This window comes from Notamacropus eugenii, chromosome 1 (genome assembly GCF_028372415.1).
Source record: "Notamacropus eugenii isolate mMacEug1 chromosome 1, mMacEug1.pri_v2, whole genome shotgun sequence".
NCBI classification, from domain to species: Eukaryota; Metazoa; Chordata; class Mammalia; order Diprotodontia; family Macropodidae; genus Notamacropus; species Notamacropus eugenii.
The window spans coordinates 410,953,216-411,025,304 of NC_092872.1; the positions used below are offsets into that span (position 1 = coordinate 410,953,216).

At 36.6% G+C, this 72,089-nt stretch overlaps 2 protein-coding genes across 5 annotated transcripts in view; both read right to left on the bottom strand.

Annotated features, from left to right (window-relative positions):
• LOC140526283 (serine protease inhibitor Kazal-type 6-like) overlaps positions 1-6,179 on the bottom strand; it is a 14,311-nt gene extending 8,132 nt beyond the window's left edge. The window contains exons 1-2 of the mRNA XM_072642403.1: positions 6,090-6,179; positions 3,510-3,535 (exon numbers count right to left, since the gene is read on the bottom strand). Of these exons, the coding sequence (XP_072498504.1) occupies positions 3,510-3,535; positions 6,090-6,147 (84 nt within the window). The 5' untranslated portion in view covers positions 6,148-6,179. The remainder of the gene's footprint in view (positions 1-3,509; positions 3,536-6,089) is intronic.
• An 18,040-nt stretch (positions 6,180-24,219) lies between these two features.
• Positions 24,220-55,055, bottom strand: LOC140518703 (ovomucoid-like). 4 transcript variants are annotated; one of them, XM_072631050.1, is made up of 9 exons: positions 54,971-55,055; positions 54,745-54,767; positions 49,125-49,302; positions 44,804-44,914; positions 39,919-39,938; positions 39,037-39,158; positions 37,496-37,538; positions 29,176-29,285; positions 24,220-24,442 (listed from the first exon to the last, which is right to left on the bottom strand). In XM_072631050.1, the coding sequence occupies exons 4-9, from the start codon at positions 44,823-44,825 to the stop codon at positions 24,397-24,399; spliced, it is 363 nt and encodes a 120-aa protein (XP_072487151.1). In that variant the 5' UTR covers positions 44,826-44,914; positions 49,125-49,302; positions 54,745-54,767; positions 54,971-55,055; the 3' UTR covers positions 24,220-24,396. The 4 variants fall into 4 exon arrangements, with proteins under 4 accessions (XP_072487151.1, XP_072487149.1, XP_072487148.1 ...); XM_072631048.1 differs by having other exon boundaries at positions 39,919-39,941; positions 49,257-49,302; positions 54,971-55,054; XM_072631047.1 differs by having other exon boundaries at positions 39,919-39,941; positions 54,971-55,054.
• Positions 55,056-72,089: the final 17,034 nt, after the last annotated feature.

The following is a 72,089-nucleotide window of genomic DNA, read 5'->3' on the forward strand; positions in this document are numbered from 1 at the left end:
GATTGCGAATGGAGAGTTAGGGACCAGGGCTTGAATAAAGGGGTTCTGGAGACCAAGAATGAAATGGAAGAAATGCTGGGATTTGGGACCAAAATTAGGTGAGAATGTTGAGAATAAGGGCTGGATAAGAAGATATGGGAACTAGAGTTTGATAAGAAAGTGCATAGGGGCCATTGTTAGATGGAGGATGATTCTGGATACTAGACTTTATTAAATTACAGAAGAAGAATAGGGACTGGTGCTAAATTAGGAATGCTTAAAGTAAAAAACAAGGTTTAGATGGAGAGGGCTATTTATCAGGGTTGAAGCTAAGGGTCAATGTTGAAGAGAAGTATGAGGCCCCGGTCATCATTAACTTGTAGATGTTGATACTGCATCCTGCTCCCACCCTCCACCTGATCCACACAATCGCTTCTCAGATGGGGAAGAGGGTATATGAATGACCACAGAGACCTGGAGGCTGGAAGAGTCAGGGAAGCCTACACTCCAGCCTTGGTGTTGATATACAATTCCAGGACCCATTTACTCCATCAACCTACAGAAAAATAAATGTGTGTGGGGAGGCAGGATGGCTTGGTAAATAAAGAGTAGTGACCAGTGGGCAAATTCCTTATCTTTATTGTCTGAACAGATCTTCAAAAATGTGTTAAAGGCATTGGATTTAATCCTGGTGGATCTGGATTCAACGTTCAGTTCTTGTTATTAACTATGTGCCCTTGAAAGAATCTCTCTCTCTCTCTCCATATATATATATATATATATATATATATATATATATATACACACACACACATATATACACATATGTATATTACATATACACACATATATACATGCATATATGTATACATGTATGCACACACATAAACATACACATATATCTGAGATATATATATATATACATGCATACACATATGTATATCTGAGAGACAGATACAAAATCAGAAGCAGACACAGAGAGACAGAAAGAGGAATGGTGCAGAGTAGAGAGAGGAAAGGAGAGAGACAGAGACAAGATAGAGATAGAGACAGACAGAGAAACAGAAGGAAAGCACATTCTACTGGGAATCAGCTGAACCTGGCCTTTAGCCCTAACTCTATCTCTAAATCACAACATAGCCATTTTTTCAAGGGAAATCAATACTCCAAGTTAAAGTTGAACCAACTGACCAGTAAGGTTCTCTCTAGTTATAAGATTTTATTATTTCTATGATCTTATATCACTTTGCCTCTTGAGATTGTTAGTAAAAGGAAAAACTCTTACTAAATGATAGCTAAGGTCCCTTTTAACTTGAGATCCTAAAGAGTTGAGTCGGGATTGGAAACTAGGTTTCTTCTGACTACACACCCAGTGCTTTTTCCATGACACCCAAAGCAAACGTAGGAATGGGGTAGAAACTGGAGGGGGAGAGGGGTTGGGTATTTTTTTTTGCTGTTGCCTGAGTCATCAAGAACATGCAGGTTAAAGTGAATGGTTTCAAACTCCCTCCAACATGTATCAGGGAGAACAGACTACTAAGGAGTTGACCTTGAGGGTACAAAGATGGCTTTGATGTATTCTGAAAGGGAGGTTTTGTCCTCTGCCTTGTGGGTATAGGTAGCATGAAGCTTGTTCTAACAGGATACACTCCAGTCCATCATTCAACTTAGAATCACAGACTCTTAAACCTGGAATAAAGCCTTGGCACTGAGTCCCAACACAATAACTTTAAAGGGAAAGAGACTTGAGGCCCAAAGAGAAGTCACTTGTCCAAAATTATATAGTAAGTTGGTGATTAATAGAGCTGCAACCAGACCTAGATTCTCCAGTGAGGGCTTTTGATATTACAATATTCTCCCCTGTCAGTTGTATTCTGCCACAACATATGTTCCCCAGTAGCACAAGGGAAACCAAGGCAGATTTCTGGTACCCATGCTGTGAGTTACTGTCACTGCATAGACCTGTGTCTAGAACTCAACAGAGGCAGCTAGGTGGCCAATGAGTAAGAACATTGCACCTAGAGTCAGGAACACCTCTGTTCAAATCCAGCTTCAGCTGCTCACCAGCTGTGTACCTATAGGCAAGTGGCTTAATCTTTGCCTCAGTTTCCTCATTTATAAAATGGAGATAATAATAGCTCCAACATCCTAGGTTTATTGTGATGATAAAATGAAATTATATCTAGCTATAGGACACAATGTTTCTATATAATATATATTAGATATTATATCTAGATGTTATATGTAATTTTAGCTATATGTTATATCTATAATTTATATATACAAATTATATTCATAAAGTGTTCTTCAAACCTCAAAGTGTGGTATAAATGACAGTTTTATTATTATTATTATTATTAATATATCTATAAAACATTTGCAAAATCAGAAAACATAAGATCTCTTGAAGAGACTTCAGAGGTACCTTAAGAGGAAGGAACTGAGGCCCAGAATGGTAGAGTATAGTTTTGAGAACAAGAGATATAATAGATAGTTCTGCTTTCCTCTGCCCTAGTCAGGTCACTTAGTATATGAGAACTATGTCTGGTTCCAAGAGTGACAATTGCAGAAGGATATTGATAAGCTTCAACATTTACAGAATAAGGCAGCCAAGAAAGTGACTGGATCAGAAAACATCCTCATAGACCTTGTTGCAGGAGCTGAAAATGATTAGCCTAAAGAAAAGAAGACTTAGGGAAAAGTCAATTTCTTAAAAAATATTTGAAGGATAATTATGACCTTCCCAATTTGTTTTGCTTGGTTTCAGAGAGCAAAACCAGGTATATTGGGAAATTTTAGGAGGAAGTGAATTTCAATTTAGCATGTGAGCAAACTCAATAAAAATTAGAGATGTCCCCAAAAAGGGTGGGCTGCCAAAAGAAGTACTGAGTTCTCTGTCATTGGACATCTTCAAATAGAGGCTTAATGCATATCTCTTTTGGCCTTGTTTGGAGATGCCATAAAAAGATTCTGGTGTAAATTGGACTAGATGTACCCAAAGTCTCTTCCTACTCTAGTGTCTTGTGATTCTAAGTGACTTGCTCATGGTAAAACAATATGTCACACTTTACATGATTGAAGTCCAAGATGCACACTGGTACAGTGGAGAGAAGACTGGATTTAGGGTCAGAGGACTTTGGTTTAAATCCTTATTCTAACACTTACACCTTAGCAACTGTTGGGTAAGTCACTTAGCTTCCCTGAGCCTGTTTCATTTATAAAGTAAGGGTGTTGAACTAGCTGATTTTTAAGATCCTTCTGAGTTCTAAAGGTATGATCCTAGAATTTTGTTGGATGTGTCCACTAGACAACTATGATAAGTTGGGCCCTTTCCCAGCCATACTCCTAAATCCCCAATTTAGACTCAATGGTCTAGAAAGCCCATTGTATTGGTAAGGTTCATATACTCATGGGCTTAGTATCATATTCTCTATGTTCAATCCCAAACCAGTTTCCATGATTTCATAGAGGATTTAGAAATAATGAGTGACTGCTTGGACTGGAAAAAGGGAGAAGTAATATATACTGACCTTCCCTCCTCCTTGACTGGTGACATCTGGAAAAAACAAAAGCACAAAACCCATACAATGAAATTCCCAAACCTTCAATGAAGGAAAAATTTTGTATCTAGCAAGATTTCTTGACTTATCAAAGACAGAGAACTAGAGTTATGAATATGTCAGAGTAGTAGAATTTATGACATTTTACTAGTATTTATTTACTCCATGATTAATAGAGATGAAACCATTCTGAGACTGATGAACAGAAAGGTTATAGGCAGGAACTATTTGACAAGCAGTGGTGAAGTTTAAAGCACTCTGACATGAAAGTGAGAAAACCTCGGTTCCAGCCCTGGGTTTTCCACTGACTTTCAGTGTAACTTTGATGAAGATGCTCTCCCTCTCTGGGTTTCCAGTTCTTTCTCTATAAAATAAGTTTAACTATATTAAAGTTCTTTCCACTATGGCTATAACATTCTGGAATTCTCAAACTGGATAGGGGAATCATGTTCCAGAGATTTGACACGTTAAAATAGTAAATCGATTTCTCTAAAGGAGGACAATCACTTTAGTGGGGATTTAAAACCATACTGTACAAATTATAAAGGGATCTTTCATGTGGGGAAGAGACATGTTCAGGGGGGAAAGAGGTAAGATATATCACTTTAAATTCCTGAAGGATTAAATTTGTTCTAGTTGGGCCAAGAAGACAAAACTATAGACAATGATAAGGAGTTGCTGAAAGGCATGTTTCATTTTGATATATGAAAAACATTAGTAATTATCAAAGCTACCCCCAAATAGAATGAATGGCATTGGAACGTAGTGAGTTCACCATTACTAGAATTCTTCAGTCAAAGGCTGGATAACCTTATGCTTTCAGGGATATTGCAGAAGACTAGGAATCCCTGACAGTTCTGAAATTCTATGATCATGGTTTGAGATAGAAGAACTGATGTCCCAAAGCTGAGTGACTTGCTCAAGCTAACGGCAATGCAAAATTTCTGAACCCAGGGCTTTTTACTATAAATCATAACCTTAATTCTCTCCAATATGCCATAGATGCCTAATACTTTAGGAAATCAAATTCATTCATTAATTAAATAATTATAAGCATCATGAAATGCAAAGAACTTGGTACTGGGAGACAGAATTATTCAAATGACTGTTTACCTAAATGGAATAAAGTCAATTAGTCACATAAAATTTGAGTGGTTTTTTTTTTCCATTTAGCTCCAACTATACTACTGTCTGGAGTGTTTAGGACAGTAAGACCCTACTTGCTCCAACTCAGGTCATGGGCGTAGAGGAAATTCTGAGGAACACAAGAGGAGAATGAAACAGTTTTTCTATCTAAAGAGATGACTTTTGTCATCTTTCTTCACAAAATGTGAAAACCAAAAAGGATATCAGAACATAAGCTATAGGATGACAGAGCTAGACGTTACCTCAGAGTTCATATATCACCACTATTGAGTCATTCATTTTCCTTCCTAAGACCTTTACCCAAAATCATACATCCAATTTATGCCAGAGTTGAGATTCAAATGCAGAAGTACTGACTTTCAACTTAATGCTCCTTCCACTGCTCCATGGAGCAGGGAGATAGGTCAGCAGGAGCGAATAACCAAATAACCAAAAGAATTAAGCCTATTCAGCTTTGTGTAATCAGACAATCTTTGTTCACATGAAAGAGCCACCATATTGGAACAGTTATTAGACGTTGTTGAGTAATACTGACATAGCAATATTTTGATGAGATATACAAGTGCTGATTATTAAGATGGTCCCCAACACTATTTTGGCTGACCATATGCAGACACAGGCTCATTCCCTAACTCAGGTAATCTTCCATCCCTGTGCTTAAGGAAAACATTAATAAAGTGGAGTAGGTACAGAGGAAAGTGTCCAGGATGCTAAACAACGAAAACTGTGCTATGTGAGGAAATCAGTGTTGAGTCTGAGGAAAGGGAGATTGCAGGGTATACATTCATTGCCTTGTTCATCATTTTTGAAATATTACCATGTAGATAAGAGAGTAAGCTTGTTTGTCTTTCCCTCAGAGTTTAGAACTAGGAACAATGTGTAGAAAGTGGCCCCTAAAAGTGACTTCCCTGAAAAGTAAACATTTCAGTGATCATATCATTCCCTAATTCAATAAATCTGTCATCCTTGCATCCAAGAAGGAAATCTTTCTCTGCCCTGAAAATGTTGGCCCCCGACTGAACAGTTTTCTAAGTGAGGTTGTACTAACATGGAAAACAATAGGAATTTAGCTTCCCTAATTCTTGCCCCCTGGCTTCTATTAGTTTCTCCTAAGATTTTGTTAGTTAATTTGACTGCCATGGCACACTGTTCTGGTCCATCAATACCTCCCCACATCATCATCTAAGGAACTTCATATGTGAATTGTTTTTCTAGCTATATATCCTCCTATCCTGTCCTTCAAAATAAGATAATGCAGAGCCAGTCCCCCTACCATTTTGAAAAGCGCTGATTTCTTTAAAGATGTGTCCATTATCAGCCCCTGATCTGGCCACAAATGTATAGTTGTCAAATAAGTGGAATAGTAACGAACTAATGATATACCCAATAATCATTGCTACTCACCTGAGAAGAAGCAGAAAAAGGCCAGAGAAAGAAGTACAAAGGCACCTGTTGCTTTCATGGTGGCCAAGGGTGGCTGTTCCAGCTAAACCTACTATGGTGAAAAACTCTTCCACACAGCATACATATATATAGTCATACTACTGGGAGTGGGAATCCCCACCTTCTTTATAAAATCGCCTTCTAAAGTCACCTCCAACCCTAAAAGGGAAGATATTTATTGGGGCATGTCATGCACTTAAAGGAATGTTTTATGATCCACATCACTGGGATAAATTAGAGCAATTATGAGAGTTGCACCTTAGATCTCATTCATTAAAAGGATGTAGCCTTCAAGGGACAGGTAATTTCCATTTTTCTGACCAACCAGTCCCTTTCCCGATATTTCCACTGCCTTCAAGCAGGTCAGTAATTGGGAAAAGTGATTCACTGGAGATACTCTGACTGATTTCTCAATGGAGCTGCCCAGCTGAGACTCATTAAAACTGGTCCTAATGATTCACTCTAGAAGAATGAAGGGGCTTGATGAAATAAGTGTTGAGTATGACTAATTTTGAAAGGGTCACAATCTTCCCAGGAGTGGTAGGAGAGGGAAAATAATTCTTTTTTTCATTGCAGTTATTTAAATGTCACTAGGAAGACAACAGGCACATACATAATGACCAGTTGCTCTTCTGATTCATTAATTAGATACATTGTTTGGGTGGAATTGGATGGTGGAAGACAGGAGTATAGGATAATAGAAAGAACACTAGCCTTGTGGGGGGGGGGGTCAAAGCATCATAGGACAAAAGTTTTAGAGTAATAAAGGACCTTAGAAATTATCTAGTCCTCATTGTACAGATGGGAAGTTGAAACTCAAAAAAAAGAATTTACTTTCATGAATTATCCAAGGTGATTAAATTTTTAAGTAGCAGACTGAGGCAAGGTTCATTAAATCTAAATTCTTAGGTGATATTTAAGGGAAGCCTTAAAGGGAAGCCTTGAAGCCATTTCAATTAGTCAATATCACTATGGGGTGCAGGAGAGAGTAAGATATCACAGTGTGGGGAATAGAGTAAGATTCTTTCCACTACACTTCACTGTCTTTCTTGGAGCCCCTGATGCCAAATCCAGAATCTGTAATTGACTAGCTGTGTAAATCTGGGCAAATTACTCACTACTCTGTGCCTCAATATCTTATGGAGATAATAATACTTGCACTGCCTAACTTATTCATAATTCCCAGGGTTGTCCAGAACCTTGAATTCAAGTCCCACTCTGATATATACTTAACTATGCCATCTTGGACAAGTTGCCTAACTTCTCAGAAATCCAAGTGATTCAATAAGATTACAAATTTTAAAGAATATGCGGACCTACATTGGTAAAAGAGTTTTCTCATCAGAGATTTCAGTACCTTTCCTTATCCTCTAAGTTCTCTTTCTTAGTTGATAAACCCTCTGAGGGTAGGACTCTTTCTTTCTTATAATATTCACCTTCCTTTCTAGTGGTGAATATAAACAGGATCATGCGAAAAGTAAGTGAAGGAACAAATTAAGGAAAGGAAAAAATAAACCTTTATCAAGTATTCACTATAATCCAGACAACTTGCTAAACTTAATGTCATTGTTAAATGAATTAATAAATGAATCTTATAACCCCAGCCTCAAGCCCCTTTCCTTTCTCTAGCCTGTGCTGATGTTTAAACAAAACATTGCTTATGGGATAATTATAGACTCCTGAATCTGAATTGGCCATGATCTGGGCAACACCTACTTCTTTCACTTTAATATACTCGACTGTGTTTCACATAGTGCAACTCCAGTCCAAGTCAGTGAGGTACTCACTGTCTTCTAGACATGCCACCATACTTCCCTATCTTTGTATCTTAACTTACCCTGCTCTGTTCATATGGGGTATTCTATCTCACTCAGCAACACTTGTGACCTATTAAAATTCTGCTCTTCTTTCAAGGCAAATGCCTCCTCTATCATTGATCCTGCTATGATTTTCCTGAGTTGAGAATGATTGTTTTCTTAGATGAAGCCATAGTACTTTCTAATCCTCTTATTTGCTTATCATGTTTGATTAGTGTTATATTCATCTATGCATATTTTTCTCCCTTGTAAGTTAGTTGAGGGAAGGGACTTTGTTTTAATTCAGTTTATATTTTCTTGGGGGCTAAGAAGAGAAATGGTTTCACTCTAGCAGATGTCTATGATATGAATGGACCAGGCATCTGAGAAAAGTGTTTGGAGATTGTGCCTGTGGTCTAAATGATGTTATTTACAATCGGAGTGTTGTGCACTCTTATGGCCCCACAGTTGCAGGAAGGACATTGGTATATCCAATCTCTATCCATATCCTTTACAGGACTACTTGTTGCTTTCTGATGGAATATAAGTTCCTTGAGTTTAGGGAAGGTTTCATCTTTATGCTTGTGTTTCTAAAGTCTACTAGTGTACCTTGGACATAAGTTACTTTAATAGGTGTTTATTAAATAACTGACTTACTGTTAGCAAGAGGAATCAAGAAAAAATAATGAAAAGTGTATTGGACTTGTTCTTAGGAAAACGAGTTCAAATCCTGCCTCAAACACTTAAGAGTTGTGTAACGCTGGCAAAAAAAAATCACCTTGCACCTTTGACTTCAGTTTTCTCATATATAAAAAGAAGGGGTTAGACTAATTAGCTTCTAAGATTCCTTACAGCTCTAAATCTATGATCTAATGAACTTAGAAAACCTGACAAAAGTGAGCCCAGAAAATACTTTCTAATATCTGGAACCAAAGGAACGTGGAGTGCGCTAGCTGAAAGCTGGTATGTTTCTAATCATTGGTGGTCTTCAAGGATAAATTGACTGACCACTTGTTAGATGGATTATATGAGTATTTTTTCTAGGCAGGAGATAGGCTAGATGAACACTAAAGTCCCTTTCAATTCTACAATTTTTTAACCTTACAAAATAAAAGGTAAGAAGAAGGATACCAACTTTGTTGCCAAAGAGAAAACAGAGGAATTCAATATTCCAAGCAATACAAGTTTCAATTTATCTATGCTTATATGAGACAGTCATTGTTTTGTACAGCAGTTTCCAATTAAGCCCAACCAATGAGTTCCTTTTCCCTTGTGGTCAGACAGACTATTCTCTCCCTGGATAAGGAAAAGACAAGAAACAATTTCTAACTCCCTTCCAAATAATTAATAAAGTTGTGAATGGTGCAGAAATTCAGGCAGAATGGGGTTATGAAAAGAACCCTGGTTTTTGAGCCAGAAGACCTAAGTTCATATCTATATTATAAATACGAATGAGATAAAGTTAAGCTGCTTCACCACTCTGGGACTCAGTTTTCTCACCTAAAAAAATTAAAGGATTAAAAGAGGTAATAACAACAGTTCTTATTTATACAGCACTTTGAGGTATGCAAAGTATCTTACACAGGATGATCTCATTTGAGCCTCACAACAATCCTCTGAGGCAGGTGCTATAATTATCCACATTTTATAGCTAAGGAAATTGGGGCTTATAGGGATGAGTGACACTGCTAGGAAGTATCTGAGGCAAAAAGTGAACCATGGTGTTCCCTGACTCTATGTTCAGCATTCCATGAGGATACATAAGGTCCCACCCGGCTCTTATTCCACAATCCTAAGATCTACATGTCCTTCCTAACTTATCCAACAATGCAGACAGTATTGTCTCTCTAATCATTTAATAAGTCACTCTCAGGCACTTCCAAGGGCAAATCCCTGAGGTGATCCCCTCTCCTACCTTCTTTGTTTTTCTGTAAAAGAAGCAGAGCCTTCTTTGGATTGCAGGTGAGAAGAATCCTATGAAGACTGTCCTGCCTCTTTTCCCTGTAAATCTGATCAAAGAGAGGCACAGCATCACTTTTTTTAATCCATGAATTTATAAAACAATGATGAACAATCAAAGGTGCATTGAGAGAAAAAGAGCTCTAGTCTACCAACAGCTCTGCAAATATGACAGAAAAGAGAAAATCAGAATGAGGTATGCAAAAACCCTTAAAAATGTATTTCCAATTAAGCGTTCAGGGTAATTTTGAAATGACAATTAATGAGCTGCATTTTAATAAACACATCACATTCACAGGTGTTGTCCTTCAAATGACTATTAGTCTTTAGCAAGTTACCTTTCCATAGCCCTTTGATGTTACAAAACATTTCCCTCACATTTAACCTATAAATCCAAGTAAATCATTGAATCTAAATCTTGAAAGGACTTTAAGATCATTCCATCCAACTCCATCATTTTACAAAGGAGGGAACTGCAGCCTAGAAAGGTTAAATGATTGGTTCAAGGAAACACAGTTAGTAAATAGCAGAAACAAGCTCTGAGTTATAGTCTTCATATTCCTCATTCAGTGTTCTTTCTCTTCTCTTCTCCCAAGCAGCATAGACTACTAGAACTGGGAAGGTTCTTCAAAGTCATCTCAAATGCCCTTATTGTAGAGATGAGAAAATGAAGGCCCAGAAAATTTAAAGTGACTGATGCAAAAACCTCACAGCTTGTTAGTAGCAGAGCCAGGTTTCCAAACGCATCTCTGAACTTCAAAGTCAGGAATTTTCACATCAATCTCATCCATCTTTTACTTTCCATTCACATCACACACCCACTCTAATTCAGGATGTCATCACTTCTCACCTGATCCATTGCAGTAATATCCTGATTGGCATCCTTGCATCTAGGCTACTAGACCTCCAATACAGCCTCTGCTCAACTGCCAAATGGCTATTTGTAATATAGGCTGGACCACATTTCTCCCCAACTCAGGAATCTTCAGTGGTTTACTATTGCCCCTTCGAATAAATACATACTCTTCTTTTTGAGATTTTAAGTCTTCCACAGTTTGTTGACATCCTGTCTTTTTCACATTCCTCCTCTTCCTCATACACACTGTGTTCGAACCAAACTGCCTGATTTATCATTCCCAGAATTCTGAATTCCCATTTCCTGACTCTGTTTCTTTGCAGAGTCTGCTCTCCATGCCTGGCGTCTTCTGCCTCTTCACCTCTACCTCTTTTAATGTTGACCTCCATCCAAGGCTTCAGCTTAGGTCACCTCAGAAACCTTTCTTGATTCCAAACATGGTTAATGGTTCTCACCATGAGTTCCCTCCCTTCCAAAATAAATATGACATTTTATATTTGTTTTGCACATGTTTTCGTATTTACTTATCTATGTACCTATGAGACATAATATTAACACATGATTTTAATTAGATTAAATTAAATATCCCTTACTCCACATTGTGGTTGATGTTATTATGTCCATTTTACAGATGAGAAAAATTAGAATCCTCACTTTGCATCTGGGTTGAATATAGAGAATTCACTAAACTGACTCGTCATGGAAACAAATAATACATCTTTACTGCATATAACTTAGGCTCATTATGCCATAGGAGTAATTTACATGCCAACATCAGTTCACCAAAGCCAGCCCCAAAATATCTAACCCATAATTCTTTCAAAGGATAGTAGACTTTTTGCTTGGCATAATATCAAAGGAGATACTATTTACAAAATTATTTGTATGCTAATAAATAGGTGTTGCTATCTCTTTCATCATCATTATCAGTGCAAAGTATATTCAACGATAGTGAGGAGATCAGAATACTAGTCCTGGCTCTGTCATGGATTTAGATTTATAAATTTAAAGTTTCCAGTTAGAAGAGACCTTAGAAGTCATTAAGTACATTTCCCTCATTTCATTGATATAAGGGCTAGTGGTGAAATCATTAAACTGAGATCTCTCAGATGACAAGAAACAGATCTAGGATGTGAACACAATTTAGTGAAAAGAACACTGACTCTGGAATCAAAGGACTTAGATTCACCTCTGCCTCTGATGCATATGACCTTGGACAGATCACTTATCACTCCTCCCTCCCTAGGCCTCAGATTCGTCATCTGTAAATTGAAGGAGATGGACTTAATGCTTTCTGCGATCACTTTTAGACTTACATCCATGATGCTTTTAAATTTTTTAATTCAACAAATATTTATTAAGCACTGACTGTGGGCCAGGCATTGCGAATTCAATGACAAAATGACATAATCCTTGCCTTCAAGGAGCTTCCATTCTTTTGTAGGGAAAAGAACATGTATGAATGTAATTATACATACGCAATATAATTATAATATAATAATTATAAATAATAAATAAGTAAAATAATATAAATTAATTAGTATAATATAATTAATTCCAAAGCACATAAAAAGTAATTTCTAGGGGCAGGACACAGGGCTGATTAGGAAGTTTGATAACTCAGGTTGTCAGATTTAAACCAGGCATGGGGTACTCACAGCCTTGAGACTATATGTGGCCCTTAGGTCCTCAAGTGCAGTCCTTTGACTGAATTCAAACAAAAGGCTGCAACCAAGAACCTAGAAAGTCACATGTGGCCTTCAGGCCACAGGTTCCCCACCACTGCCCTACACCCAGCCTTCTTTAATAAAGAGAGAAGGCTGAACTGGACAGATAATGTTAGGAAAAGGGAAAAGGAAGTGGCAGGGGGGAGGAGTAGGAACTGAATTGGTGAGGTTTGGGGGAAGGCTAAGGAAGATGTCAAAGAAGAACATAGAACTGAAAGAAAAGGAAGATGTGAATGGGAAGAGGAAAGGGTGTGTGATAGTGGGTGGGAAGGGAGGCAGTAGGACATGGAATGAAAAGAAGAAGAATCAAAGTGGATTCTGTTATCTTGGGCTAGTTACAGCCTCTGTTAAGCCTTATTAGTTTCAACTGTAGGGGAAAACTATAGGTCCCTTCCAACTCTGGCACTCTTATGTTCTTGCAACCTTGTGTCATTTTCTTCCCCAGTTTTGAAATCACACTATTTTGGAGATTGTGTGTAACCCCTGACACCTTACTTCTCAAAGGTAGCTAATGGCTTCAAGGCTCCCTCAGACATATGGAAAAGTGGAAGTCTTACTCCAACCAGAAGCACAAAAAGGAGTCCAGCCTGGAACTCCAGTGCCAATTTAAGCTGTGAAACTCACCAGAAGCAAATAGGGAGCAAATCTCCACCAGTCTGGGATGATTTAGGCTAGGCATGGAGAACTTTTGGCCTCATTTCTAGGTCCTCAAGTTCAGTCTTTTGACTGACCAAACTTCACAAAACAAATTCCCTTAATAAAAGGATTTGTTCTATAAAGTTTGGAGTCAATCAAAAAGCCTCACCCAAGGACCTAGAAGGCCACATGTGTCCTCAAAGCCACAAGTTCTCCACCTCCAGTTTAAGCTGATGCTCAGGTTGGCAGTTGGGAGTGGACATCATTCATTTTGTTCTTCTGCTGCTCCACTTCTCCCAGCTCTATGGTTGAGCTATCCTGATTGGGGGGTAGATGAATAAAAGCTCTACTAACCAATTCCATACAACTAGTACCAGACCATGCTTCACTTTCCACTAAGGTATACACCAGAACACAGGACCTACCTAATCTGGTTATCTTGTAATTTCCCCAGGAAATCCAATCAATGCTAGAATTGCTACTAGAAAAAGTCTGTCAATCTGCTGCTCTACTCACAACCTCTGCGACTGCTTAGACAAAATCTCCTTTTCTGGGTGACAATTCTCCTATTATCTATTACATTCCATTTCCTTATTAGAATGCAAGTTTCTTAAAGGCAAGGGCTGTCTTATGTTTGTTTCTTTGTTCTCAGATTCTATCGGTTCCTGGAACATAGTAGAAACTTAAAAATTCTTATTGATTGAGTGATTTATTGATCTAATTACTGCTTACAGGAGGCCTAGAGACAAAAGTTCTGATGCCAGAACTACATTTTAGGCTAAGAAGCTGGCATTACTGAATTACCAAGCAAGGGTTTTTAAATCATCCACATGAAAAGTCTTCCCCTCTGAGATGATCTCCCATCTACTCTGCATATATCTGTATTACTTACTTATTTATATATTATTTCTTCCATTAATATTAGTTTCCTGGGGCTAAGGAACTGTTTTTACATCTCTTTGTATCCTAGAGCTTAGTACAGTGCCTGATATATAGTAAGCATTTAGTAAATGCTTTTTGATTGACTAATTGGTTGGTTGAATGTGGATTAGAATTCATCTTAAATTAAACTTCAACTGAAGTTAGAGATTATCTAGTCAATCCTCTCCTTTGCATGAAGATAATGATAACAATGATAATAATAACTAGCATTTATGTAACATTGCATGGTTTGGAAAAACGTTTAACAAATACTATCTCACTTTAGTCTCACAACAACCCTGGAAGGTAGGTGTTATCATTATTCCCATTTTATCGATGAGGAAAATGATGCCAAAAGAATCACACTGCTAGTATGTGTCTGAGATCAGATTTAAACTAAGTTTTTCCTGACTCCAGGATCAAGGCTCTATCCACTTTGCTATCTATGTGCCTCATTTTTTATAGGTAGTGAAACTGAGGAAAAATATGGGGGAGAAACATGTCTAGGGTCAAATAGTAAGTAACAGAGTCCACATAATAAAAATGACTCTCATTTCTACAAGCACTTTAAGACCTGCGAAAGTCTTTGAGGAAGGTAGTACAAAATATTATAATCTCCATTTTACAGAGGAAGAAACAGAGGCACTAAGATATTTAATGACTTACCTATAATTCAGAGAGTAAGTTCTAGTGTTTTAGCTAGTGTGCCAGCCTACTTTATACCTACTTTTTAATTTTTACACCTATTTTATTAAAGAGAAGATATTGTAGCTAGAAATGAGTATAGAGCTCAAAGAGTTTAAAACTCATTTTAGAGAAGAAGACGATGGAGGCCCAGATAATCAAGTAATTTGTTCAAGTTTCTTCACCTGGGAAGTGACAGTGCTCTGATTCCAATCTACATCTGTCTTCAAATGCAATGTGCTCTCTCTCTGGCTCACAGAATGTTGTTATAGAAAGAGCTGCTCTGCTATTCATAAGCAAATCATTCCAGGATGGATCTGATTGGCTTCTTAGTGACTAGGAGAAGAACAAAGGAAGAAAACAAGAACAGCAAACAAACACGACCAACAATGACCAGAGTTGAGAAATGGTGCTTTGTGAGTTCAAGGCACTGATGATGAGGGACATTACCCATATCTTGGAAAGATGATGTACTACAAGCAGAAAATAATGTGTGCATTTTCACACATGGACAATACAACACAAATGTATTTTTCTTGACTATGCTTATTAGTTACAAGGAAGGACTTTTATTTGGGGAGAGGGAATGTTGTGGTGGGAATAAAGGGTAATAATAAAGCTGATAAGAAAGAAAGCAAGAAAGGAAGGAAGGAAGAAAAAAGAAAGAGAAAGAAGGAAGGAAAAAAAGAAAGAAAGGAATATTAATGAAACTTTATATCTATTCATTGCATTGTAGAAGGAAATATTGAAAGGGGAAACAGACAAGAAGGGCAGTTTTGATATTGCTATGTTGAATTTTCCGTATACTTAAAAAAATCTCTACACAGTAGATTAAAAATTTTATATGCCGTCCTCTTTCTATCAGCCTTAGTATGTGGATGTGTTCATGGTTGTATAATAAAGTTTAAAACAAAAGTTTAAAACTTTAAAAAACAAATTAAAAAAATATATATGGGATTTTTTTTTTAAAGAAATTGTACATTGTATGTCTAGACATAAGGGAACTTTGTCTACAATTATAAAAGACTTCATGGGTGCTGTGTTCAGTATTATTGCTTCTCTGACCCCTTGATCAAAGCCTATGATGATGTAAACATATTGAGGAAAAGTTTGGAAGATGTATGTGGGAATAGGAGTTTCTAGAAAAAAAATGACTAGAGTCTAGAGATTATGTCCCATGAGAATCAATTGAAAGAACTGGAAATATTTTGTAGAGCTAGAACTAATAGGAATTAGAACTAGTAGGTAGCATCTTACCCAGAGAGGTATAGCAATGTTCTGGATAGAACCCTGAACATGGAGTCAGGGAGACTGGGGCTCAAACATGCCTCACACATTTATGAGCTGTGTAACTTGGGCAAGTCCAATTCTTTCTGGGCTTCAGTTTCCTCTTCCATAAAATGAAGTGATGAAAGTAGATGACCTTTAAGGTACTTTCCAGCTTTCCTTTGATAAGCCCATAGTTCTGAAAACACAGTGTGCATTCTTCCTATTTCTTCTACAAGTATCTGTTACCCCAACCCTGATTTCATGCTCCCTTTGATCACTCAGCTTCATACCAAAAATGGAAATCCTCATCATAATGGTACACTTAGGATCATCTGGAAGAAGGCATCTGGCTGCTGTCTCCTCTTTCCCTGTCTCATTCCCATAGTCAGCTCCTCCCTAGAGTTCTGTAGTCTCCCTCCTTGACCCTCCACTTCCACTGTACCCTCTAGAATTCTTCTCTAAATGTTGTGCAGGGGGCCTCTCATTTGATTTACTCATAGGACCAACCACGCCACTTACAAGTTATGTGACCTTAAGGAAATCACTTCATCCTTCTCTGGAATTCGGTTTCTTCAATATAAAAGGAAGCATTTGAACTAGATAGTATCTAAGTTTCTTTCTAGCATTAAAGTTTCAATCCTATGTCTTCTCCCATTTCTTTAATTCAGGAACATACTGAAACTTCATTTCCTCTTGAAGATACTTTAAACTTTCGTGAATCTTTAGACTTAGAATATATTTGTCTCACATTATGGACATTTTCTGATTGTTAGTCTCTCAATGCTGAAAGAGATCTCAGAGGTCATCTAATCTAATTCCTTTTGGAATCAGGAATTCCTATTGAGAGTTCATTCAGTGTCTACTTGAACAACTGCAGTGACAGTGCTACTTTTAAGGCATCTCATTCAATTTTTTTGAAAACTGATTATTAATAATGACTTAGATTAACTTTTTATACTTACAAAGTGAAATGAAATTATTACTTCCTCAATTCATTCCTCATGACAACTCCATGAGTTATATGTCTGTGTTTATGTGCTTTATTCATATAAAGAAATTGGGGCACAAAGAGAGAGAAGGACTTAATCATGGTGAGCTAGTAAAAGTAAAAGTAAAAAAAAAAATGTGGGATTTGAATCCAGGTCTCGTAGGTAGAAATCCAGTTCTTTCCACTGTACTGTATCTAGACATTCTTCTTTTCTTTGTATTAAAATTAAACTCTTTTCCTGGCAACTTCTATTTCTCTTAGTTCTGGGAAAGTAGTCAGTGTCAAGAACAAACTAGTAGTAATGGGAAAACGGGATGTATTTTAAACACAGCTAAAAAACTAGGTTGTCCTCTTCTTTTTGAAATATAATTATAACTGTCATGGGAAGCCAGAAAGCCTCTTAAATATCTGTGAAGACGCTGCTCAATGAAAGGGGAAAGTTTGCCAAAGTCTATAAAGCCCCAGGGGAAACTCAGAACAAGTCACTGTTAAATAGATTCAATCCAGAAAAGATGTCATTATAAACAAGGGCCAGTTCAATCTCATAGTCTGACTCCCAGAACCATTCAATCCCACCCAGATACTCCCCACCCTCTGACCCAGGAACAGGCCCTGCCCAGGATATCATGGGCGTGGTAGAAACACAATAGAAATTTTTACTCAGTGATAATAATAATAACAATAATAAACACTATAACTATAATTTCTATAGAGACCTAAGGTTTTCCATGTATTTTTCATTACAATCCTATGAAGCCAGTGGTGTAGATGCCATCATCTCCAGTTTATAGATGAGGGAGTTGGGCCTCAGAGAGGAGAAGAGACTTCTTCAGCATCACACAGTTAGTATATTCTGAGCTAGGATAGAAATATTAATGTTACAATAATGTTTGCCATTACTCCAGTGCTTTAATTTTCAAAGGAAAAAAAAATGCTTATGTCAGAGGACCTGGGTTTGGATGTAGGATCTGCTACTTAATATCTATCTGATCTTGGATAACTTCCTTTCTCTCTGGGCCTTCTTTGTTTTTGTTTTGATTTTGTTTGGATTTTGTTTGTTTATTTTTTCCTTGTGTAAGTTAAGTGGGTGGATTAGATACTCTCTAGGGCCCCATTTAAAGTTCATCCATCTTCCCCAGTAAGTTGAAAACCTGACTTACAGTCTTCTTCACCCCTACTCATAGCCTCTTTGAACACTCTGGGCTCTAGTTACTTAATCTCCCCAAAACATGAGCTCTTTTGCTCCCTCTCAAGTCTACCTTAAGTATGTGCAGAAATGGTCATACTCTAAACAGACTTCTCCAGTGCCTCTCCTCATCAATGTGGAAGGATAAATTCAATCTATTTCTACAAACATTAAATTCCTATCATATATAAAGCTTTGTTCTCATATTTGGGAAATCAAAACTGAAAAGAAACATAGAGCTCACCCTGAAGAAGCTCACAATAATGAAAAAAATGTTGACCTGAGCATAAGATCTAAGCTTGAGTCCCAGCATTGCCGCTTGTTAGATATATGACCTGAGAGAAATGAATGTCCCTCTCTGATCCTTAATTTCCTTGAGTGGATATAGCTTGAGAATCTCTTGGAAGCAGATAAATACATGATAAAATAAAATAAGAACTATTTCACTACTGGCCAAGGAAACAGATTTGGACCATTCACTAGATACCCTAGATTTTATAGTCCTGGAAGACTGGGGAGCTACGGAGGATTAAGAGGGTGGAGTTTTTTGCTGCAGTGTTTTGTTTTGTTTTGTTTTCAGGAAATGTAGGGTGAGATGACAGATGCATTCACAAGTGGACACAATGACTAGAGCAACGGCTGTGATGGAGGATGATTTAATTGGGGACTGACAATCCTGTGGAGTGTCTGGTGCTTTCTGATGCTTTCCATTTTACTCATTGAAGTAATCCTCTTGAAAGGAAATGGAACCGTTCTTCCTTAAGAATATGTTTCTTTACCTTTTTGTCCAGAAGGAATAAGCATTTAAAGAGTGCTCACTATATGTCAGGGACTGTGCTAAATGCCTTACAGATATTACTGTAAATTGTGTCATCATCTCCCCGATGCCATGGTTTTCTTCAAGAACGAAGGACAAAACACAAACACAACCACGTATCACCAGCAATATAACAACATGTCTATCTTCCCCCATCTTTTCCCAATATTGATTATTACCATATTTAGTCATATTTATAAATTTTCTGGGTTTGAGATTAAATCATAGGGTTGTTTTATTTTTATGTACCTTTTTATTATTAATGGAGAATTCTTTCATATGGCTGTTAATAATTTGAAAGATTTCATGGCAGATGTTTACTTATTTCCTTTGTCCACTAATCTATTGGAGAATATTTTTTGGATACATAGGTGTGTATTTATGTGTGTGTGTATGTATGTATATGTATTTGCATATATACATAGATGTAGGTGTTTGTATGTGTGCATGTTCATATGTACATACGTGCACACACATATACATATATGTACACATATGTAGGTATGTATATAATTTATATTTGATACTGGGTTTATTTCCCCATTTGACTACTTCTCTTCTGATCCTAGTTGCGTTCATTTTGGTTGTACAGGAATGTTTTAATTTCCTCTTTTCAAAGTTATACATTTTATATTTTATAATGACCTCTGTCCTTTGGGTTAGAAAACATCAATTTAGGTGGGGAGAGGGTAGGGGGGAGGGAACCTATAACACTGGCTCCTGGAAAGGCAGAGATTGGTGCATCACTTGAACTCAGGAGTCCTGAGTTGTGGTAAGGCTAAAGACAATTGGGTGCCTGAACTAAAGTTTCACTGTTATAGTAAATTCCCAGGAAGAGTAAACCACTAGACTGAGGAGAAAAGCCTCTGTGCCCGTCAGCAGTGAGATTAGGTCTGTATTTCCAGCCTAGACAAGATAAGGAGATAAAAAATAATTATCAAAAATATTTTTAAAATTAAAAATAATTATGAAAAAGTGGATAGTTAGATATGTAGACATAGCTAAGTATCTATTGATCTATATATATGTATATGTAAACATATGTGTATATACATATATTCACACACATAATTAATAGCAACTGGTATAGCTTTAACAGGAACTGATAGGATGTATAAGCATGTACATATACACATATAATAAAATAATAATATAATTTTATCCTGTGATCATCAATATTAAGCTCAAGTATGCATTATGAATTTATTGTCAAATATATCATAATAATTGTTACTAACTGTTGCATAGCACTTACTGTGTTCCGGGTACTATGCTAAGCACTTTATAATTAATTTATTTGATCCTCACAATTACCCTGGGAGGTAAGTGCTATTATTATTCCCACTTTACAGATGAAGAAACTGAAGGTAAACAGAGGCCTAGTGATTTGCCCAGGGACACAGAGCCTAATGTCCCAGGTGACATTTGCACTTGCATCTTCTTAATTACAGACTCCAAATTCCATACCACCCCTCTATGCACTGCATCACCTAGAAGCCTGTAACTGGTATAAAATGTTTCTCTCTAATATTTGTCTTGTTTTCCATTTTTTCCAGTGGCTTTTTGTTTTGTTTTGTTTTTTAATCAAATAAGGCCTTAACTTACTGGAAATTTGTTTTCTGGTTTATTGAACCTTTGATTATTGAATTCCATGGTTTCTGTTTTTTTTTCTTTTTTAAAAATGAATTCCATTTATCTATTTCTCTACATTAAAAAATGTCTTCAGTAAGTCTTGCTTTATAATATGGTTTGAGGTCTAGAGCTGCTTCTCCCCATCCATTCCTACTTCCATCATTATTTCCCTTAATAGTCTAGATTTTTTACTTCTACAAATGAACTTTATAATCATCTCATCAAGTTATATAAAGAATCTTTTTGATCAATTGAGTAATGTAGCAATAAAATTACAAATTAATTTTGATAGCATTGCCATTTTTTTATTGTATTATTGGCACGCATGAGAATTGAGTACTCCTTCAGTTATTTAAATTGTTCTTTATTTTTATAAGGATAATTATTTTAGTTAATCTACACGAGTCTTTTTCTGCTTTGAATAAAGGTATATCCATTTGGGTCTGAGTTTTTTGTTTGCTCCTCCAAAATTGATTATTAATTTAATGCATTATAATATATAAAAGCTATATTTGCCTTTTTCCCATTTTTATATTTATTTGCATTTTCTCTGTGCCCTGATACATTATCAAAGGTTGTAAAAGTTCCAGCTTATGATAAGAAATATAGGTATTCTTTAGCATTTAGAAGATATCCCTTATCCTAAGACTGTATTACCAAGAGATCATAAAAATGGGAAAGGGTACAAAAATATTTATTGCAGCTCTCTTTGTGGTGTCCAAAAACTAGAAATCAAGGGGATGCCCATCAGTTGGGGAATGGCTGAATAAATTATGGTATATGAATGTAATGGAATACTATTGTACTATAAGAAATGATGAACAGGAACACTTCAGAGAGGCCTGGAAAGACTTATATGAACTGATGCTGAGTGAAAGGAGCAGAACCAGAACTTTGTACACAGCAACAACCACAGTGTGCAGGGAATTTTTCTAGTACACTTAGTAAGTACTTCATTGCAATGGAAGGACTTAAATAATTCCCAGTGGTCTCTTAAGGCAAAATGCCTTTCACATTCAGGGAAAGAGCTATGGAATTCAATGACAGAATGAAGCACATCATTTTCTTTTGTATTATGTTTTGGTTAGTTTAATGATTTTTCCCATTCATTTTAATTCTTCTATGCAATATGACTAAGTGAAAATGTATTTAATAGGAACGTATGTGTAGAACCTATATAAAACTGTAAGCCATCTCAAGGAGGGAGTGGGGAGGTAAGGGGTAAGGAAGGTAGGGAAGGAAAAATTCTAAGATATATGGAAATGATTGTAGAACCCTGAAAACAAATAAAATAATAAAAAAGAAGATACCCTTTAGCTGTAGTTTCTCCACAAATTTATTCAATTTCATACTTTTACTTTTGTTTGTCTGTTAGAATTATTGGAAACTGAGAGGATGACTGAAATCTTCTGCTATTATTTATTGTCTATCTTTGTTGTTGTTGTTTTTTGTAATTCATCTTGTTTTTCTCTTCATGAATTTAAATGCAAAGACATTTGAAGCAAAGAAATTTAACATTGATATTCTTATGTTGTACATGTTTCCTTTTAGCACAATGTGATTTTCAAGTTTATCTCTATGTTGTGAATTTTTGGTGTTTGCTTAATCTCACATTATTATTCCTTTTTTATATTCAATGTGATACATAGTAAATTTTATTTTAGCTCTTTATTTTTATCATGTGAATGTGTTTTTAGAAGAATTTCTTATAATCAGTTAATTGAGGCTTGATTTATCCAATTTATCACTCTTAATTTATTGGTTATTTTAAGGTTTTCCATTTGAATTTATAAGAGTTTAACTTATATTCTTCTCCAATGGACTTTAATATTTTTTTCCGAATTAAGACTATTCTTAGTCTTTCTCCATAAAGACAATATTTTGTCTCTTTAATTCATTTTTTAAATCTACTTTAAGACAACCCTCTTCCTATATGCTCTCTTCCTCTCATTATTAAGTCCCCCTTCTTACCCTATTATATTCCTCTCTTCAGTTTTGAAGCATCATTCATTCCTTTTCTTCAATTCTTCCCCTCCTTTTACTCTCAAGTTAAAATCTCCTTCCTTTCCTCTCCCTCAACTGTTTTTAATTTTCAAAGAATTTTCTCAAAATTGTATTTTTAAAAAGACTTTGCCTCATCTTCTTCATCCTCTTCTTAACTTTCATTCATTATTTCTTAGTCCTAATGCTTATTTATTATGTCTTCATTCTCTGTGTTCCTCATAGAATCAAAGCTTCTAAAGTTTTCTTCTTCTAAACAATGTCTATATTGTTGCCTCATAGATCTTGCATTCTCCCTTTTTTTGGTCATGTTTCACTCTTAGAAAAATCATTTCCTGCAGGAGAGAGATACGATAGAAATATTGCTTCATGGCCAAATTTTTTTGCGCCTCATTATTATACAAACCTTTTCTGCCTCCTTTCCTCCTCATGATTTGCTGTGAAATCTCCTGTCCTTTATAGATACCACTTTCCCCAAGTAGCTCTGATTACCCTTCTCCTGAAACAATGCTATACACGTAGGCACAACAGGATCTCAGATGTAGTTGTCTCTTTGAGTACCAATTTTCTGCAGATATAATGACTTATTAGTCATTTTTGTCTGATGGATTTCCCCAAATAACAGAGAAAGATGTAGACCTGAGGGCCTTTTTCCCTAAGCTAAAACCAAGTTCTTTACAGCAGGTCCAAGTTACTTTAAATATGAGCAGCCTAGGCGATCTTCTTCCTTCAATGTGACTGAAGTGGAGCAAAGGCAAGGCCACATGTCTAAACTGGACTCATTACAAGGAGGCAGATAGCCTGAGAGAAATCAGCCTACTCCTTTTCTATTGGGAGAAGAAAATGTAAAGGAGAGGGCCCTGCTGGCCATCTTTGCTCCATAGTGACACCTGCTGGCTGCATGTAAAATGGAGTCCCATCAGTGGGTGTCTGAGATTCCAGCTAATTAAACATTATGCATTTCGTTAATAGGGTGTCACAACACATGTCCATGTATGAGTCTTACATGTAATAGAAAGAATAGTGGAATTATTGTCAGAAGACCTAATGCTGTCATTTACCTGTTTTGAGACCTTGAGTTAGACCATTTCTTCTTTCTGGAACTGTTTCCTTCTCTTGACAATAGATTTAATAAAGTTATAACCTCATAGAACTAATATTTTTTAAAATATCCTTTCATATCAAATTCTATGATTCAACAACACTTTAGAATGCTTATGGGGCTGTAGACTTAGAAGAGATTTTAGGGAATATAAAATGAGAGAGGTAGACTAAATGATTTCTTAAGTACTTTTCTTCTAACCTCCATAATCTAATTTTGTTTTGCACATGAGAGAAGTTTTACTTATGAGTTTGTTTTACATATGAGAGAAGTTCCATATATGATGTCCAGAGATTGAGCTTTATACATGAAGAAGTGAAAGAATCAGGATTTGAAACCAAATACTGACTCCAAATCCATTTCCCTTCAGTCATGCTGAAAAGCACTTGGTGCCCATGAAGAATTCCATACTTTTCTATGTTTTTGTGATTATTACCTATTACCTGTTCACCTCTTAAAAATGAGAAAATTATGGATTTCAGGAGCTAAGCACATTGATAGAAGAAAAACATCCAACTTTGAAAACTCCTGCAGAGAATTATTTATTGAGCAAGAAAATCATCTAGTCGATCTCAAGTTACCATTGTTTTCAGCTCAGCCTAAGGCTAGAGGGCAACTTATGGTGTGTATTTCAACCCTATGCTGAGAAAATGATTGCAGAAGGAAATCTGTTGCTACTGTCCTGAGCGGGGATTCAGCATTTGCCAGTATTCTTTAAGGTCAGAGAATTATGGCTACCCCTGCAAAGAGAAGCATGTGATTAGTGAAGCAATACTTAAAGACATGTTATTTGTGGAAAGAATTGAAATTTTTTTATCTGTAGGGTTGGCAGGATGGTAATGAGAAATTGTCCATATTATCACATGTATACAATTATAAACTACATTCTTGGCACCAATTTTGTCACATATTGAACATATTTCCCATTACCCTGATGCTACAAATATGAACAAATATGATAAGGGAAAAAAGACATTCTTCTTTACCGTATTGCCCAAATGTTATTTTTACATATAACTGGGGGGCTGAGAGTACTAAATATAGAAAAGAAAAAGAAAAAAAGAATTATTGCACTTTAGTAAAGCACCATATTAAACCAAATAAGGTGCACTTTTCATCAAACATGTCAAGCAAAGTTTACATAAAACTTTATCATAGTTTATAGTAAGTGCTGTTTTTTCTGTATACTTATATTTATTTTCTGTTCAAAACTATCCATTTAGGAAAATATTTTCTATTCAAGGCTTGTCTATAGCCAGAGTAAAGGAGTAATTGTAGCTCCATATATTTTTATTATAGGCAAGCTTTCAGTCATTCATTATATAATTAGACAGGTAATAATTATTCCATATTGGCCTGAGATATGGTATAGATTTTAAAAGGGAATAATAATTTAATATGAAGGTAGGGAGAAGCCAACCCTGGACCAGGAAGGAAAATAAAGAATATTTGATAAGTCTAGAGAAAATGACAGAAACCTTGTAATTAAGGAACAAAGTGTCCATCCATTCATTCAATCAATAAATAAATGTTTATTAAGTGCCTACTATGTTCCAGGCTCCGTGCTAAGTGCTGGGGATACAAAAAAAGAGGCAAGGCAGAGCCAAGATGGCAAAGTAAAGGTAGGTACTTGCTCAAGTTTTCCCTAATTCCCCTCTAAATGACTTTCAAATAACGGCTCAAAATGAATCCTCAAGTGTTAGAACCAACAAAAGGATGAGATGAAACAACATTTGATTCCAAGACAACCTGAAAGGTCATTGATCTCACTGGGGTGAGTACAACAGTATAACACAAATTCTGCCTAGCAAGCCAGCAAGAAGCCTTGGGGGCAGCTTCCAGAGCTCTTAGCCCACAGATGGTAAGAGGATCAGACAAATGATCAGAAGGATAGGGACACTTTGCTGGCACTAGGTGCAGGACTTTGTAACAGTGTTCATACAGGATTACAGTTGCCGTCCCAAGGCAAGGAGAAGCATTAGCAAATTAGAGCATGTGGCCACAGGGAATCAGGGACCATGGTCACAATTTTAGGGCAGAAAAGAGAGATCATGGTTGTTCAGAGACTAGAACATAGGACAGGAGAGCAGAGACCACATCTCTCCTGAGATCATACCAACTTGGAAGAACTGGAAACTTAGAGATCTTCATAACTAGCCCAAACAACAGAAGCATAAAAAATCTGACATTTGGAACAACAACCCCTCCACCCTAGGAGCAGAGCCAAACATTCACAAAAAGTTAAAATTTAAAAGTGATATAGGCTGGAAAAAATGAACAAACAAACAAACAAAAAAGACACTGGCTATAGAAAGTTATTATGGGGTTAGGGAAGATCAACAAATTCAAACAAAATAAAAAATAGCTACATTCACAATCTCAAAGGAAAATGTGAATTGATTTTAGACTAAAACAATTCTTACACAAGATTTAGTAGCTTTGGCATTAAAGGATGAGAGGGCTTGAAATGTGATAATCTGGAGGGAAACGGAACTAGGATTACAACCAAGAATTACCGACCCAGCAAAACTGAGCATAATTCTTCTGGAGAATAATAATGGCTATTCACTGATGTGGAGGATTTCAAGCTTTCCTGACGAAAAGGCCACAACTAAAAAGGCAATTTGACTTTCAAATTCAAATCTCAATGAAAGCATAGAAAGGTAAACAGGAAAGGGAAATCATAAGGGACTTGATAAGTTTGCATTCTTACATGGGAGTGTGATTCTTATAATTCATAGGAACGTTCTCATTGTTATGGAAGATAAAAGGAGTATATATAGACAGAGGACATAGGTATGAGTTGAACATGAAGGAATAATGTCTAAAAATTTAAGAAATAAAACTAAGGGATGAGAGAAGAACATATTGAGAGGAAGGGAAAGAGACAAGAAAGGAAGGAAGGAAGGAAGGAAGGAAGGAAGGAAGGAAGGAAGGAAGGAAGGAAGGAAGGAAGGAAGGAAGGAACTGTGTTGCTCAACTGGTACTGGTCAATTGGGTCCCCCATGGGGCAACTCAGACTACTGACAGGTTGATGTTTGTCCTTCATTCTGGAAGAGGATCATGACATCAGGAAGGTGATGCCATGACTTGTAAGTGAACTGGATTTATATGAGGGAGAGTGGTGCAGAATCACCAGACTCACTTTATCCTCCAGAGCCATCTAGGTTCAGTGGCAAGATATCAATCAGGATGACAGGAAATGGCACTGGGTTCAGTGGGAGACCTTGGCTTTTTAAGCTAAAGTCTTTCCTAATTCTCACCTCTATTCTGTTTGTATGGTGAAGAGGAATGAACTGGATTAGGATGGGTGGAGAGAGGAAAAATGGAGAAAATTATCACACACAAATGGTATTCACAAGGAAGAGTTTATACAATGGGGAGGGCAAGGGAATAGGGAGTTACTGATACTTGAATCTCACTCTCATCTAAACTGCTAAAACAAGGGAAAAATATGTACACAAAACAAGTGAGAAGGACAAGAACATCAAAGGAATCAGTGAGGAAAAAAGTCGGGGTGGTGGCTATCAATACCAGATTTCAAACTATATTACAAAGCTATAATCATTAAAACAATTTGATACTGAGTAAGATATAGAGAAATTGATCAGAGGAATAGGTTAGGTATGCAAAATACAGAAGCAAAGAGCAAAAGAACGTATTGTTTGATTAAAGGTCTTAGCTATTGAGGCAAGAACAATCTTGTTTTTCAGAAGGTTCAGTCATATCCATCTCTCTGTCACCCTTTTTTTGAAGTTTTCTTGGTAAAGGTACTGGAGTGGTTTGCCATTTCATTCTCTGACTCATTTTACATATGAAGAACAAGAGCCAAACAGGGTTAAATAACTTGTTCACACAGCTAGTATCTGAGGTCAAAATTGAACTTAAGTCTTTATGACTCTAGGTCAGACACTGTCCACTACACCACCTTTGACATTGGATAATACACTAAAAATTAGAAATATTATCAATGATCAATACTGAGAAGCAAATGAGCACACTAGGATTGTACTTGATAAGCCCAAAGGTCCTAGCTATTAGGCAAGAACACACTATTTGACAAAAACTACTGGGAAAACTGGAAAGTAGTCTGGCAGAAACTAAGTATAGATCAACATCTCACACCTTATACAAGATAAGCTCAAAATGAGTACATGATATAAACAGAAAAAGTCATATAATAAGCACATTAGTAGAGTATAAAAGAAATTAGTTTTTAACTATGGATATGGAAAGAGTTTATGACTAAACAAGAGAGGGATAGATATTCACAAGAGGTAAAATGGATAATTTTAATTAAGCAAAACTGAAAAATTTTGTACAAGGGAAACAAATGCAATTAAAATTAGAATAAAAGAAAGAAATGGGGAAAACATTTGCATGTTTCTCTGACAGAGGTATCATTTTGAAGATGTGTAGAGAACTGAGTCAAATTTACAAGAAAAAGAGCCATTCTCCAAATGATAAATGGCCAAAAGATACAACTAGGAACCTTTCAGAGAATGAAACCCAATCTGTCAATAAACATATGAAGAAATGCTATAACCTAGTAATAATTAGAGAAGACCAAATTAAAACAACTCTGAGATCCCCACCTCACACCCATCATATTGGACAAAGAGAAAAAAATGAAAAATGACAAATACTCAAGATGATTTGTGAAAATAGGTAAACTAATACACTGTTGGTGCACCTGTGAAATAGTCTACCCATCCTGGAAAGCAATGTGGAACCATGACCAAAAAAGTAATAAAACTGCGTAAACCTCTTGACCCAGAAATATGGCTATTAGGTCTATAACTCAAAGTGATCAAAGGAAAAAGGCAGATGGCCCACTCATATAATCTATACATACATACATATACATCTTATTATGATGGTGAAAAATTGCAAACAGATGGGATGCCCAATAATTGAGGAATGGCTAAACAAGTTTATGGTATATGAATGTAATGAAATTCTACTATAACATTAAAAATGATACAGGGGGTGGCTTCAGAAAAACACAGGAATACATATGAACTGAGATAAAGTGAAATAAGAAGAACAAAAATAACATTTTTTTACAGTAACAGCAATATTGTGATAATAATCAATTTTGAAAGACTTGATAACTCTGACTAGAACAATGGCCAATCAGTTCAAAAGAACTCATGATAATGCATGCTCTATAACTCTAGATATAAAGCTAAGGGAATCAAGTGAAAATTAAAACATATTTTCATCTCTTTGTTTTTCTTTTTTGACATGGCTAATAATGGAGTTTACTTTTCCTGACTCTGCTTAAGGAACAGGTAAAAAGACGGTGAATTTCATAGGGTACCAAGAGTGAGAGCCCATGATAGGAGAACCAGAATTTCATTATCTTCCTCTCAAATTGGGGAGGGAAATGGGTGGCCCAGTCCTAGCCCAGTACAAAGCAATATAAGTAGGGATCTCACTTCCAACAATTTGTTCACATCTTGTTACTCACACAACAGCATTGCAGAAGGCACATTTGTTTGCATAAGTACGGTTATCAGATCCACAGTGAGGCATATATTCCATGGTACAGGCTGTTTGTTCTTCTCCTGGGCATTCAATCTGCATGTCCCTCCCCCCAAAATACATACATATATATTAGAGAATCATAGACACCTAAAATTAAAAGGGACATCAAAGGATATCAGAGGTCAAGCCACCCACCACAGGAATCAACTTTATGAGATCCTCAACATATAGTCATTCTCAATCTGCTTAAACACTCTAGTGACAGAGGTTAACTACACCTCAAGGCATCTAGTTCCATTACTGGGTAGTTTTAATTATTAGCACTTTCCTCCTTGTATTGATCCAGAATCTGAATCCCTGTAACTTCTATATATTTCTCTTAGTTTTTCCCTCTGAGACCAACTAGAGAAAGCATAACATCAGTATCACCATTACCACCACGACCACCATCATTGCCATTAAATTAATATTTCTGTAATTCTTACTATTTGCTAAGTACTATGCTAAGCACTTCATAAATACTGCCTCATTTGATCCTCACAGCAATCCTTACAGGTAAGCACTACTGTTATCCACATTTTAAAGATTAAGAAACTGAGGCAAAGACAGATTGGGTAACTTCTCCAAGGTTGCACTTCAAGGCCATATATGAACTTAGTTTTTCCTGAGTACAGACCTGGCACCCTACTCACTGTGTCACCTCACTGTAGCATTTTAAGGTTTTCAAAGTGCATCATCATTCTGTCCTCACAGAAGCACTAAGACAGGTTCTATCAGTATCCTTATATTATGAAGGAGGAAACAGAGACAAACAAAGCTTACACCCAGGGTCACACTGGTAATAAGTGTCTAAGATAGTATTTGAACTCATTTCTTCCTGGTGCCAGGTTCACTGAGACAATCATAATGTACCAAGTAAGTCTTCTCTACACTAAATGTCTCCCACTCTTTCATATGTCTTATGACATGATTTTGAGTTCTAGTTTGACTGTTCCACAACTTACTTGTTATGTGATATAATCCTCTGCTAAATAAGTCAGGCTGATTGTCAGGTAACAGACTACATTTATTACCATTTTATACTCAATGTACTCTACTCTTTCCAGAATAGTACTACTTGCAAGACCTTATGTGGATCCATCTCAGTGGTGTAATGAGGCACTGAAGAACACTTCAAGAGAAAAATGACTTTAAAGAATATATTTAGTAGTGAAATTAGGTCAAGAACAAGAGCTTCCAATACTGAATTCAGAGAGAAAATTCAAGGAATACATAGTGGAGAATCTCCACTGTGATCGGTGATTCTGAAAGAGAGAATGGCAAATTTATAACACAAAAATGCACCAATGGAAGAAAATCTGAGATGAGAAATAAGCAAAAAACTGAACACTAACAGTACAAATGAATTCACAACAAACGAAAGAAACTGAACTTGAAAGAATGCACTTGATAGGCTTCGCAGAAAAAACAGAATACCTAAAACCAAGCCAAATCAAACACCAACTAACTAAAGAAACAAAATCTTGTGTAATATGTATCAGGAAATACTACAAAGTATTTAAATATTTTGCAATAACAAGATCAGTAACAGAAACTTCTTCCATTCATCAAGTATTTTAAGGAGGAAAAAGTTCTTTTGCCGCTTATTTACTCTGAAAATTATTTGGGCAAGTAACTTATTTCAGTTTTACCATCCTTTAAAAATAATTAAATAGACAAAAACCCCAGATACATAAATAAATGAAATCACTCATGGATTAAAGAATACAGTTATCATTCCTATTTTACAGTTGAGGAAAATGAAACTCAGAAATTGAATGCAAGTCATTCTGTTCAGATACCACTAGGAATTTTTACTTTTTTTTTTCTTGTAAAATTTTATTTCTTTTACTCTTCACAGGTCTTCTTTACTCCATCATACTAATGCACATTCATGATGGGGAACTGCAATAGTAAGCACACATTCTGTGAATTGGATGGGACCTTAGAGAATAAAGTTTGAATGCTAATAGAAACATACTATTTTTCAAATTTTATTTATTGTTTCTTTTACAACATGACTAATATGGGAATATATTTTGCATGACTGTACATACATAACCTATATCAAATTGCTTGCTGTCTCAGGGAGAGAGGAGTGAATGGGAGAGAGAGAAATTATTTAAAAGTTAAAATTTTTTCAAAAAAGATGTTAAAAAGTACCTTTATATGTAATTGGGAAAAATATCCAAAAATAAATGCATCTTTGCCTCCTTATTTTCTCCCTATTCCTTAAGTTCCCCTTAAATTTTTAGTTGTTCAAGTCCTTTTTATCCTTTGATAAATAATTTTTCTTTCTTTTCCCCTACGAACAATTTCTTTACTTTTTTCAAGGGCTTATGTACATGAGACAATTAATTTTATTATTCAGTTTTCTGTTTTTGTAAAATTTAAATTTATTTATTTTTAGTTTTCAGCATATGCTTCCATAAGATTTTAAGTTCGAAATCCCCGCCCCCATTTTTCCCCTCCCCACCACCCTGAGATGGCAAGCATTATGATTACCTCTTCCTCTGGTCTGCCGTCCCTTCTCTCACCACCCCCACTCTTATTCCCTTCCTCTTTTCTTGTTGAACAAGAAGGATTTCTATGCCCTGTTGCCTGTATATCTTTTTTCCCAGTTTTATGTAAAAACAATTTCTAGTATTTGTTTTTAAAACTTTGAGGTCCAAATTCTCTCCCTTCTTCCCTTCCCATCACGTCCATTGAGAAAGCAAGGGATTCAATATAGTTTATACATGTGTAGTTATGCAAAACACCTTCACACTAGTCATTTTGTGAAGAGCTAACTATTTCCCTCCATTCTATCCTGGCCTGCAATTATTCTATTTTTCTTCTTTGATTCTGCCCCTTTTCCAAAGAGTTTGCTTCTGATGATCCCATCTCCCAATGTGCTCTCCCTTCTATCATCTTCCCTTCTCTTATCCTCTTTCCCCCTATTTTCTTGTAGGGTAAGATACTCAATTGAGTGTGAGTGTATGATTATCTCCTCAAGCCAAATCTGATGAGAGTAAGGTTCACTCATCCTTCTCACCTCCCCTTTCTTCCCCTCCATTGTAAAATGTCTTTTTCTCTTTGATATGAGATAATTTACCCCATTCTATCTCTCCCTTTCTACTTCTCCTAATATATTCCTCTCTCATCCCTTGATTTTACTTTTTAGATATAATCTTTTCATATTCAATTCACCCTATGCCCTCTGTCTATCCATGCATCTATCTATCTGTCTGTCTGTCTATCAGACTGTCTATCTATATTTCCTCCAAGTACCCTAACACAAAGCAAGATCTCATAAGTTCCACCTATCATCTTTCCACGTAGGAATGTAAACAGTTCAACTTCCATAAGTCCCTTTCCTGTTTACCTTTTCATGACTCTTTTGATTCTTGTATTGGAAAGTCAAATTTTCTATTCAGTTCTGATCTTTCCACCAAGAATGTTTTAAAATCCTCTATTTCACTGAATGTCCATTCCTTTCCCTGAAGGATTAAAGTCAGTTTTGATGGGTAGGTGATTCTTTGTATTAATCCTTGTTCCTCTGACCTCCAGAATATCATATTCCAAGCCCTTCTATCCCTTAATGTAGAATCTGCTAGATCTTGTGTTATCCTGATTGTATTTCCACAATACGAGAATTGTTTCTTTCTAGCTGCTTGCAACGTTTTCTCCTTGACCAGGGAACTCTGGGATTTGGCTACAATATTCCTAGGAGTTTTGCTTTTAAGATTACTTTCCAGAGCTGATGGGAGGATTCTTTCAATTTCTATTTTATCCTCTGGTTCTACAATATCAGAGCAGTTTTCTTTGATAATGTCCTGAAAGATGATGTCTAGGATCTTTTTTTGATAATGGCTTTCAAGTAGTCCAGTAATTTTTAAATTATTTCTCCTGGGTCCATTTTCTCAGTCAGTGTTTTTTTCAAAAAATTATTTCACCTTATCTCTCATTTTTTTTCATTCTTTTGGTTCTGTTTATAGTTTCTTGATTTCTCATAAAGTCTCATAAAGTCATTAGCTTCCATTTGCTCCATTATAATTTTGAATTTTCATCAGTGGACCTCTTTTTCAATTTGGCCAATTCTGCTTTTTAAGGCATTCTTCTCCTCCTTGGCTGTTTGGACATATTTTGCCACTTGGATTATTCTATTTTTACGGTTCTATTTACTTCAGTATTTTGGGGGGTTTTCCTTTAGCGAGCTGTTACTTGTTTTTCATGATTTTCTTGCATCACTCACATTTCTCTTCCACTCTTTTCCTCTACTTCTCTCACTTGATTTCCAAAACCCTTTTTTAGTTCCTCCATGATCTGTGACCAATTCACATTCCTCTTGGAGTCTTTTGATGTAGGAACTTTGACTCTGCTGTCCTCCTCTAATTGTATGCTCTGATTTTCTTTGTCACCAAAGTAATATTCTATAGTATGAGTTCTTTTATAATGTTTACTCTTCTTCCCAACCAAACACTTGACGTTCTAACTTTTTGGCTTTAGTGATTTTGTATCAGTCATTTGTGCCCCTACTGTGTGTGGGCTCAGAGCTCTGAAATAAGCCTCTGCCATTCCTGCTGCCACCTCTGGCTGCTGCCAGCTTTATTCCTAGTGCCCTGGGACTGGGACCAGACCTGGCCAGACCCGGTGCTCTTCTTTCCCTCAGGTCCCAAGGAGTTTTCCCACTGACCTTTGCAGCTTTTAGGGGTTGAAAAGTCTGGAAAATGTCACAGTTGCCAATGATTCAGTCTGCTGAGGACAGCTCTGGCCAGTATATGCTGGTGTAGCCCATACTGAAATGCACTCTGCTCCTTGCCCTCTTTGACAGACCCTTTCTGTAGACTATCCAGGTCATTTTTGTGGGTTCTGCAGCTTTAGAATTTGTTTAGTCATTTTCACAGGTATGTGGAGGGCTTTGTTGGAGAACTCAGGGAAGTCCCTGCTTTTACTGCACTGTCTTGTCTCTGCCCCCAAAAATATCAGTTTCCTATTTTTGTATTTTTTACAAATAGAATTTAAAATTTATGTACAAGTAAATGTCCTCAAAGTCAACCAGGTTTGGTAGGTTTTTGCTGGTAAACTGTTGATTTTCTGGGCCCTCCTTCTTCTTTATGTCTTTCTTGTGTCTTCTCAGAGCACTTCCCTTGTGTTTTCCAGGAAACTTTACATTCTAGTTGGTATCACAATTAATTAGGCAAGCCTTACCTTACCTAGTGGATAGTAAACTCAAGGATAAGAATCATCTTAACCATTTATGTATACACTGAGTCACAAACAATTTATCTACCAAATATCATGTTCTATAAAACAAGTCTCTAAGAAGGACAAGCAGGTTGTATTAAACACTTGCCATAGTGAAGAAAGTATATGAACTCAAAGGTCAATCATTAAACTCTGCCAGGGCAGAGATAGGATGCTAGATTAAGTACCCATAACTTATCTTTTTTTCTAACCCCGAGTGGCTATACAAGAAAAAAACTTGAAGACAGCAAATTATTTTCTGATTTGATAGAAGTATCTCATTCTTCCAAATTTGCTAAACTATTAAATAATGAACATTCTCAATCTAAAATAAAACCTTCACATAAGGAACAAGTCCACTTGGCAGAATAATATTGGAACGACCAGCTAAAAGAAAACTCCCACCAACTTCTTGAATTACCATTCTCATGGCAGTGTTGTACCTGATGATAAAATATCTATGCTTTAAAATATTAACCACAAATGTTCATTTAAGGAAATAGGTTTTTATTAAAATTCATAATTTGCTCATCTATATTTGAGCCTTTCGACTATTAAGTAAGGTCCCACTAATCTGCACAAATGGATTGAGTACTGGTCCCAAACTGGTTTTTCTACAAGTTGAGGGGATATCTAACCTGGAAAATGAGTAGGTATCCTTTTTCAGATGAGTCTTTATTTGTACATTCTGTGATACTACACAGAAATCCTAACATAAGTTATTTTTCTGATACATCATTCAATGGATCCACCAACTGACTGTCATCAGGAAAGAAACTGATCAAAATAATTTATTTCTGCCCTTTTCTTCTTTCATACTCTGAAATATCTTGGTCTTCATGTTGTTGGAGGAGAAAGGTCCACAGGCCTATTACCATAGGCCCCCAGGTTAGTATAATTTTTAGCAAGTTGTATTTGTCATGTGGGTTGTCCCAAGGATAAAGTGCTGAATGGACTAAAATACAGTACAGGAACAGCCTATGAGAAGAGCTGGACCAGCTGTGATACCAAATGCAAGGTGAATGTCATCTTATCTGTATGCCATCCTGAAACCTCCTCAGTATTTTCTTAATAATTGTACTTATCAAACTTTCTTTTGCCCTTGTATGTAATTATCAAAAATCAAACATTCTGCTCAGCTCGGTTTTTCTGGGTTTATGTTCAGGCTCTGTATTGCAAAATGCTACCTCAGGTTGCATCATGGGCTTTTTTGCCTTTAAGAATAGGTTGTTTCTTCACAGCTGAAGCACTTTGTTCTGGATTTTTTATAAAATATATCTACTTTTGGAAAGAAAGCCTCTACAAGAATTAAAATTTTAAGGGTGGAGCTTTACTCTGGTAGCAATTTGTGTATTTGATCAATTGGTGTTTTTCTGTTTCTATACAAAATATTTAAATATTTTATTTATAGTAGTTCCTGCAATACCATATGCAAGTTTTTATTTGTTTGTCAAGTTGGTGTTTGATTTGGCTTGGTTTTTGGCATCTTGCTTTTCTGGGAAGTCTATCATGGGCACTCTTTCAAGTTCAGTTGCTTTGGTTTGTTGTGAATTCATTTGTACATTTAATGTTCAGATTTTTGCTTATTTTTCATCTCAGATTTTCTTCCATTCCTGCATTTTTATGTTATAAATTTGCCATTCTCTTTCAGAATCATTGGTACTTTGAAGAGATTCTTCACTGTGTATTCCCTGAATTTTCTTTTTGAATTTGGTGTTGGAAGCTCTTATTGTTGACCTAATTTCACTACTAAATATATTCTTTAAAAGCTTTTTTTTTTCTCTCTTGAACTGTTCAGTGGTTTTTTTGGTGTTCTGTGATCTTTGGGGAATCTGAAGAATTCTCTTTTTCATTTGGGGATTCTTGGTTCAATTGCTTTAAGAGTATATTGCATTAATATGGTGTTCATAATCTCTTCATATTTTTATTAACTTTCCCTCTGTCTTAGCCTTTCTGTTTCTTTTTAATCAATTACCATTTTATATTCAATCTTTCTCCTTTGGCATATTTTTAAAAATCTTTTTCTTGTGGTCCTAAGAACTTGTCTCTGGTTTCCCTCTTTACCTTTTAATTTCTTTCCCAATCACTGCTTCACAGATTTTTCCCTTTCCCAGGCAACAAAGTTCCTGCACAAAGTAACATCTGAGAGGATAGAACTGACCAGATCCTTTCATGCATATTCAGAAGTCCTTTCCCCTTTTCCCAACTCCAGACTGCACTCTATGCCACCCACATTGTTTATCCCTTAAATCTCTAGTTTTTTTCTCTTTTCTTTATGTGACTTGGCAGAACAAGAATGTGCTACATCTTATCAGTGATTGATAAGGAGGAGCGAAGGAGGGGGGAGAGGGCAAATGTTTCAGCTACGTCACTTCTATGAGGGGAACAGGCAGTAAACTCATCTCCAGTTGAACCCTGGATGGTTAAGCATGGGATTTTATTTGGGGAGATTTGCACAGAGTTCACCATCTTCTGACATGTCTGATAACCCCAAATGAGAGCTCAAAATACTTAAACTCTCCAATGTCATTTAATGATATTTTTACATTTATATTATTTCTGTCCTCTTGTTTCATTGGTTCAGCTTTAGTTACTTTATGCTTAGCATAATTCCTTTTGTCAATGTTTTTGAGTGGAGAAATTTCTGGTAATTAGCTATTGTCCAACCATGTTTCTCCATCCTGTACTTAGGAAGCTGAAGGCAAGTACCCAGTTTTGCATTTATCTCTATTAAATATGACCTTATTAGATTTGCTTCATCCATCTGTTGACCTGTTTTAAGATCTTGAGTCTTTTAGTCATTGTGGTGTTATATTTCCATTATATCACATTACTTCTTATAGTTGTATTGGAAGTGAAAATAACTAGGCTAAGATTGAGTAGATTGTTTCAGGCTCTCAGAGAATATCTCTGCATTTTTTCTGTTTGATTTGTTTTGTTTTCTGAGTCCTAGATGGCAGAGACTGCAGTGAAGTACCCTTAAGATAAGCAAATCAACTATGGTCAGATTAATTCCTAAAACTAATACGTGTACTTACACATTCCCCATTATGCAGTTTCTTAATGTTCAGTCCTTTTTCTCTGGAAGAGAGGAAGTTCAGGATCAATAAACATTGTAAGAGATTAAGTACTAATGCAGTTCACTCTATTTTGTCCCAGAGATCTGAGAAATGGGATGTTTTGGCACATATCCTGATTGATCATTAAAATTGTGAAAGACCTTAGAGATCATTTAGTTCCAAGTTTTCAAGGAATAATCTCAAAGGCATCCATAAAATTAGTAGTACCTCCTGGTTTCCAACCCTAATCTCTTGATCCCTGAACAGTATTTTTTTTACTTCTTTGACTGCTATGCTAGCTTTAAAGAGGCACATCTCATTCCAGTACGAGGAAGAACTTCACACAAACTCGAATGGCAGAGTAGTAGGATAAAGTGCTTCAGGAGGTAGTGAAGTCCCTGTCACTGGAAGTGCCTAAAGAAAGACTGGAGGATGGAGTTAAAAGGAGTGACTTAAAGGGGATTCTAACTCTAGGTATGGATTGGACTAGCTGCACTCTGAGGTCTTTTTCAATTATGAGATTTATGTAACTCCAAGCTATTTTAGTTCCTTGTTGTCCTCTCTACCTCAACTCAACTTCCATAGAAGCCCAAGTGATTTTTCCTAATGGTCATCTGACCATGGCACCCTCTAGTTAAGAAACTCTATTCTTTCCTTATTATCTCTATGATCAAATTTTGACTCATCTGTTTGGCTTTTAAAATTCTTCATGACTTGATCCTTTTTTATGTTGTCAGACTTCTGACAAATGACTACCCTTCTCCACATAGATAGTGAACCAGTGACATAGGCTTACTTCTTGCTCACATAAAATTCTCCATCTCTTGCCCCATGACTGTTAACCATTCCAGGCATGATATCTGTCTCCACTTCTTAAAAGTTTCTTTCAAGACTTAACTTAAATGCCCCATTCTCTATGACGTTTTCCCCATCCCCCAAGTTGGTAGGGCCTTCCTTTTCTAAGTTGCTTTGTGTCTTCTGTGTATTCATTGTGTATACCTACGTATGCACATGGTTTCTTCCCCATTGTAGTGTAACGATGATGGTGGTAGTGGTGGTGAAAGTGATGGTGATGACAGTGATTGTGGTGGTGGTAGTGGTGATGATAACTAACACATATATAGTTAAAGGTTTTCAAAGTGCTTTACAAATATTTCATTTTACCCTCACAACACTGAGGAGTAGAGGTTATTAATACCTCTATTTTACAGATGAAGAAATGGAGGCAAACCAAGGCTAAATGACTTCCCTAGAGCCACTGTGTGAAGAAGTATTTGAACTCAGGTCTTCTTTACTCCATGTTCTGAACACTATCCGCTGTAACTCTTACATGACTAGTGTAAAGTTTTTGAGGGCAGGGACTATATATATATATGTAATTTCTATCCCCAATGATTAACAAATCTCTGGCAAATAGCATGTACCTAATAAATGCTTATTATTGGTTTTAGCACTGGAAGTCGCGCCTTGAGGACATAAAGTGGGTAAGCCTGAGCTAACTAGCTGAACTTTTTACTCACATATTAGTGGCACAGAGTGCACATTCATTCACATAAGTCTTCTTATCAGTACCACAGATTGGTTTGAAGGCATCAGGGCATATTATACTCTTACTGGTGCTGGGGTATGCAGAGCAATCAACCTGCAAGTAAAAGACAGGATAGAGATGGTCCTCTAGCTCCATTATACTCTTAGAAACTTATTTTTTTTCAAACTCTCATGCTAATGTAGAATGTCCCTGCTAAATCATTGATCATTTTGTGACCTGGGTCTAGTCACTCTTCCTCCCTCTCTCCCATTAGAATTGTAGTCATTACAGTTTTAAGCTTGGGGTCAGGAAAATCTAAGTATATCTACTGCTTCTGAGACTTACTATCCAAATGTTCAATAGCAAGTCACAACTTCTCTGACTCTCACTTTGAACGTTCAAAAATAAGGAGGTTGCAATAGAAAACTCCAAGGTCCCTTTCAGCTCTACATCTATGAAAGTGCACTCTCTGTCCCTTTCCCTGTCCTTCTCCCTGTCCCTCTCCCTGTCCCTCTTCCTTTCTTTCCTCTCACTGTCCTTCCTTCTCTATCAACCTGAATTTCTTAGTCTTTAAAATGAACTATAGGATATCAGTGCTGGACCTAGGATGTGAGAGCTTAGGAGAGACCCTGAGAAATGTTCTGGTATAATTCTTTCCTTTTATAAATGAGGAATGTAATGATGCCCAGAGACCCCAAAGAGGCTTGCCCAAGGTCATACAATAAGTAGCAAAGTCAAAAGTAAAAAGATTTTTTTCTTCTGAGCTCAAGGCTAGGGCTCTTTCTAATTCATTGTGCTGATCTTGGAAACTATAGTCAACATAAAATCTCATCTTTTCATTGATCTGATAACAATCACAGAATAATGTACTCACTTTTTGCCCTTTTGCATCATCTTCTGAGGGAAAGGAGGGAAAAAAGTGATTATAAAGATTTAGAAGTTGAACAGATTGAATTTAACAACTGAAATGTACTTCTTAATCTTATTGCATTCTAATAGGTAGCCAAAAAAGGTGTCTCTTTATTTCCTAACCCTTATTGGGCAAGGCTAGGATAAGAGAGGAAGGAAAAAGATGCAGTTGTCCAGTAGACCTATTTTAGTAGAGGAAAGTTGGCATTTGCACTAGCAGTCAATTAGACTCATTGTTTTTGCATGCTCACTGGAAACAAGTATTTATGAGATCTTTTATTTATCAAGATTAGAAACTCTGCCCAGAATGATCCATTAAACTTAAGCTCTGCCCACTCTTTGATATCATTTCTACCATACACAGTACCCAAACCCCATGACATCATTGAACTTTCCCCAAGACTTGCCCACCTTGTGCCATCCCACATTCTGACCCTCAGATGCCAATGTAAGCCATTCATCAATTAGTACCTACCAATGATAGTATCTTTATGTTACCACTGTGACCCTAAAGTCAACTTAACCTGTATTCTTAGTTGCCCTGCTTTCCAGAAACACTGGACCCAGAGCAAACAGAAGGCCTAGAACAAGTCAAGAATGAAGCCCACTCTGAGCTGACATAATTTGCTATTTTCAACCCTAAACGAATATTCAGTGTGCCTTTCAAAATCAAACCAGCTACAAACTAGGAACCGGTCAGGCTGTACCAGACTGATAAACTATGTGCAGCTGAGACGCTTTTGGATAAGCATTTCATCCTATTTTCGTGGTCTACTAGTTCCCAAAGAAAAGGAAAAATGGGGCTGGCATTGCTCCTTTCTTCCTACTCCCTCTTGCTCCCCCCTCTTTTTCTCTCCCCTTTTCTCTCACTTTGGTAAAGGGACTGACTAGTCCTTTCCCCTCCCATATGATTTCACCTTTTTGTGTAACCTTTAAATACCTAAATCTCTGCCTACATTGCCAGCTTCCTTTGTATTCAGCATAATGAGCTCCAAATTGCATGTCCTTTTGCTTTCTCTTGTAATAAAATAAGTTGCTACTCCTGTCTTTTGGAATCATGTCAGTTGGATTGTTGCCAACATCATCTTAGTCTGTTGTCTCCACTAGGCCCTTCATGCCCTTAAGCACAAAAGAAAAGACTCTACTATATCACATAAAATATTATATCTAGAAAGGGAGTAAAAGAACAATTTCACACACCACTATCCTCTCCTCTGACTTTTGTTACATATGAAGAAACTGGAGCCCAGAAAGGTTATGAAAGATTTAGGATATGAACTCAGGGCTTTTGATGCTCAATCCAATTTTCTTTCCATTTTGCCATGATGTTTTGAGAGTTGACTTTAGACAAATAAAATGGAATATCAAGTGTTTGATTGAGGTAAGAATGATCGTTTTAAAATTAAGTATTAAATCTGGAAAGACTTACAACTGATGCAAAGTGAAGTGAGTAGAGCAAGGAGAACATTGTACACATTAACAGCCATCTTGTATGACGATGAACTGTGAATTATTTTACTATTCTCAGGAATACAATGATCCAAGACAACGCAAATGGTTCATAATGAAACATGCTATCTGTCACCAAAGAAAGAACTGATATAGAGTTACAAACTGAAGCATACTATTTTATTCACTTTCTTTCTCTTTCTTTTTCTTTATTTCTTTGTTTCTTTTTTCCTTCCTTTCTTTTTTCTTTGACTTTTTTCTCTTTCCTTCTTTTCTTCTTCCTTCCTTCCTTCTTTCTTTCCTCCTTTCTTTCTTTCTTTCTTTCTTTCCTCCTTTCTTTCTTTCTCCCTTTCTTTCTTCCCTCCTATCTTTCTTTCCTCCTTTCTTTCTTCCCTCCTTTCTTTCCTCCTTTCTTTCTTCCCTCCTTTCTTTCTTTCTTTCTTTCTTTCTTTCTTTCTTTCTTTCTTTCTTTCTTTCTTTCTTTCTTTCTTTCTTTCTTTCTTTCTTTCTTTCCTGCTTTCTTTCTTTCCTCCTTTCTTTCTTTCTTCCCTCCTTTCTTTCTTTCTTTTCTTTTCTTTCTTTTCTTTCTTTCTTTCTTTCTTTCTTTCTTTCTTTCTTTCTTTCTTCCTTCCTTTCTTCCTTCCTTCCTTCCTTCCTTCCTTCCTTCCTTCCTTCCTTCCTTCCTTCCTTCCTTCCTTCCTTCCTTCCTTCCTTCCTTCCTTTCTTTCTTTCTTTCTTTCTTTCTTTCTTTCTTTCTTTCTTTCTTCTTCCTTTCTTTCTTTCTTTCTTCTTCCTTTCTTTCTGTCTTCTTGTACAAAATGGCTGATATGGAAATGTTTTACGTAACTTCACTTTATAACTTATATAAAATTGCTTACCTTTTCAGGAGAGGAGAGGAGAGGGAGGAAAGGAGAGATAGAATTTGGAACTCAAAACTTTAAAAGAAATGTCAAAATTGTTTTAACATATAATTGGGGAAAAATAAAATATTAAAAAGAAAATAACTATGAACCAGTGAAAATAGCATCTTTTAGTATCAATCATCTGGCTATGAGTGATAAGTCTAACCTTCCTATGCACACCACTTTCAATGTTCCATTGCACAATTACTATTGATCTCTAGGAATCTTGGTTTTGTTCTATACCATTTTGGCAATATGACATAAAAACTGCAAGACATCTAGTTTGTCACCTTTCTGTCTCTGTGAGAGGTGGGATTAAGGGAGGTGTCTCTCATCTATATCCCCTATCAGACCTGTTCAACCTAGCCGAAGCTGATATGTCAGTGGATCTCATCTGTGGACATCGTATGTCTGTAGTGACGGTCATAAAAGTCTAAATGAAGTACTTTATGCTATTTATATCAATATACTAAAATCATGCATAAAGTCCTATAACACAGAAATATAGTATAGACTTTTCCCATAGCCTCACTCTTTTTGGGGAGTCAGCATGGTATTATTGATTAGATAGTTGACTGTGGAACCAGGAAGAACTGAATTCCAGCCATGCCTCTCACATATCCTGGCTATATGACCTTGGGCAAATGAGTTAACTTCCCAGGGCTCTAGCTTGCTCTATGTATATAAACCTCAGAGAAGGTGCTGACTTATATTGGTAGAGAGGGATTTCTAACTAATAAGTTCTCTATACCAAAGACATTATAGGTCTAACGTGGTACTTATCCCTATTCCTTAACTCTTGCATGAAAGACTTTACATTCTGGTTTTTACCAGGGATTAGAAATGCCTTAATGTCAGAAGCTTGCTGTCTGAACCCTTGTGTCCCTGAATCTCTTGGAATATTTTCTCTTCTTCAGAGAACTAGAATAGGTTCTCAGATAATTAGAGTTTCCAGGACACAACTATAATGTTTCATGATAATGGGGTAGTCCATGGCCCTTGGCTCTGATGGTCTATGAAGGAGCACCCCTACTTCCAGGAAAGGAAGAGGTATTTCTAAGGAATCAATAATTAGATTGGAACCATGAACCATGACCTCTGTTAGAAACCTTCTCCATCCCCCAAAACACTTTCTTACTTCGTACTAATTACCAAGGCCAGAGTGTGACCAGTATCAATGTTCACATTAATTACCTTGATTAATTCATGGTGATTAAAAATAAATATAATCTATTCTGGAGATCCTAGAGTTATTCAATGCTTGATTATATTAATGACTATCCAAAGTATTGGGAACAAGAATTTGTAACTGATATGTTGTGAATCCCCTGCACAGCCATGTTCAGTTTGTTCAGTAAACTACTCTCCCATACCCTTGTAGGTATTTGTGACATCCTTACAACTAAAGTCAGTTAATAGGAATAAGAGAATGATCATTTTGACACTTCTTCACAGTGGCAGAAAACTCATAGTAACCAATGATTTACTATCCAGAACTGACCCCTTCACATGTAAACAATCTGATCTGGAGATTATAAAGTTTATGAACAAAAGTATTGTAGTTATGACCCCAGGATTACTGATGAGCACTTACTAATAGGGTGAGTTACAACCTTTCCTATTAATTGTTTTGTCCATTTATGACATGACAGTCCTGATCAAGGAACTGTCATGTTGATATGTGTGGGAAAGTCACCAGCTTTGGGGCCTCTTAAATTTCTTTAGTCTCAGTAAGGTTTGGCAGAGGCTTGTTCTCTGTGGCAATATTTGATTCACAGGAGGTGGAGGGTTCCCCAAGATTTGGTTGTGTGTGGAATAGTTTTGTAAATGGCAATTAAAACAAAGACCTAGATTTTTTTTTTTTACCAATACACCCAAAACTCAGAGGTCCCTGAAGATTAAGTCAACCTGACATTATCCACAAATAGTTTTTAAAGTGATCATTTGTACTTAAGTCAAGTATACTATTCTCCTTTCTTCTGGACAAGACACAACAGAGTCCCAAACCAACTTAATATGGTGGAAAGAACAATGGATTTGGAGTCAGAGGGTCTGAGTTTGAATATCATTACTTCTATTTATTACCCGTGAGACTTAAGAAAGTCACTTATCATCTCTGGACTTCAGTTTCCTCATCTACAAAATGAGAGGGAGGTGGATTAGACCTCTGAAGTATATTCCAGTTCTCCTAACATAAAGCTTGAAAAAAATATTAACTACAATGTAATTGACTTGCAGCCAGGTGGTACAGTGGATAGAGTTCTGGGTATAGAGATAGGTAGACTCATCTTCCTGAGTTCAAATGTGGCCCCAGACACTTAGTAGCTAGAAGACCCTGGGCACGTCACCTAGCCCTATTTGTCTCAGTTACTTCATCTGTAAAATGAGCTGGAGAAGGAAATGGCAAAACACTGCAATATCTTTGTAAAGAAAACCCCAAATGGGATCGTAAAAGATCAGACACATCTAAAATGACAGAACAACAACAACAAAGCTTACTTGTATTGGGTTTGTCTTCCATTCCTCAGCTTTGGTAAAGTCTGTGAAAATTGAATTGTACTAGATCTGTAGAATCTGTGATTCAAATGCCATTTCTTCAGCTTCAGTACCCTTTTGAAAGACAGAGGAAGGGACAGGACGAGAACATATGTTGAGGAGTTAAGCTGAAGATGTGAGTTTTGTGAATATTGATCAAGGTTGGGGGAAGGAATGTGTGTATTTTTTTCTTTTAAGTTCTCTCAAAGAGACAGAGGCCACAGGTTTGTTGTTGGGATGTTCCGGGCATTGCAGACTCAAAATACTTTCCTTAGGTATAGAATATTCCTTCTGCCTGGCCTGGGGAATATGGGGAATAGAGGCAGTCAGGAAGAGAACCAGCACTCAAAGCATTCCTCAGAAATCTGGCCAGGGAAATTTGGCATGGCGCTGCCATATGGTGGAAATCCAGGCCAAACCTAAGCCTTCCTTTTATCTATCTATCTATCTATCTATCTATCTATCTATCTATCTATCTATCTATCTATCTATCTATCTATCTGTCTGTCTGTCTGTCTGTCTGTCTGTCTGTCTGTCTGTCTGTCTGTCTATCTATCTATCTATCTATCTATCTATCTATCTATCTATCATCTCTATCTCTTTATCCATCTATCTATCTATCTGTTTGTTCTTTTGTTCATTCATTTGTTTGCTTGTACGTTTATTTTTAGTTTTTAACAGAAACGTCCACAAGATTTTGAGTTCCAGATTTTCTCCCCATCTCTTCCCTTCACCCAGCCCAAGACATCATGCATTCTGATTATTACTTCCCCCAATCTGCCCTTCCTTCTATCACACTACTCCCTTTTCTTATCCCCATTCCTTATATTTTCTTGTTGGGCAAGATAGATTTCTATACCCCATTGCCTTTATATCTTATTTCCCAGTTGCAAGTAAAAACAATTTTAATTTTAATTTTTAAAACTTTGAGTTTCAACTACTCTCCTTTCCTCCCTTCCCACCCATCACCACTGAGAAGGCAAGCAATTCAATATAGGTTGTACATGTGTAGTTGTGCAAAAGACTTCCATAACAGTCATACTTTGAAAGACTAACTATATTTCCCTCTATCTAGTCCTGCCCCCTATTTATTCTGTTCTGTCTTTTGACTCTATCCCTCCTCAAAATACTTCTAATTACCCCTCCTTACATTTGCCATCCTTTCTATCATCCTTCTGCTTATCTCCTTCCCTCCATTTTCCTGTAGTGTAAGATAGATTTTCATACCAAATTGAGTGTGCGTGTTATTCCCTCCTGAAGCCGAATGTGATGAGGTTAAGGTTCACTCTTTGCCTCTCACCTTTCCCCTCTTCCCTTCCATTGAAAAAGCTTTTTCTTGCCTCTTTTATATGAGATAATTTGCCCCATTCTATTTTTCCCTTTTTCCTCTCAAGATATTCTCTCTCTCACCCCTGAAACTTATTTTTTAGATATCATCCCTACCTATTCAACTCACCCTGTGCCCTCTGTCTATCTGTATATAATCCTCCCACTACACTAATAACTGAGAAAATTAAATTAAATATAAATTTAAATTAATAATTCATTAAGTTAAGTGATTTAATATTAGATTACTGGGGTTGGGGAGGGGAATGGTGGAGCTCTCAGCAATAGGAAAATTGGGAATAGGAGATGGTTTGAAGAAAAATACAATGAGTTTCTTTTTAGATATACTGAGTTTGAGATGCATTTAGGACATTTAGTTTGAATTGGAGAAAAGACAACTGCTGCATGTCTAGAATGAGAAAGAGAAAGAAAGAGAGATAGAGAGAGAGAAAGAGAGAGAAAGAGAGAGAGAGATTAGGACTGGATTTATCAATCTGTGAATCATCTGCTTAGAAATGATAATCTAACTCATAGGGGCTAATGACATCACTAAGGGAGACTGTATAGAGGAAAAAGAGAAGGCCCAGGACCCAGCCTTGAACAACAGCTATGATAGATATGAATAAAAGTACAACTAGTATTGTCAAGTATGTTTAGTGTCAATGTCATTAGGACAAAGGCAGGTCTACAGTCTTGGTGAGTGCCAGAAAATAGAAGAAGTAGTAAATGAAAAGATAAACAAAAATGAAACAAAGATTATTAGTTACGCAGCAGGTGTTCCAGAAATTCTAGTCTAAGAGGCAGTTATATCTGGAGTGGGACATTAGAGGGATAAAGTTGAAAAGAATGTGAGTGAGGGAGTAGGCAGCTGGTATTGGAAGAGTATAAGACGGTGAGTGTGTTAACCACAGAGGAATAAGTCCAGGTAAAGTGTTAGTTGTTGGAGAGAGGCTTTCTGAGGGAGACAAGTGATTATTAGAATGTTTCAGGTCATCCTTTGAATTAGGTGCTGATGTTCTCTCTTATCAGACTTCCTCACAGAGATAGAAGCAACCACAAACCCCGCAAAAGGCAGGATGTGCCAGTGACATATGGCCATCTTGTGAAGTAGGAGAATCCACTCAAAGTGTTGGTAAATGTTTAGTAATTGACTTTCTGGGGAAATCACCCTACATTTGAAAGTTTACTCTGCATTTTTATATTTTCACCATCACTTTCTTAATTCTAAAAATCAACAAAGACAAAAGTAAAAAATCAAGCTCTGATCTGTGGTCTTCATGAATTTTCTGTGTATAAATGCTCACGAAAGCTGGTTAGAGCTTGTTTTAGCTCATCTTTAAAGAGGTGTGTAGCATTGGCGATGGATAGCCTCTGGAATGTTGGAGAAAGTCCTGGGGCCCTGAGAGGTTAGCAGAATGATGAAACACCTTGTAGTTAGGAAGGTGGCAGTATTTTGGGTAAGAGTAAGGCCTTGGAGGTAGGAGTGTATAGAAATCAAATTCCTTTCAAGCTAACCCCATTGATTTAAAGTTACCAGACCTTGGTAGACTATATCTTCTTGACTTGTTTTGGTATTCAGAAAAATGTAGGTTCCTTGACTACTAGAGACTACATATATTTATTTTGTTTCTGTATGCCTAGTGCCCAGAACAGCATGTTGCAAGTTATAACAGATTAATAAATGCTTATTGTACTTAATTGAATGGCTAGCAGTCAATTATCTTGGGGAAATATTGTAGAACAAGAAATATATTGCAGGAATGAAAATGACCAAATTTCTTGATTTTCTAAACACATGTGGAGTTCAAACTGTGGAACAGTGAGTTTGATTTCAATTTGGTGAAGGGAGGGGTTATTCTAGAACACATTTTTAGAGAGATAGTGGGAAGTCAGAAAAGGAGGTGATGATAAAAAAAAGAGTCAGAATAGATTAATGATCTGGTTGTTATCTAATCCCATTTACTTATTTTCACAGGATGAATAGAATGATAGATCAGGGGGATAAAGATAGAGGATAGGGTTTCTGAGGTTTAATTATGATTTTAGCAAAGCATTAGTGAAAGGTCCCTAACGCTATTTATTTGGAAAATATGAAAAAATGTGGGCTATATGATAACATCGTTCATAAATTAAAGGATTCAAATTAGGTTAAACTGAATCCACATAACCAAATAATGGTCAGGAAACAAATGGTAGCTCAATGTCCATTTAGAAAGAAATCTTTAGGTCAGTGCCCTGGAATCAAATGAGTCAAAGCTTACAAAGATAACTAATACATTGTATGATAGTCAAGATCCCAAAAGATATTAACTATAGACCATTGGGATAAATCTGATAAGAATTTTAATTGAGATAAATGTATCAAGACTTAAGCTTCAGTCAAAAGATGTACTTCACAAGCCCAAGATGGGAAGGCATAGATTCTTATTTTTTTGAATTAAACAAATCTGGGCATTTTAGTGAACTACACATTCAATATGCATCAGACCACATTTTGAGCATTGTTTTTAGTTCTTAGAATTATATTTATGGAAAGATACTGATGAATTGAATAGAATATATTTGAAAGCTCATTGACAAGATAATAAAATCAAATTTATATCATGTGATTGGTGACTTTCTTTTCTTCTCCAACAGGACCAAAATGATATCCCTGTGTTGGATTCAAGTTACAATGGCCAACTGTGGCTAATCAGACCAAAACAAACACAGGTAGGGCACAAAGTGTCCATGTGAACATTTGGGGTGGATTCTTTAAATTTACACATCATAGATTTCTTTTGAGAAACTTTAATTATGCTTTGCTCATAAAGCACAGAATATTATTTGATGAGGGAACACCATGCTGGGTGGTTCTGTGCCAGTGTCTCTCACATCTCATAATCAATTTCAGATTTCTTAAGAGAAACCTTGAGCGTGTCCTCGTATCACTTTTTCTAACCACCATGCAAGTGCTTGCCTTATGTGCTTTCCCCTTGAAACAGCCTTTTAGACAAGCATATTTTTGAATTTCAACAACATGGCCAGTCCATTGAAGTTGCACTCTCTGCAGTGAAGTTTGAATGCTTCGTAGATTAGTTCGGGAAAAGACCTTGATGTTTTGTATCGTATCCTTCCAGGTGATCTTCAGAATGTTCCTAAGATAATTCAAATGGAAAGGATTAAATTTCCTGGCATGGCACCATATACTTTCCAGGTTTCACATGCATACAACAATAAGGTCAGCACAACAACTCTGTAGATCTTCAGTTTTATAGGCAGTTGAATATCTCTTCTCTCTCACAATTTCATTCAGAGCCTCCCAAACACTGGACTAGCTCAGGCAATGCAAGCATCAACGTTATTGTCAATGTGTACATCCCTGGAAATTATTGTGCCAAGGCAAGTGAACTTATTCATGATATTCAAAATTTCTCCATTTGATTTAACTGATGGTTCCACAAACAAAAGTTCTGGTGCTGACTGCTGGAATACCTGAGTTTTTGTGGGGTTAATTGTTAGGTAAAAATTAGCCTAATCAGCATAGAATTGATTCATACTTAGATTCATCTAAGCTTCAGAGGCTGCATTGAATGCACAATCAAATATGAAGATTAGTTGAAGGAATTGGGTTCAACTACCTTGGAGAATATAATACACAGGAGAAATGATAGATGCTTAAAATATTAGAAAGCTGTCGCTTAGAAGGGGAATTAAAGGTATTCTGCTTGACCTCAGAGGGAAGAATTAATAGCTATATGTGGAGGTTACAAATAAGCAAATTTAGGCTTGAAGTTAGAAAGAATATCTGAACAGTCCTTCTCTCCACCGGAATCCCACACTAACATTCAAATTTATTATGTGGCCTAGACCAGTGTGTGGCTCTTTATCTTCCCCTGAGAGAATAAATGATGATTGTAAGAGAACCACTCAACAGGGCATTGGTTTCTGTTGCAACACGAAAGACCATTGTATTTGATTTTATGTGCAACTTTGTGAGGGTCAGCTTAGTGTAGATACTTTTTTCCTCCTTCACCAAATATTAGCATCTCTGAGAGGAGGATGCCATCTCAGTCTCTAATATTGCACAATTCTTCTCCAGGAAGCCTTAGATTATACCCAGCCCAATCAAGTCAGTGAGCTGGTATTTGTATGGCTGTAGCAGTGGGTATATTGGATCATTTTATAAAGTGGAAATAAAAGGTAGACAAATTGAATAAATTACTAAATACAAGTAATTGGCATGGATTGACCATTAGCTAGGAAGTGGACATTTAGAAGGCATATCCAGACTTAAGCAGTTACAACCCATTTGCCATAGGTGTTGATAAGGTAGGGTTTGCCCTCTGTATTTCTACTGTCCTTCCAAATAGTTGTATCCAAGAAGGTGTTCTCTCTACTTCCCTTCTTGCTCCCTCTGTTGGACCAAGTACAAGGACTGATTTGAGTCCAACACCTGATGAGATGTAAAATTTGTACAAAGATATCTTCTATGTAAATGATTTGTAATCTATAGACACTGCCTGGGAGATGTCTTACAATGTGAAATCCTCATCCTTTGGGCAGAGGAAATTGGTGGTGCTCTTTTTCCAGGTTTTTTGTTTTGTTTTATTTTTTCCAAATAAATCTAATCTTTAAAGTTCAAAAAAAGAATATCTGAACAATTAGCACTTTTTCTAAAGTGAAATGAGATGTTTATGTCTTCCAGCCATAACTAGAGGATAATTTGCCAAGTGTGTATGAATATGTGATAATGGTAATACACATTTGAAGTCCTTATTGATTCTGAGATTATGTTTCCCTGAATTTCTGAATATTCTATATTTTATATTCTAAGGTCCTTACCCTGTAATTCTTTTCTTTTATTATTAATTTGTCTACACAGCCTTAATTTTCACTGAGGGAACTCAACATACCTCTGGCTCTGCTTCCCAATAAACAGACTTGCTGTAGCATCCTTTCATAACAATGAAATGTCCTTTGAGAAGCCTCAGAAATTAGAGACTAACCCTTGTCTTAAGGGATAACGGGAAATTGGGGGAGGGCAGAGGAGAGTGTAATCAAATGAAAGAAAATATTGGGAGTAATGTCCTAAAACACCTCTAAAATAATCACCTTCTTGAAATAATAAATAAATAAGCTATAGACCAATAGAAGGAGGGAATTGGGATATAATACTATACTATCATTGAAGTATAGAAAAATGATCTCTGGATATGCATTTTAAAGTCTTGAGTTAGAAGTTCAGGTACCTTTTTTTTTTTTTTTGCACTAATTCACTATGTGACTTTGGACAAGACAATCTTCTTCACTTGAATGCAGAACACATTTACTCCCATGTTCACTGTGGTCACACTGAGGTCATCATTTATCTAATTCACAGGCTGCCTCATTTTATACTTTTTTTAGATTACACTATAGTCAAATAAAACTATCAATAAATTCAATTAAGGCATAATACAAAGGAAATTACAAAAATGGGGATCAAGTAATGAAACACTTTTGTACCCTTGTATAAAGTGATACAATCAACCTATCCAGAACAGTAATAATCCAGGGCACTCCAAAAGTCTTAGTAGAGTTGTAAGTCTTTTGTGAAACCTTATTGAATTCCATTTTAGAAAACCTATGCCACAAAGTAATCTATAATTTTATTCCCTTTGAATCCTCCTAATCCCCCATTATGGTGGAAATACACAATAACTTCAAAATTCATAGAATCAGTGACAAATAAGGAGAGTATAATGTTATCTGCTTCTTGGAACTTTTCTCCTATAATGCTATTTTGAGTATGAAGTCATGAGCCACTTCATGTGGTCCTCCTCTGCTACATTCAATATGCTGCTCCACGCATCTGCTCTTTGGTATCCATTCTTTCTACTTCTTTGTCTGATCACATTCTAGTTTGTGCTGGCCCTAGACAGATAGCTGGCTATATTTTTTTTGAATTTTCCTGCCTTGTAGATAAATTCTTTGCAATAAGAGTTCATGCCTATTGATATCATCATGCTATGGGTTCACATATTCTTCTGGGAAATGTAGTACACAGATTTTTCATGATGAATGAAACTTTCTCTCCCCCTAACATAGCTTAGGCTATGATCAACCATGATAACTGCATCTTTTTAATAGTTTAAAAAAATGCAGTTCATATAAATCTCACCGGAAGTCTAAGTAAATCCATAGACACTTAGAAAGATGTATTAATTAGTATATAGCATAGTCACAGACAATTGTTACAAGTAACAGCTAATAGTCATTGTATTTTTTCTTAAGGTTTAAAAAGCACTTTACATATAATTCATCTGATGATGTCAAATAAATATAATTATAGAATATATCATTAGTCAACAAGTTAATATTAAGCAACAAAAATGTACCAGGTACTATCCTAGGTGCCGGTGGCACAAACACAAAGAAAAAACCATCTCTATTCTTATGGAACTTGGATTCTAGTGTGGGTGACAACAAGTACATATCTAAGTTGACATCACCCCCAGGGCTATTTCTTGAACTTCTACTTCCATTGGTGGGCTAGGGTCCCTAAAGACAAATATTTTTTCTCCTCTCATGGGGCTAGGGCTAAGTCTGAGGTGTAGCGTTTCTTGTACTATCAAGTATCTTGTACTATCTTGTACTCATAAGTCACCATTCAGTGGGTTCCCCATGTAAACCAGAATTAAATAGCTTTTAGAAAGAGGTATTAACTAATTTGATATAGGAGAAAGAAAGCAATACAAAAAATTATCTGCCTCTCTTCCCCCCAAATGTTGGGGTATACACCTTCTCATGATTATACATAAAGTGTATGGGAAAAGGAGCTCAAATTTGGAGAGCATATGTAGCAAACAATTCACAGTCGCTGGTTTGGACCTCTCTTTGTCTCTCTGCATAGTCCTGATTAAATTTGCCTTACATTTACCTCTCTGCTGAGCCCTTGTCAAGTCCTGAAGTTGCCTCTCTTCACTCTGTCTAGTTTGTACTTAGACAAACTCAGTTCCAATGAAGATATTGCCATCAGTTGTTCTAGGACACTGATACTCTCACCAATGGGAATTCAAAAATGTTTGATCTTTCAAAATTCACAAGATTAATGTGGATGGTAAAGAGAGAACTCAACTCTCCCTCAAGGCCCCAAGGAGACAGCTTCTTCATGCACCTTGAGATTGGTCTGCTGCTAGATACTCAAGTCCCAAACTGATTTTTATGATTTAAATTGCTCTAGAGGTGTCTGATGCTTCTCGCTAGTTCTAATGCACTTCCTTTGTTGAATCATTTGTTTTTGTTAAATGATCAAAGCATTTAACTATTCCCAAACTAATTAAAGACTTTTTTGTACACATTTCACACATTTGTTCAATTGATGAATTTAATCAAAGAACCTGAACCTTCTGTTTTTAATTGAGTTGGGGTGAACTTGCAAACTTACGTAAAAATATAAAGAAAAAAATGCAATTAAATTTAAGGTCATTTAAGTAGAGTTAGCACTATGTGATAGATGGATCAGAAAAAGCTCCTTGTACAAAATAATATTTGGTCTGTGTCTTAAGGGGAACACATTCCAGGTGTAGTGGATATCCACTACAAAATGATCTTAAGCTACAAATCAAAACGCCATAACCTTCCAATAAAGTTAAATCATCAATGACAAACATCAACGTGCAACAAAGCATGTGAAGCTTTTCTTTCAAAATGTGGCCATTGGTGTATCTTTCCTTAAAATAGTAACAAATGTGTTGTCTTATGTAAGGAATATATTGAAGAACAGTTTGATTAGGTCACTGAGTATTGGAGAGAGGAGGCAGTAGACAATGAGTCTGCAGAAATTGTTTGACGCCACTTAAGTAACTGGCCTGAGCACCCAACCTGGAGTCAGTAAGACTCATCTTTTGATTCTGAGTAAATTCATTTCTTTGTCTTTAGATCTCAGTGATCATAAGCTGACTCTGGAGACATAAATTACAAGATAGCAAGGAAAGTGTTTCACATTCAGTACTCATGTATTAGTGCCACAGAGTACATATTTATTTGATCATATAAATTTTGCCACAGATTGGTTTGAGTATATTCAGACACAATACAGTTTTGCTTGTATCACGATATCTGTAGCAGCCAATTTTCACAATATGCCTCCTCAATTGCATTGAAGTTGTAGGCCACCCATCCGTAGCACTTAAAATAGTCATACTTGCGTGGAGTGTCACTGATCATACAGCTCAAGTCTTCTGACATTGAAATAGCCAATTCCAATTTTCTAAGTTTGACTTTCTATTTTTTAAAAATATGAATCATAAAGTGCTGGAACTACAAGGGACATTAAAACACATAATATGGAATGTGAGCACAGAAAAGGGACCCTAAGAATTCCCCTTTTAGAGAGTTTTAGTACAATCATCTCATTTTATAATTGATGAAACTGTTATTTAGAGAGGGAAGAGATTTACTTGAATCACACAGTAAATCAACAGCATATCCCTAGAGAAAAGTTAAATACCTTTTAGCATCATTTTTGTCCTTTCTAATGTATCAATATAGACCACCAACCCCCACCACATCATTAACTATTCAAACTCTGATGTCAAAAATAAAATTTGACTCACCTCTGTTCCTTTTAATTGATCATCTGAGAGAGAAAATGAATATTCCAAAGAATTAATTGGTTTATATATCAGAAACACATTCTCCTAATCTTAGTCAACCCTAATATGAGTTAAATAAAGTTTTTCTTCCTTTCTAATTTCATCCTGGACAAGGCTAGCCAGAGCCAGGAAAGGGATACAAATGGTGCTATGGCTTTCGTTAACAGTGCTAAGGGCTAATACTCACAAGGGAGAGGGGTTGAATTTGGTTTTCCTAACACTTCCTCTGAAGGACTAGAATCATAGAGTGTGAGAACTGGAGAGATGCTAGAATATGGAACAGAAAATGTCAGAGCTAAAAGGGCATTTAGAATATGGAACACTGGAGCCTAACTTTAGAATATAGATTTAGACTTCTAAAAATATAGGCTTAAAAAGATATACAGAGGGACAGAGCAAAGATGACAGAGTAGAAGCATGGACCTGCTTCATCTCTCTGCTCAAACCCTTAAAATACCTGTAAAAACATTACTTTAAACAAATTCTAGTGCAGCAAAAGCCACAAAAGGGCAGAGTGAAAGAGAAGTGCAGCCCAGAACAACCTGGAAAGACCACAGGAAGGTTCTTTTGCACCAGGCTCACAGCAGATTGAAGCCCAGCATGGGCCACACCAGCACAGACCAGATTTGAGCAGGCCTCAGGACAGTGAATCACGAGCAGCTGCTGTGGTTTCTGAATTTCTCAACTCACAAACCCCAAAGACAGCTTGAAATGTCAGTGAGAAAGCTCTTTCACCTGGCTGAGAGGGGAATTTAGTCTAGCCCCAGCCCCAGCCCCAGGGCCACAGTAGCCATTACCACAGTGGCAGCTGCTTCTAGAGCTCTCAGTCTACAAATGGTGGGGAAATCAAGTGGCTGATCTGTGTCTCAGTTGTGAGTGGTGGTCATTGGCTGAAGAGGAGCACTGACATGGGGGAGCTGGTGGTGGTTATGGAGAGGTAATCCTACTAGCAATTCCAGGGCAAAAAAGAGTGCTTGTGATTGTCACAGACCAGAGCATAGATCAGGAAAGGAGAAAACACCTCTCCATTAATTATGCCACGTTACAAGTCCCTAGAGATATCTTGGAGAACTTCTGAACTTGGGGTAGTATACTCTCCACTTGACAAAGAGCTCAAAAGTCAATAATTGACTAGGCAGATGCCCAAAAAGAGGGAAAAAGAAGACAATGAAAGATTACTTTTTGGGCAAAAATATATTTTCTTCCATTCTTTCAGAAGAGGAAGATCGAAGCATATACCAAAGGAAGAACAAAGCATACCATATAAACCCTCCCAAAAATATGCAGTCATCTCAGGCCAAGGAAGAGTCCAAAAAGAATTTTGAAAATCAAATAAGAGAGGTGGAGGTAAAATTGAGAAGAGAAATGAGAGCGATGAAAGAAAATCATGAAAAGTGAGTCAACAGCTTGCTAAAGGAGACCAAATACACACACACACACATACACACACACACACATGCATGTATGTATATATGCACATACATAGATATGGAGATGTGTGTGTGTATTTGTGTGTGTGTGCATACATATATATAAACAGAGACAGAGACAGAGAGACAGAGAGAGAGAAAGAGAGAGAGAGAGAGAAAGGGCAAAGGGTGAGCTGAATATGAAGGGAGAGTACCAAAAAAAAAAGTAATATTATTGTTCAATGGAATATACTAGGAGTAAGAGGAAAGGGAGAGGTAGAATGAAGCAAATCATATCACATAAAAGAGGGAAGAAAGAGCTTTTACAATGGAGGGGAAGAAAGGGGAGATGAAAATAAATAATTGAGCCTTACTCTCATGGGATTTGGCTTAAGGAGAGAATAACATATAGTCAATTGGATATGGAAATCTATTTTACACTGAAGGAAAGCAAGGGAAAAGAAGACAGGAGAGGGAAGATAATAGAAGGGGCAGAAAATTGGGAAAAGGGATAATCAGAAGCAAACACTACTGCGAGGGCAGATCAAAGGAGAGAATGGAATAAACAAAGGGCAGAATAGGACAGAATGAAATGTGGTTACGCTTTTACAACATAACTCTTATGGAAGTGTTTTGCATTGTTACACATATATGATCTACATTGAATTGCTCAATGAGGGTGTGTGAGGAGGGAGGGAGAGAATATGGAATGCAAAGTTTTAAGAATGAATGTTAAAATTGTTTTAGCATGCAACTGGAAATTAAGGTATACAGGCAATGGAGTATAGCAATATATTTTGCCCAACAGGAAAATAGAGGGGAAGGTATATGGGAGATGGGTGGGTAATAGAAAGGAGGACAGACTGGAGGAAGGGGTGGATGGGGTGCATGCTGTCCTGGAGTGGGGGTGTGGAGAGATGGGGAGAAAATTTTGAATGCAAATTCAAATTGTTGTGAAAGTGAATGAAAAATAAATAAACTATATTTAAGAAAAGAATGGCAATGCTCTTTGTGTCACTAGTACCCAAAGTGTTCCACCTCTATCATTTATAACTCTGAAATTCTATCTAATTCTATCTAACTCATGGCTTTCTTTATGTGTGTTCCTCATCCTTCCAACCTACTTTCCCTTCTCACCATAACCTCTAAACACTCAATTCCTCTCTGCTTTCTTTAGGGACCACACTGTTCTAACTGCACTTTTATTCCTGCAAAATCTTGGCCTCATAGTAAAGCAATCCAACTTTAGACTTTCATGTGCTCTAATCCTTTGTCCTATTGCTGCATATCTCTTTCCTAACTTCCTATCTGAGTTATTGTTCCTTTTTGCCTTCTCCCCTCCTGTTCTCATGCTACAAAATATTTCTGGAGGAATCTATAGAACTGTAGCGGCTGGTTCCAATGCCAAAGACCACTGCTTGCTTCTCAGAGACAGAAGGCTTTAGCGGAGAAGAACTTAAAGCCTTTCCCCTTAGAATATGGTCTTTCCTTGAAGTTTGTAAATAGAAGAGTCATCAAGATCTTCCTAAAACACACAGAGGAAAAAGAGGAGGGAGTGATATTGATAGGGCTTTTTGAATGCCTCTGAGGCCAATCAAAGAGCTTTCCTTGCAAGAATATTTGGGTGGGAAGTATATACATGATTCACATTTTCTCTAAGGCACTTCCTTTACACATCATCAAAACTGTCTCAGAAAAAAGTTCTCAAGTGTCGTCCACATGGAGAAGTTGAATCATTCAAGTAAATTCAAGGTTTCTCCTCATGAGTCAGAAGCTCATTACACAATTAACATGAAATTTCAAAAGGAAACAGGATCAATTGCACCGAAGTGCGAATAAAATTGTGGTTTAAAAAATGGAGAACAATCTAAGAATTGACAACATATTGCAGCAAAGCAATCTAATCCTTAGAAGACCAGAAAAAATATTCAGAAAGCCCTAGAAGATGGAAGGGTTGTTATTGATTCTGTTATTTTGTATTGAAAACTTATTAAACTATGAAAATAAGGTTTTCAAGGTTTACAAAGTTAGTGAAAATAACTGCTAACCACTCTTATGAAGAAAAATGTTCTGTGTAATACATTTCAAAGACTGGAGTACCAAAAATGGGGAAAATGAAAATTTTATTGACTAAATACACTTTTTAACCAAGTTTAGGAGGGAAGTAGAAAACTGGGAAAGAATTTTTAATACTGTCTCTGATAAAGGCCTCATTTCTAAAATACATACAGAACTGAGTCAAATTTATAAGAACACAAGTCATTCCCCAATTGATAAATGGTCAAAGAATATGAACAGACAGTTTTCTGAGAAAGAAATTAACACTATCTATAGTCATATGAAAAAATGCTCTAAATCACTAATGACTAGAGAGATGCAAATAAAAATAGCTCTGAGGTACCATATCTCACCTATTATATTGGCTAACATGACAGAGCAGGAAAATGATAAATATTGGAGAAGATGTGGGAAAGTTGGAACACTAATTTGTTACTGGTGGAGTTAGGAGCTGATCCAACCATTTTGGAGTACAATTTAGAACTATACCCAAAAAGCTATAAAAATATTCATACCCTTTGACCCAACAATACCACTTCTAGGGCTTTATCCCAAATCACAAAAATGGGAAAAGTATCCACGTGTACAAAAATAATTATATCAGCTCTTTTTGTGGTGGCCAAGAGCTGGAAATTGAGTGGATACCCATCAATTGGGGAATGGCTGTACAAGTTGTGGTATATGAATGTAATAGAATACTATTATACTATAAGAAATGATGAACAAGTGGACTTCAGAAAAATCTGGAAAGACATAATATGAACTGATGCTGAGTGAAATGAGCAGAATGAGGAGAACATTTTACACAGTAACAACCACAGTGCACGATGACTGACTTCGATAGACTTAACCCTTTTCAGCAATGCAAGGTCCTAAAACAATTCCAAAGGACTCATGATGCAAAATACCATGCACATGCAGAGCAAGAACTATGAAGTCTGAATGCAGAACAAAGCAGACTATTTTCTTTTCTTCTTGTTGTTTTCTTTTCTTGTTTTTTTCTTTCTCATGGTTCCTCCCATTTGTTTTAATTCTTCTATGCAACATGATGAATCTATGTTTAATAGAAATGCATATATAGAGACTATATCAGATTGCATGTAGTCTTGGCAAAGAGGGAGGGGAGAGAGAGGGACACAATTTAAATGCTGTGGAAGTGAATGTTATAAACTAAAAATAAATTAATTAAATTAATAAAAATACATTTTTTTCTTCAAAGTATACAGAAAATATTTGCCAATAGAAGTCTAGGTAAACATGCAAGATCTGGACATCTTTATCACACTACAAATATTCAACAAAAAATTATTAGAAATTAGCTTGTTTTCTCTCTTGTTTTGTTTTTAATTTCCAGTGAACCTGAAAATCTTGACCACATTTTGGGGATAACCCATTATATTAAATACATTTCTATAGTGAGAAGCAGAATTGCTCTGGAATTACAGGAAATTCTGAAAAATAAAAGTGATCATGGCTTTCAGGAAGTCCAATAATCTTTAAATTATCTCTGCTACATCTGTTTCCTGTTCAGTTGATTTTTCAATGAGATATTTTAAATTTTATTCTATTTTTTCATTGTTTTGATTTTGTTTGCCTGATCCTTTTTATGCCTTTATTTAGTATTTTATTTTATTTTACCCAGCTAAATGTACAAAACAGTTTTTAACACATATTTTTAAAATTTTGAGTTCCAATTTCTCTCCTTTCCTCCCTCCCCATCCCTCTTCATTGAGAAAGCAAGCAATTTGATATAGGTTATACATGTGTAGCCATGCAAAATATTTCTGTAATGGTGATGTAGTAAAAGAAAGCAGAATAGAAAAAATTCTCAAGAAAAATAAAGCAAAATAAAGTATGTTTCAGCCTGTGTTCAGACACCTGAGTTCTTTCTCTTGGGATGGATAGCATTTTTTCTCAGAAGTACTTCAGTTGTCTTGGATCATTGCAGTACTGAGAATAACTGAGTCATTCACAGCTGAACAACATTTTACAACACATCTCTTACTTTGTACACAGTTCACATCACCATACAGCAGCTCTTATGCTTTTATAAATTTGACTCATTTCTCTATATGTTTGAGAAATAAAGCCTTTATCAGAGAAACTCACTTCAATTTTTTTGAAGTTACTATTGCTACATATATTTCATTCCTACTACTCCCTTTATTCTATTCTGTCTCTCCTTTCACCCTGTGTCTCCTCCAAAGTGTTTTGCTTCTGACTACCCTTCCCCCTGTCTGCCCTCCCTTCTATCATCCTCTTCCCCTTCCCTTATTCACTTCCACTCCTACTTTCCTGTAAGATAAGAATAATTTCTATACCTAATTGAGTCTATATGTTATTATCTATTTGAGCCAATTCTGATGAGAGTTAAGTCTCACTTACTCCCCTTCACCTCCTTTCTCATGCCCTTGACTGTAAAAACTTTATCTTGACTCTTTTATATGAGATAATTTACCCCATTCTACCTTTCTCTTTCCCTTTCTCCTAGTACATTCCACTCTCATCCCTCAATTTCACTTTTTTTATATATCATCATTTCATAATCAACCCATAACTGTGACCTCTATATAATCCTTATATATGCCTAAAAATGAGAAAGCTCTTATAAATTACAAGCATCTTCTAATATAGGAATGTAAACAATTTAACTTTATTAAGTCTCTTATAATTTCCCTTTCCCTGTTCACCTTTTTATCTTTCTCTTAAGGCTTGTATTTGAAACTCAGTTTCTATTCAGCTCTTTTTCTTGTTAATTAGGAATTCTGACAAGTCATTTATTACATTCAATATCCATTTTCTCCTGAAGAATTACACTCAGTTTTGCTGGGTAGGTGATTCTTGCTTGTACCCATACCTTCTTTGGTCTCCAGAATATCATATTCTAAGCCCCAGGATCCTTTAATGTAGAAGCTGTTAAATATTGTGCTAACCTGTTCATTACTCCACAAAACTGGAACTGTTTCTTTCTGGTTGCTTGCAATATTTTCTCCTTGACCTGGAAACTCTAGAATTGGACTACAAAATTCCTAGGAGTTTTCCTTTTGAGATCTCTTTCAGGAGGTGATTGGTAGATTCTTTCCATTTCTAGAAAATCAGGGTAGTTTACCTTGATAATTTCTTGAAATATGTTGCCTAGGCTCTTTTTTGATCATGGCTTTCAGGTGGTCCAATAATTTTTAAATTATCTCTCTGGGATTTATTTTTCCAACTGTTGTTTTCCCAAAGAGATATTTCATATTACCTCATATTTTTATTTATTCTTTTGGTTTTGTTTTATTTTTCTTGATTTCTTATAAAGTTATTAGCTTCCATTCAAATTATTTTCTTCAGTGAGTTTGTGTAACTCCTTTTCCATTCGGCCAATTTGACTTTTTAAGGCATTCTTCTCCTCATTGACTTTTTGGATCTCTTTTGGCATTTGCTCTAGTCTGCTTTTCAAGGTATTTTTTTTTCTTCAGTATTTTTGTGTCTCCTTTACCAAGCTGTTGACTTATTTTTCAGGATTTTCTTACATCACTCTCATTTCTCTTCCCAATTTTTCCTATACCTCTCTTGCTTGATTTTCAAAATCCTTTTTGAGCTCTTCCATGACATGAGAACTAGTCAGATTTTTCTTGGAAGCTTTGTTATCCTCTGAGTATGTGTTTTGATCTTCCTTGTCACCATAGTAACTTTCTGTAGTAATAATTATTTCAGTTGTTTGCTCATTTTTCTAGACTCTTTCTTGAACTTTAAAGTTTAAAGTCAAGAGTTTAAAGTTTAAACTCTTTGCTAAAATGGGGCTCTGCTTCCAGTGTGGAGGACACACTGCTCCAAGCTTCATGGGTTTTTTGCAGCTGTTTTCAAAGATATGTCTAGGGACCTGTAAGTTTTCAGTTCTTCCAAGGAATGCACTAAGGCAGTACTTTTTAAACTGTGGCTCATGACCCCATATGAGGTTATGAAAAATTTGGCAACAGTAAAAGATTTCTGAATGCACAATGCCCCCAAATAAATTTAAAATCCAATCTGTAATAAATCTGAGGTATTTCTGCCAATGCTTGTCCAGCATTCAACTTCACTGTAGCTTTGGTTCTGAACACAAAGCATGTGTACTTTGCACTGAGCATGCCCTCAGGTCAAGCAAGGACAATAAACACCACCAAAACATGAAAAGGGGTCACAATAAAAAAAAGGTTAAGAAACCCTGATCTAAGGAAAGGTGTATTTACTATTCTCATGGCCTGTGCTCTAGTCTTTGAGTGACCACAAGCACTTTCTTCAGCCCTGGAACTGTGATTAGAGTCTCCATTCACCTATGGCCCCAAGTTCTGGTGTGCTACCTCTCTTTCTCATCTTGAGAATGCCTACCAGGACCATGACTTGGATCCAATTATGAGCAAAATAACAGAGTCCTGCCTCCAGCGCCAGTGAGGAGATCCCTGTAATTTCCTTCTGACCACTTCTTTGATCCCCTTACTGTCTGTGGGCTTAAAGCTTCAGAAGCAGCCACTGCCAGTGGTGATTCAGTCACTCCAAAGACCTGCATTTTGTTTGCTGGGGCCTGATCTTCACTGTCAGAACATGTGCTATAATGAGCTCCTTTCTCACTGTGGTGAAACAGACCTTTCCTGAAAGTGATCTTCTAAGTTGTCTTGGGGTATAGAAGCCTTTTGTGGCTTCTACCATTTCAGAATTTGTTTTATGACATTATTTAAAAGTCTTTGGAGAGGTTTTGGGAAGAGCTTAAGCAAGTCTCTGCCTGCTCTCCTGTTGTCTTAGCTCCACCTTATAGGTTACTTATAAGGCCGTGTCCCAGTTGGTGACTAGGGGGAAAAAATGAAATAAATTAACAAAGTTCAAGAAAAGAGAAGGGGGGAAAGGAATGAGATTCTCTTATCAGAAGGAACTGTTTATTCCAAATGAGATCCTAGAATATGAAGACCTTTCCCAATAGAAATTAAGGATGTGAATTTAACTAAAAATTGCCCCTTCATTTTTAGGTGAGAAACTAACACTTCTTAGGGACCAATTGTTCCATAAGTATCTATAACATAGGGGAATTTGCACATTTCTTCATTGGATAACCTTCCAATTCCTAGATCAGTATAGTTGGAGATACAAGCAAAATCTCTCCTGGAACACCTGTAACACACAAGTATATCACATAAATGCCCAAGGTTACTTGACTGGATAACTTGGCTTAGTCCCAAAAGAAAGCAAACAAGTTCAGATAAGGTCTAAATATACATGGAGCTCTCATGCAGGGCCTAAACACTAAGGGCTGATAAGAATTAGCCATTAAAGTTCTTTATAAGTTCCTATATGTAACAACACAATAATTCTGGCCAAGGTTGGCTAAGCCATCACCCTTTCCCACTAAGAGGTTCAAACTCTGGCTGATTCAATAACAATAGAGTATCTTGCCCACAAAGGGAGTTGAAATTCTTTCTTATATTCTCTAGATCTTTATATTCTGACCCCCAGAGGTCCATGAGTCACCAAAAGAATGCTTATGTTTGACCGCAGTCTAGAAACTCACTAAAAGTTAGTCAGTAGAAGGCAAATCAGTATTAGGATAGTTATTTATTTCTTTCACAGCAAAATAAATTAAAGCATAAAAGAGTTTTAAATGAGTATTGATAATGGTTTAACACATGATACAGAAGCCTATCAATATTACTATATTCTCCTGGGAAGTTCCTATATGGGACATTCACTGATACTTTTGAATAGGCATTCCACCTTCCTTGACTATTTTCTCTAAATAATTTCAACCATAAAGGATACTCAGTCAGCCTCCTGATTGGCTGATTCTGGTTCCTAAGTCATTCTGGTCTCCTCTGTTATAGTAAGAAAGCTCAGTTAGATCAAGGTGGTTAGTAAAGTTATTAATCATTCCATTCCTACACTTGCCACTGCACTTTGCTGAGTCTGGAAGAATCAGGCTGATGTCTTTGTGAAGCTCTGCATCACTTAGATCCAATTAAGGACCAAGTCAAAATAACACCCTTGTACTGTCATTGATTCTCTTCAAAAACAAAGGACAAACAACAAATCTACCTACTCACTTTGTGACCTTAGGCAGTTAACTTACCATCTCTAGACTTCAGTGTAATTATATATGAAAATGAGAAGTTTCAACTAAAAGGATCTCCAGTGCCTTTCTTGTTCTAAATCTTTTTTTTATCCTTCTTTCTTTATTTATTTATTTAACTTTTAACATTCATTTCACAAAATTTTGGGTTCCAAATTTTCTCCCCTATTGTCCCCTCCCCCCACCCCAAAACACCAAGCATTCTAATTGCCCCTGCCTGCCAATCTGCCCTCTCTTCTTTCATCCCTCTTTGCCCTTGTCTCCATCCTATACCCCTTTACCTGTATTTCTTATTTCCTAGTGGCAAGAACAGTACTCGACAGTTGTTCCTAAAACTTTGAGTTCCAACTTCTCTTCTTCCCCCCCTCCCCACCCCTTCCCTTTGGAAGGCAAGCAATTCAATATAGGCCAAATCTGTGTAGTTTTGCAAATGACTTCCATAAATAGTAGTGTTGTGTAAGAACTAATTATATTTCCCTCCATCCTATCCTGTTCCCCACTACTTCTGTTCTCTCTTTTGATCCTGTCCCTCCCCATGAGTGTTGACCTCAAATTGCTCCCTCCTCCCCATGCCCTCCCTTCCATCATCCCCCCCACCCTGCTTATCCCCTTATCCCCCACTTTCCTGTATTGTAAGATAGGTTTTCATACCAAAATGACTGTGCATTTTATTCCTTCCTTTAGTGGAATGTGATGAGAGTAAACTTCATGTTTTTCTCTCACCTCCCCTCTTTATCCTTCCACTAATAAGTCTTTTGCTTGTCTCTTTTATGAGAGATAATTTGCCCCATTCCATTTCTCCCTTTCTCCTCCCAATATATTTCTCTCTCACCGCTTGATTTCATTTTTTTAAGATATGATCCCATCCTCTTCAATTCACTCTTTGCACTCTGTCTCTATGTCTGTGTGCGTGTGTGTGTGCATGTGTGTGTGTGTAATCCCACCCAGTACCCAGATACTGAATAGTTTCAAGAGTTACAAATATTGCCTTTCCATGTAGGAATGTAAACAGTTCAACTTTAGTAAAGTCCCTTATGACTTCTCTTTGCTATTTACTTTTTCATGTTTCTCTTCATTCTTGTGTTTGAAAGTCAAATTTTCTTTTCAGCTTTGGTCTTTTCATCAAGAATGCTTGAAAGTCCTCTATTTCACTGAAAGACCAATTTTTCCCCTGAAGTATTATACTCAGTTTTGCTGGGTAGGTGATTCTTGGTTTTAGTCTTAGTTCCTTTGACTTCTGGAATATCCTATTCCATGCCCTTCGATCCCTTAATGGAAAGGCTGATAGATCTTGTGTTATCCTGATTGTATTTCCACAATACTTGAATTGTTTCTTTCTAGCTCCTTGCAATATTTTCTCCTTGACCTGGGAACTCTGGAATTTGGCCACAATGTCCCTAGGAGTTTCTCTTTTTGAATCTCTTTCAGGCGGTGATCTGTGGATTCCTTGAGAACTTATTTTGCCCTCTGGTTCTAGAATCTCAGGGCAGTTTTCCTTGATAATTTCATGAAAGATGATGTCTAGGCTCTTTTTTTGATCATGACCTTCAGGTTGGCCCATAATTTTTAAATTGTTTCTCCTAGATCTATTCTCCAGGTCAGTTGTTTTTCCAATGAGATATTTCACATTATCTTCCATTTTTTCATTCTTTTGGTTTTGTTTTGTGATTTCTTGGTTTCTCATAAAGTCATTAGCCTTCATCTGTTCCATTCTAATTTTGAAAGAACTATTTTCTTCAGTGAGCTTTTGAATCTCCTTTTCCATTTGGCTAATTCTGCTTTTGAAAGCATTCTTCTCCTCACTGGCTTTTTGAACCTCTTTTGCCAATTGAGTTAGCCTATTTTTCAAGGTGTTGTTTTCTTCAGCATTTTTTTGGGTCTCCTTTAGCAGGGTGTTTACTTGTTTTTCATGCTTTGCTTGCATGTCACTCATTTCTCTTTCCAGTTTTTCCTTTACCTCTCTAACTTGATTTTCAAAATCCTTTTTGAGCTCTTCCATGCCCTGAGCCCATTGAGTGGGCTGGGCAGAAGCTTTGACTTCTGTGTCTTTCCCTGATGGTAAGCATTGTTCTTCCTCATCAGAAAGGAAGGGAGGAAATGCCTGTTCACCGAGAAAGTAACCTTCTATAGTCTTATTTTTTTCCCCTTTTCTAGACATTTTCCCAGCCAGTGACTTGACTTCTGAGTGTCCTCTCCACCCCGACCTTGCCTCCAGATCCGCCCAGCCAGGGCTTGGAGTCTGAGATTCAAATGCTGCTTCCCAGCCTCAGGGCTTTGGGTGGGGGCGGGGCTGCTATCCAGTGTGAGATTAAGTTCAGGTGCTCAGGTGGGGGCAGGGCTGCCTCACAGGCTCAGTTCCCTCATGGGGTTTATGCAGAGCCCTTCAACAATGGATTTGGGCTCATGCCTGCTTGGGGAGCCCAGGTCTGCTCCCGCCTCTGCTGCTGCCTCCCAAGGGGGCTTCGTTATGGGGGCACCCCACACCCTTCTCGACCCACCAAAGAGACCCTCTCACTGACCCTTGTCTCCTGTGGGTGGGGGACACGCGGGGCTGCTGGAGATTTCGTCCCTGAAGCCTGCTTGGATCCGCTGCTTTCTATGCTGCTCCCCCAAGGCAGGGTTGGGCTCTGCTCCAGGTCCGGGGAGTGAGGGACCTTTTGCAAGAGGTTTTCAGGCTCTCTGGAGCAGAAATCTCCTCCGCTCCATTGTTCTGTGGCTTCTGCTGCTCCAGAATTTGCCCGTGGTTCTTTTTTTGCAGATATTTTATGGGCAGTGGGTTCGGAGGTAGCATATGTGTGTCTTTCTACTCCGCCTTCTTGTTCTAAATCTTATGATCCTACTTATAATCTATAAACACTAAGGAATGCACTGGATAGACAGGAGGTGACTGGAATTAGTAAAACCTAAGTTCAAATTTAGGCACAGACCTTACTAGCTGTGTGACCCTGGACAAGTCATCTAACCTCTCCTTGCTTCACTTTCCTTATCTAGAAATTAATTATAATAATAATACCTCTCTTGCAGGATTATTGTGATGATCAAATAAGATAACTTGCAAAACACTTTACAAGACATAAAATGTCATTATCTCCTGATTCCTAAATCTTGCACTCTTTCCTTTGTACTCTGCTAATCATAAGGGGAGATGAACCAAGCAGAAACTAGGGAGAGGACTTCCAAAGGAAAATCCTGGGATTTGATTTTAGGTGCCTCAATCTGGTATTTAATAAGGTATCTACAAAACAACATCTTACTGATGAAAAGAATGCTTGAGTCAGAATGAGAGCACATGACGCTCATTCATTCAACAAATACTAACTAACAACTTAATATTTACAAAGTTCAGTGCTGGAAGGAATGCAACGTTTAGATGAGACTTGCTATCTTCTGTGTAGGAGCTTACAGTATATTTTTTAGGAGAGAAGAGTTGGTAGTCAAGGAGAAGGAGAGGTGACAGAATGTTAGATACAAACACAAATAATGATGTAGTATAACCTAGAAGTCCATTACACCACAATGAAACAAAGTGCTATGTCAGACCTAAGAGGAAAAGATAATGAACATGATTACAGAACCAAAGCAAAGTTATTCCAAAATGCTTTCATTTACCAAACAACAGAGGACTAGGTGAGTATATTTGCATTCTTATCTAATTGTTTTTCCTTATCTTCTCACATTCCCATGAATAATGTTTATTAGCTAAATGTCATTAGCTAAGTTTTACTCATCTGTCAAAATCCCAACTTTCACTAGATTTGGAATCAGAAGGCCTGAATTAGAAATCCAGTTCTGCTACTTGGTGGGTGGCTTCATGCAGGTCATAAAGCCTCAGCTTCTTCTTCTGTAAATCACAAAACTAGATCAAATGATGTCTATGATCCCTTCCAAAAGGGAATCACATGATCCTATGAGACTTACCTTAACATCAGGTTTGACTCTCAGTGTGACCTATGCTTAGCTTTAAAGAAAATGCTTCATTTACTAGGTAGAAAATCCCAAAGATAGTCAAATCTTGACTCTACTGGGCAGGCATGAATCCTCATAGTAAGTATTATAAGGAATCATGAAATTTTGGATTTTGGAAAGATTCCAAAGATCATCTTATCTAGGGAGGTCTTAGCTTTTTTATGAATATCATGATATGGTGACTTCTATGGTGACATTCCTTCTAGGAATGATGTTTACAAGCAAGCAAAATACAATTCAGAAGATTACAATGGGAACTAATGGTATTGAAACAGTTACAAAAAAATATTGTCTGTTTTGAAACTTTTAGAAATGGGGGAGCCAAGGTGATAGAGTAAAATTAAGGAATTCCCTAATCTCTACCTCAAAGCCTTCCAAGTATCTGTAAAAAATTACTCTAAACAAATTCTAGACCTACAGAACCCAAAATATTACAGAGTGAAACAAATCCACAGCCCTAGACAATCAAGAAAGTTGACAGGAAGTGTCTAGAATGGCAAGCAAGGAGCAGAGCACACTCCAGTGTGGGACTCACTGGCACACATGGGGAATAGCAGCCCTTAGGGACTGAGTCATTGGCAGCTGTGGCAGTTTCCAGAATTCTCAAACCAGAGACTCCAAAAAAGTTCAATGGGAAAACTCTGTGGGAACTGAATGAAAGAGAAACATTTTACCTGACTGGGTTTGGCCTCAGCCCCAGGGAAGTGGGGGTGGTAGCAGCAATGGTGGCAGCAGCAGCAATGGAAACTAATCCCTCAGCTCTGAGCCTAAGAAAGGTGTGGAATAGAGCAAATGATACAAAATCCGTGAAGCCTGGGAAAATATACCCACCCTCCCACCAGCTCCACCCCCATGCCCACTGGAAGAAGAGTTCTACCTTGACAGTGTTAGAAAGTCATACATTTGGCTGGAAAGATAAGTGAACAGCATAAAAAAACTAAAAAGTATAGAATCTTACTTTGGTGACAAAGATTAAAACATACAACCAGAAGAATATAATGAAGTCAAAGCTCCCACATCAAAAACCTCCAAGAAATATATCAATTGGTCTCAGACCATGAAACAGCTGAAAAAAGGAATTTGAAAATATAGTAAGAGAAGCAGAGGAAAAATGGTAAGACATATGAGAGCGATGCAAGAAAATCATGCACATCGAGTGAACAGCTGCTAAAGCAGACCCTCCACAACTGGAGAAAAAAGCTTAAAAATAGACTATCCCTAATGACAAAAGAAGACCAAAAAGCCAATGAGGAAAGGAATTCCTTAAAAGACAGAATTGACCAAATGAAAAAGGAAGTCCTAAAGCTCACTTAAGAAAATAATTGTGTAAAAATTGGAATGGAGCAAATGGGAGTTAATGACTTTATTAAAAGTCAAAAACAATAAAACAGAATGAAAAGAATGAAAAAAAAGTAGAAGACAACGTGAAATATCTCATTGGAAAAGTCACTGTCCTGCAAAAGAGATCCAGGAGAGATAATTCAAAAATTGTTAGACCACCTGAAATTCATGAACAAAAACAGAGTCCAGACATCATCTTTCAAGAAATTATCAAGGAAAACTGCACTGATATTCTAGTAGCAGAGGATAAAATAGAAATGGAAATAATCCACTGATCTCCTCTGGTAAGAGATCCTAAAAGGAAAACTCCCAGGAATATTGTAACCAAGTTCCAGAGTTCCTATGTCAGGAGAAAATATTGCAAGCAGCCAGAAAGAAACAAATCAAATATTGTGGCAACACCATTAGGAAAACACAAGATCTAGCATTTTCAACATTAAGGGATTGAAGGACTTGGGATATGATATTCCAGAGTTCAGAAGAGCTAGGAAATCACCAACCACACCAAACTGAGAATAAACGTTCAGGTGAAAAAATGGATGGTCAATGAAATAGAGGACTTTCAAGTATCCTTTATGAAGAGACCAGAGCTTAGGAGAAAGTTTGATTTTCACGTATAAGAATCAAGAGAAGTATGAAAACATAAACAGACACAAGAAATCATAAAAGATTTATTAAAGTTGCATTGTTTACATTCCTACATGCAAAGATGATATTTCCAACTCATGAGACCTTTCCCAGTATTAGTGTACTTGGAGGAAATAGATAGATAGATAGATAGATAGATAGATAGATAGATAGATAGATAGATAAATAGATAGATAGACAGACAGATACATACATACATACAGAGAGATGGGACAGAGTGAGTTGAATATTAAGTGATGATATATAAAGAGTAAAATAAATGGGTGAGAGAGAAATGTATTGGGAGAAGAAGAAAGTGAGACATATGTAAATTATATCACATAAAAGAGGCAAGACAAAAGTTTTCACAATGGAGGGGAAGAGGGAGGAGGTGAGAGGGAATGAGTGAACCTTGCTTTCACCGGATTTGGCTTAAGAAGGGAACAATATGAGTGTTCAATTGGATATCTTACCCTCAAGAAAGTAGGGAGGAAGAGGATAAGGGTGGGTGATAGAAGGGAGGGCAGGTTGGGAGAGGGGATAGTTAGAATCAAACACTTTTGAAAAGGGACAGGGTAAAGGAGAAAATAGAATAAGTGGGTGACAGGATAGAATGGAAGGAAACATAGTTAATCTTTCACAAAATGACATTATGGAAGTGTTTCTCATAACTACTCATGTATATCTTATATTGAATTGCTTGCTTCTCAATAAAGGTGGACGGGGAGGGAAGAACAGAGAGAATTTAGCACTCAAATTTTGAAAAACCAATGCTTAAAAATTGTTTTCACATGGAAATAAGATATAGAGGCAATGGAGGTAATGGAGTGTAGAAATCTATCTTGCTTTTCATGAAAGTAAAGGGGAAGGGAATAAAAGGGTAAATGATAAAAGCAAGGGCAGATTGGGGGAAGGGGTAATCAGATTGCATGCCACCTCAGCAGAAATAGGGGAGAGATGAAAAGAGAATTTGGAACTCAAAATCTTGTGTAAATGAATATTTGAAACACAAAAATAAGTAAATAAAAATTAAAAATAAATAAAGTTATGACCTATATGCACAAAAGTATTTATACTTTGTGGTGACAAAGAATTGAGATTGAGGAAATATCTATTAATTGAGAAATGGCTAAACAAGTTGTAGTCTCTGATTGTGATGGAATACTATTGTGCTACAAGAAATGATGAATGGGATACTTTCAGAAAAACCTGAAAGGAGATACATGATCTGATACAAAGTGAATTAAGGAGAATGAAGAGAACATTGTACAGAGTGACAGCTGTATTGTACAATGATCAATTGTAAATGAGTTGGTTTTTTTGTAGCAGGACAAAGATTCAAGACAGTTCTGAAGGACCTATGATGAAAAATGTTATCTACTTCCAGAGAACAAAATGATACAATCTCTATGAAGACCAAAGCATGCTGTTTTTTTTTTAATTTTCCTTCTTTTTCCTTTTTAATCGTCTGCATTTTCTTTCACAATATTACTAATATGGAAATATGCTTTGCATGACTGCATATACATAAACATTATAAAATTGCTTGCCTTTAGAAGGAAGCAGGAGAGGAAGGAGAAGAGAGAATTTGGAAGCAAAAACTAAAAAAAAAGGCTAAATGTTATTTTTATGTTATTAGAAAATATAGTAAAACAAAACCATAGCACATATTACAATACAGGAATGTATTTAATAGTTTATTTTTCATAGTCACATTTAAGGAATTACAATTGAATTTTTTTAAATTTCATTTTCGGTTATTCTCCCTCCCAACTTTCCTTCCTGATCCCTGAGAGAGTAAGCAATTTGATGTAGATTATACATAT

What these genes read in the sequence shown, in the direction of transcription:
- LOC140518703 (XM_072631049.1), bottom strand. Translation starts at nt 44,825, where the DNA reads ATGGAAGACAAACCCAATACAA. An exon ending in AACTGCATAATGGGGAATGT is followed by an intron (nt 29,286 to 37,495) that starts GTAAGTACACGT and finishes AGGGACATGCAG; the next exon opens with ATTGAATGCCCAGGAGAAGA. An exon ending in GCCTTCTGCAATGCTGTTGT is followed by an intron (nt 24,443 to 29,175) that starts GTGAGTAACAAG and finishes TTCTCTTTGCAG; the next exon opens with GGGTAGCCATAATTCTCTGA.